This window comes from Rattus norvegicus, chromosome 15, assembly GCF_036323735.1.
Source record: "Rattus norvegicus strain BN/NHsdMcwi chromosome 15, GRCr8, whole genome shotgun sequence".
NCBI classification, from domain to species: domain Eukaryota; kingdom Metazoa; phylum Chordata; class Mammalia; order Rodentia; family Muridae; genus Rattus; species Rattus norvegicus.
The window spans coordinates 29425730-29497818 of NC_086033.1; the positions used below are offsets into that span (position 1 = coordinate 29425730).

General features: G+C 40.8%; 1 pseudogene and 6 gene segments (V, D, J or C); all 7 read left to right on the forward strand.

The window, feature by feature from the left end:
- The first annotated feature begins 2609 nt into the window (after positions 1-2609).
- On the forward strand, positions 2610-3159 carry LOC102551082 (T-cell receptor alpha chain V region CTL-F3-like; annotated as a pseudogene).
- Positions 3160-8874: 5715 nt separating this feature from the next.
- On the forward strand, positions 8875-10487 carry Trav22l (T cell receptor alpha variable 22 like). The segment is given in 2 exon segments: positions 8875-8926; positions 9101-10487. Coding segments are annotated over 2 exon segments (387 nt in total).
- Positions 10488-14953: 4466 nt separating this feature from the next.
- LOC134482208 (T cell receptor alpha variable 23/delta variable 6-like) lies at positions 14954-15538 on the forward strand. The segment is given in 2 exon segments: positions 14954-15005; positions 15153-15538. Coding segments are annotated over 2 exon segments (438 nt in total).
- A 6943-nt stretch (positions 15539-22481) lies between these two features.
- On the forward strand, positions 22482-23385 carry LOC134482209 (T cell receptor delta variable 1-like). The segment is given in 2 exon segments: positions 22482-22609; positions 22832-23385. Coding segments are annotated over 2 exon segments (468 nt in total).
- A 13352-nt stretch (positions 23386-36737) lies between these two features.
- On the forward strand, positions 36738-38016 carry LOC134482094 (T cell receptor alpha variable 5-like). The segment is given in 2 exon segments: positions 36738-36995; positions 37155-38016. Coding segments are annotated over 2 exon segments (471 nt in total).
- An 8438-nt stretch (positions 38017-46454) lies between these two features.
- Positions 46455-46908, forward strand: LOC134482308 (T-cell receptor alpha chain V region PHDS58-like). The segment is given in 2 exon segments: positions 46455-46500; positions 46595-46908. Coding segments are annotated over 2 exon segments (360 nt in total).
- Positions 46909-57964: 11056 nt separating this feature from the next.
- Positions 57965-58481, forward strand: LOC134482309 (T cell receptor alpha variable 22-like). The segment is given in 2 exon segments: positions 57965-58016; positions 58186-58481. Coding segments are annotated over 2 exon segments (348 nt in total).
- The last annotated feature ends 13608 nt before the right edge of the window (positions 58482-72089 follow it).

A 72089-nucleotide genomic window follows, 5' to 3' on the forward strand; every position in this document is an offset into this window, starting at 1 on the left:
TGAGGATGTGCCCAATGTGGGGTAGTTGAGTATTGAAATGCATCTAGTTCTGTCTTCCTGAAGAACATCGCACTTGGTTCCATAGTGGCTGTCAAAGTTAGCACTCTCTCCAGCAGTGGATAAGTGTTCCCTTTACACTACATTTTCACTCACATAAGGTATTTATTTTATTGATTTTGGTCCTTATTACTGATGTAAGGTGAAATCTCATAGAGGTTTTAATTCACATTTTTCCTGAGGTCTAAAGATGTTGAAATTTTCTTTGAATATTTTTCAGCCATTTGTGTTTTTTATTTTGAGAACATTCTGTTTAGATCATACCCAGTTTTACTTAGGTTGTTTCTTTTCCTGATGAGCAGTCTTTTTATTTTTTATTTATTTATATTAGATATAATTCCTTGTACTAGCTGGTTTTGTGTGTCAACTTGACACAAGCTGGAGTTATCACAGAGAAAGGAGCCTCCCTTGAGGAAATGAGGAAATGCCTCCATGAGATCCAGCTGTAAAGCATTTTCTCAATTAGTGATCAAGGGTGGGAGGGCCCATTCTGGGTGGTGCCATCCCTGGGCTGTGTTGTATAAGAAAGCAGGCTGAGCAAGCCAGGGGAACAAGCCAGTAAGCAGCATTCATCCATGGCCTCTGCATCAGCTCCTGCTTCCTGACCTGCTTGAGTTCTGCCCTGACTTCCTTTGGTGATGAACAGCAATGTGGAAGTGTAAGCTGAATAAACCCTTTCCTCCCCAATTTGCTTCTTGTGCATAATGTGTTTGCAGGAATAGAAACTCTGACTATGACAGTCCTATATCATATGCATAATTGATAGTGATAATTTCTCCTTCCATAAAGTCCCATATTGTTCAAATCATGGCCTATATACAAGTTTTTCAGTTTCATGAAGTTCCACTTATCAATTATTGTTTTTAGCAACTGTGCTATTGATGTCCTGATCAGAAGGTTTTTTTCCTGTACCAATGATTTCAAGACTATTCCACATTTCTCTGTTAGATTCAGAATATCTTTACATCTATTCATGTCCTTGTTCTATTTATACTTGAGTTTTATGGACTTAATGTCTGGTCTTTAATTATATTCCCTTGATCAACATGTCTGTTTTAATGCCAATACCATGCTCTTTTTCTGACAATAATTTTGTAGAACAACTCAAAATCCAGGATTGTGATATCACAAGCAGTTCTTTTATTGTTCTTGATTGTTTTAGCCATCTATGTTTTTGGTGTGTCATATGAAGCTGAAGTATTTTTCTACTTGTGTGAAGATTTCTGTTGGAATTTTGATGCAGATTGCATTGTATCTGTCAATTGCTTTTTGTTAGGATGGCCACTTTCACTATATTAATCCTGCCAACCAATAAGCCTGGGGTATCATATCTGATTTCTTCTATTTCTTCTGTGTTTTAAAACTGTTCTATATACACTTTTCATTTACATGTGTAGAGTTTATACAAGATATTTCTATATTTTTGAGACTATTGTGATATGTGTTGTTTCAATGATTTCTTTCTTAATGTGTTTGTTTTTACTATATGGAAGTCTACTGAGTTATACATGTTTCTTTTCTCTCTTGCTGCTTTGCTGAAAGTGTTATCAGCTGTAGGAGTTCCTAGGGGAGTCTTTAACATATAAAAATCATATAATTGTCAAGTAAAGATACTTGACTTCTTCCTTCCTTATTTGTGTCTTCTTGATCTTTAATTGTCTTATAACTCTAGCTAAGATTTCAATCACTAAATTGATTAAATGGACAACTTTGTATGGTTCCTGATTTTGGTGGAAATGCTTTAAAATTTGCTCCATTTAGGTTGATTCTTGGTTGTGAGTTTGCTGTATATTGATTCTTTATTTTGTTGAGCCATGTCCCTTGTGTCTAGTCTCTTCAGGACTTCTATTATGAAGTCATGTTTATAAAAGTATCTCTTATTCGCCAGATGTAATTGTAGTCTCTGGAGCTTACTGCCTGTGTATACTAGCCTCAGTCTAGTCCTGGAAGCGTGGGAGCATCTTCACAGAAGCGGGGCCAGGGGGAAGTATGGAGAAGGGGAAAGGGGGATAACATTTGAAATGTAAATAATAAAATATTCAAGAAATATAAAATTTAAAAAAAGAAAGGGGGTGGGGACACAGAACTGGGTTAGACTGGAAAGAACAGATAAATACAATCAAGCTTCATTGCATAACATTCTCTAAGAACGAATAAAATGAGAAAAGGTAGATAAATTTTATCAGAGGTGCATTTGAATGTGTATATTCTTTTATATATGCTCACCACACTAAATACCGTAGGATACAAATAGTTCAGTAGCACTAGTGATTTCAGGCATCCACTGGGGACTGGAGACCTGCCTCCTTTGTGGAGCTTCCAAGTTTCTTTACAATGTGCTCTCCTGATCTCTGTGGCACAGGTTGAAGGGAAATCAGCAGAGGGCGCTGCCGCTTCAGATGTGGTTAACATCTCATTCACATGGTTGTTTAAAAGGACAGACTCACTGTGCAGACAGAGGTCCTTGTCTCTGAGTGAGGAGTTTGAGGAGATTCTGCAGAGGACTTGCCCTGTGACCTTGGTGCACTCAAGGACCAAGTGTCATTTCTTCTATGAACACGCTTCCTGATACCTGCTCTGTTCTCGTGCTCCTCCTAATGCTCCGTAAGTTATGTTCAACTCTAAGGGTTAATGATGTCCTTTTCTTACAACTCTAGAAGTCTTTAGTGTTCCTTCTCAAATAAAAAAGTAATTCCTCTGTATTTATGCATTTATGTACTTATTTATTCATTTTTATTATTTATTTTCAGGAAGGAGCAATGGAGACTCAGTGACCCAGACAGAAGGCCTGGTCACTCTCACAGAGGGGTCGCCTGTGATGCTGAACTGTACCTTTCAGACTGCTTATTCAGATATTTCCCTGTTCTGGTATGTGCAATATCTCAATAAAGCTCCTGAGCTACTCCTGAGGAGCTCTACAGACAACAAGAGGACCGAGCACGAAGGGTTCCACGCCGCTCTCCATAAGAGCAGCCGCTCCTTCCGTCTGCAGAAGCCCTCAGCACAGCTGTCAGACTCTGCCCTGTACTACTGTGCTGTGGAGACACAGTGAGGGAGACGGCAGGGGAAGCTGCACATGAACCAAGGGTGCAGGAGGGCTGAGGAGAGGGAAGGCCGGGGGAGGGAGGCTATGTGCTTTGGCTAAGTGATTGTTTTCCTAGCTGTCTGAAAATACCTACAAATCACAGGTCAAATTCCTAGAAATGTAGGTATTTGTGGTTATTTTGACAAGATAGGATGGATGTCAGTGCTAGTAAGAACCCAGGTTTTGATCCCCAGAAATAGCGCCAGACCTCTCCCAGAAAATACCTCCAGGGAAACCCTACCATGGAACTTAGCTCTACCTGGCTGTCTTACAAAATTGAGTGATTTAAGTTTTCTAACAATCGTCTGTTATTACCCCGCGAATTTATGACAAATGAAGAACATAGACTCTAGCATTCAAAATCTGCTTCAGTCTCACTCCATACGTTATGTACATTTTTCCTCGCCTAGGTACATCTTTCAAAGATTCCCTCCTTATTCCCATCTCAGTTCTTGTCTTTTGTTGTGAAGAGACACCACAATCAAGACAATTTACAAAAAGGGCATTTAATTGAGGGTTTAATCACAGTATCAGAGGGTGACCATTATGATGGGGAGTGTAGCAGTCAGGCAGGCAGGCAGGCAGGCATGGCCCTGGAGCAGTAGCTAAGGGCTTACATCTTATAACAAGCAAGGGGCAGAGAGAGGGAGAACTGGGTCTGGTTTTGGCTTTGAGATTTCTAAGATCACCACCAATGACATGTTTCTCCTGACATGATCTCACCTCATGATCCTTCCTAAACAATCTACCATCTAAGAACAAAACATTCAGATATTTGAGCCTATTGGGGCCATTCTCATTCAAACCACCATACTCCGTGACAGTCTTCACTTAGTGAATGTGCTCATGAAATACAGCTGGTGGAGCTTTCAAGATGATGCCCGGAGAGGGAGCTCGTTCCCTCCCTTCCCAGTTCTACATCTTGTGAAGGAGGGAGCTTGTGTATCAAGAAAACTCTCCCTATTAATGACCACTCTCTTCCTCCATTGCACTTTGACTAAATCCTGATAATGTGGTGTAGCCACTCACCTGGGATTTGGGTTCTTTGATAATATGGGAAAGGAGAGAAAGGTTTTGAATCTTCTCAATTCTCTAAACAAAATATTAGTTTAAACTCAAATGCTCTGGTATTCATGTTTATCTCTTTCTAAAGAAAGAAAGACCTGAAATTTAAAAAATAAAAAAAACAAACTGTAATGTGTGTTAAGAAAGACTCAGTTTTCTGTACATAAAGAAGTGAATGTTATCTTACAGTTTATGTAGAAAAATGGAATGTCAAATTGTGTTTCTACTCCAAAAACTCTTACTAATGGCCCAGCATAGAACAGAGTCTCTCAGGTGAGAGCTTGTCAAGACTGGAATGAGTGCTAAATCTAATAAAAAATCCCAGTGTCAGGCAAGGGAACCCTCCTTTAAAGTTGTTGGTCAGGGGATTTCTAGAGTTTCTTCCAAATAAAATTGGTTACTACCACTGCCATTGATTGCCTCATAGAACATGAAGGTAAGACCATTTTGTTTAGGGCACCATGTACTTCAGACATAGGGCTTGGAGGAATATATAACTAGAACTGCCCTGAAGACTCCTCCCTGAGGTGAGTTCTCATAGTGTGCAGAGGTGCTCTGTAAGACTCCACTGGAGAAAAGCAATGAATAATCATACCAAAATGTAAAGTCTCTGAAAGAAAACAATGACCAACGTGTCAGGATATCCACAGGGTGTAATAGCAGCACTTCCACATTGGGAGAAGCTAACATATGCCTTACTGAACTTAAGGCGCGTTCAGTAGGAGGGAACTTCAGCCTAAAACTCTAAACCTAGTAAAGTCCCCATGGCTGAGAATGTCATAGACACTAAAGGAGAACCCACTCCAGCCGCTTTCCTAAATCAGTGTAGCTCCTAACTGTATTCAAATTATTTATAATTACACACAGAGACAAATGTAGTTTTCAGCCCTCATCAAGGAACTTTCGTTTTGAAGCAGATGAGGCCACTACAGCGATGACAACTGACCCGAATGCAGAGTGAATGGCTATGAGATGTCCAGTCCCAGTTGTGCTCCAGAGTCCCTTATCCAGATAGACTCCAGGTATAAGAAGTGCCAGTGGTGGGGTCACATGGCATAGTCTTGAGTTTTAAACTGTGTTTAAAAAGTACAACATTTTGAAGACTGTTCTTCACCAAATGCCCCTCAATTACAATTTCACCCACCAGGTGATGAGGAAGTGGCCATAAACATATTTTGGATCTGGCTCGGTTGCATGGCTGAGTCCACAGTCTCTCCATTGTAGATGCTGCCAACATCATTTCTCAGCTTTTAGCCAATGCTGGTTTACATTATGAGTATTTGCTTCCTGGTTCCTTAACTCAAATCAAAGTGGTTTATTTCCAGACAGTGTCTGGTGTTGGAACCTGTATCTCTCCCCCCTCCCTAACTGCTTCTAATATGCTTTTCTGCTCTCACTGTTCACTGCTTCGACACTTTGTGCTCTCTGACCTGTCTAAGGAGGATTTGTCCTTAGTGAGCTGCCTTTGCAAAAATTGCCTCACAGAATGGACCTGTTAAGGTTCTCAATGCCCTCATTTTGATTGATCACGCACACACGCGCGCGCGCGCGCGCGCACACACACACACACACTGGGGGAGGCAGGCAGGAGAAGAAGAGGGGGAGGGAGAGGGAGATTAACCCTTGCTAGACTGAGAATTGTGGTACTGGAACAGGAAGTCGATTCTCATAACCACTGCCCACTGGTGTCCATGCTCTGCATAGTTTCCTCCTGTAGGCAGGACTTACAGTATGGCAGGTGGCAATCCTAAGTTATGTTGAATTCATAAGAAAGGAAGGCACTACACAGGTAACTAAGGCTCTCATCACTTTACCATTTGTTGATGGGACTTAGAGTTCACCAAACTGAAGATTGTCTGTGCTGGACTTGTTATTTTAAATGTACTTTCACAATGTTTATTTGAATATATACTTCTAAATTCACTTATTCATATGGAAACACATGTGCAATATTCTTAGCTGCATAAATCACACATCTTTCTCCGCATTTTGATGACATATTCTAGAAATCTAGTAACTCCTCAGTTTCTGAATTCTGTGTTCCTGGCTTTTGTTTGAAATGAGTAAAGAAGCTGTGATTTTATCACTGTATAATATTTTTCTCCCATTTCATTTCATAACTTTATATTCTTCTTTTTAAAACCTATAAGCCTTACAGTTAGACACACATTACCCTTTCCATGTGGATGATTACCAATCCTCCTTATTCACCCTGGGAAGGCAGCAGGAACAGAGGAAAGTCCACAGCAGTTGGGAACTTCTCAGTTCTCAGTTGAGCCTCTTGAGGACACTCCTCTCTGCAAAATGAACGGTTTTGCCATAGATTACAGTCAACTCAAGGAAACCTCCCATCTCTGCCCTGCCCTGCCATCCCCTCTCATCTTAACTCACCTCTCCCCATAGCATATTTAGCTTTATACTACCTGTGCTTACTACCCTATTTTCTTACCAACTCATTCTTGTCTTACTACCCCATTTTAGTTTCCTGGCTTTGGGAGGGTGAATGGGATAATAGTGGGTTCTGGAACGAGTTGTAGGAGGTGTTGGGAGGTGGTGGTCATGAGTGTATTATGTTCGTGTATGAAATTACTGAATAATTATTTTTTAAAACCTCTTCCACTTTCAGTAAATGTTCCGACAGAACATTTGCTCTACCTTACACAGAGGGTAGAGGCAGGCCAAGGAAAAGAAAATGTCTCTTCTTAGTTGTTTCTTCAGTGTTATTAGGATGAAGGTTTCTAAAGCTCCTTCAGCTCAGAGCAACCTCTGTCTACCTCATCAAACTTTATTTGCTTCCTGGGAAGGAGTGAGCTGCTGTCTGCTCACCTTGTTGACCTTGTTGTGTACACGAAAGCTCAGAGAACCCTGTGAGTGTCACTGCCTCAGTAGGTGTTCTTCACAGAAAGAACAGTGTGTGGCTTTAGTCTGAACAGAGACCCTCCTGTGGCTGAGTTCCCCACACAGCACTGACGCTGTAGGAGGGGGCAGAGCCCAGGGGCGCCCCACCATGATGGCTGCACCCGTGAATGTTCAGCAGCTGCTCATCCCTTGTCCCTCAGGGTCCTTCCCTGCATGTGTGACACTCTCATCTGGGTCACCTGAAGCTCACACAGGAATTCTGTTTGTCTCAGGCGTGGGGAGCTTTCAGGTTCAGTGCAGGAAGGGTGAACATCTCACCAAATGAGGATCCCCTGAGAATGGGACCAAGGGAGCTGGGTGCTCCTCTGCCCTGAGTCACAAGTGCTGAGGTGGACACAACCTGAGCCTTGCGGAGTAGGAGACCAGGGTCCCAGCCTCAGGCACTTTCAGGGGGGTTGGCATGGTCCCTGAAAGCAACAAGCAGAGAAAGTGCAATCTTGGGAAGTGCTTCATTCCTATGGGATAAATCTGAGCTGCCATTTACTTGTGTTTTGTTAGAAAAAGATATCTGATTCTTGAGGAACATTTTCACCGAAGAGTAAAAATTGTACAAAATTACATTAATGAATTCTGATCAAACTAGAGGTAATTAATTGTTTTAATACTGTATGAGACAACTACAGGCTTAGATGTCATAATGTTTACTGTGAGCTAGTTTTGAGGAGATTGTGTGTGTGTGTGTGTGTGTGTGTGTGTGTGTGTGTGTGTGTGTGTGTTCTTACTAGTTTCATTTCTTAAGTAATCTTCATTATGGTGAAACTTTAAAATGCACTCCTGTGTTGTTATGAATGCAAGCCCATGGTTTCCTGCAGTCACCATGTGCACCAGCACACCAGGGCTGCTGCCCCACCCTGCCCCTGTCACTCTAGACTGCACACTCCTGCATTAGTTTCCCCAGTGTTCTTCCTTCGTACACAGTCACCATTTTCTGCAGCATTTAGAACACATCTTGACTATTACAGGAGTGTCCCACATTTTAAAATGCATTCCAAAGCTAGGAAACCATTACACTTATGCTATATCTCTATTTTCTCTTTTTTTCTTCCTTTCTTCCTTCCTTTCTTTCTTCCTCTCTCTCTCTCTCTCTCTCTCTCTCTCTCTCTCTCTCTCTCTCTCTCTCTCTCCCTACTGCAGTGATTTCATTTAAATTATTTCACAGTGAAGACTGGTTTTTGTAAGGTTTGTTAGTGAGTCTATGCCAATGTCAACCCATGCAGAGGTTCTGAGGAAGACAGATGAGAGCATCAGAATCCCTGGAGCTGGAGTTACAGGCAGCTGTGAGGCACCTGGTGCAGATGTTAGGAAGGGAACTAAGGTCCTACCAGGACAGCAGGCACCATTATCTGCTGACCCATCTTTCAGGCAGCAGTTCATGGTCTTTCGGGAGAGCACGCACCTGTTCCCTGGTTGTTGTTTCTCTGAGTTTCCAGGCTACTGTGCGGCTGAAGCATGTTCTCTTTGATGTGCCCGGTCCTCCCCTGCTCCTGGTTTCCTAAGTACATAGAACCCCAGGGTCATCTCAAAATGTACCCTTCCCTCACTGTTCTCCACCCAGATTCTAGGCAGGTCTGGCTTGTGAGGAGCTTCAGACTCTGAAGTCAGGGAGGAAACAACACAGGGTATGGCCTCTTAGGGTTCCTGGGTGGAGCTGATTAGTCTCAGGAGGAGGGGTCACTTCACCATCCCCACTGTCACCACAGCCCAGGGGTTGGTTACTTGCTTCTGTTTCCAGCAGCCACACAAGCACCATGAAGAGGCTGCTGCGCTCTCTGCTGGGGCTTCTGTGCACCCAGGTTTGCTGTGAGTCTGGCTGTCAGCATTCAGGGCACCTGAGAGGATCTGGCTCAGCACATGGAGGGGTGGGGGTGAAGCTTAGGAGTCCTGCAGAGCTCCCACCTTCTCAGAGGACATGTTCAAGGCTCTGTGGGCACTGCAATGACAGTCATCAGTGTCTCTTTCTCTGTTTCTAATCAGGGGTGAAAGGGCAGCAAGTGCAGCAGAGTCCTGTGTCCTTGGTTCTGCAGGAGGGAGAGAACGCAGAGCTGCAGTGCAAATTTTCCACCACAGCAACTGAGCTGCAGTGGTTTTTCCAACGTCCTGGGGGAAGCCTGGTCAGCCTGTTGAACAATCCTTCTGGGACAAAGCAGAGTGGAAGACTGACATCCACGACAGTGGTTAAGGAACAAAGCAGCTCTTTGCACATTTCTTCCTCCCAGACCACAGACTCGGGCACTTATTTCTGTGCTATGAATCCACAGTGCTCCCCACACACCTGCAGCCTGTACACAAAACTTCAGCTGGGTGGGTGAGTGCCTAACCAGTCACAAGACATCAGGAAGCCACCACAGAATGTCTGCCAGGGTTAATATCATTTTTTTATTTATATTTGTAGAATTTTAACTTCATGTAAGCTTTGGCCTATGAGGTTAAGGACTTTGGTTTTTATCTTTATTGTTCAATACATGCTTTGTTCTGAGGCATAGATGTCCATTCTAGAACTAATAGAGAGGCTGACAGGAGGTTTGAATCAATGTGATCATTTAAGCCACACTGCAAAGACAGCTGCTGTGCTCTCTGCTGGGGCTTCTGTGCACCCAGGTTTGCTGTGAGTCTGGCTGTCAGCATTCAGGGCACCTAAGGATCTGGCTCAGGAAATGAAGAGGTGAGGGAAAGCTGCTCCATTGTTCTGCAGAGCACCCATCTTCTCAGAGGTCATGGGAGTGTTTACAGGGCTCCTGGATGCTGCAATGACAACCATCTGTGAAACAGCTATTTCTCTGTTTCTAATCAGTGGTGAAAGGGCAAGAAATTGTAAGGAGAAACGGAGTGGAAATCAAAGGCAGGCATCCAGGTAGTACTGCTGTGGATGGGGTCAGGGTTAGTGAAGAGAAATCAAACTGCAGCAACAGCCAGAAGATCAAGCCATGTAAGCTATAGGAGGCACAGAAAGGTGGATGCTCCAGCATTCTTATCGCTGCTATGAAAAAATGCAACCTAGAGGGTGAAAGAATGTATTGTGCTTTTGCTTCCAGGTCATAGTTCATCGTTGGTGGTAATCAAGGCAGGAACTCAAACAGGAGATTCAAATAGAAACCGTGGAGAAAGTCTGTTGCTAACTCACTCACAGACTCATTCTTCATTAGCTTCCTTACATAGACCTGGTCACTTTCCCACAAAATGGTGGCACCCACAGTGGGCTGGTCTCCAATACATCAAAAAATGCTCCTTAGCATTATAGTGTAATTTTATTAAATTTACAGAAAACTTTAGGGTATATTGAAGCTATTGAATCTTCCAGTTCATTCTTTTGAGTTATCTTTTCATTCATTTAACTTTACTTGTCACTGCTTTGAGATTTTCTAGACAGACATCTGAAGATCTTCAAGAAAATAACTATAAAATATGAAAAAAGAACTCAACCATGTATTATTATTAAACAGTATATATAACACTATTACACATAGTTTAAATAACTTTAAATAGAATGTTTTCAAAGCTTTTACAACTTGATAAAAGAGAATGACTGACTCATTCTATAATGAACAATATAATGACTCTCTTAATGCGCATGCATGGGATAAGGACAAATACTTAGAATTCAGCTATGGATTGTCTGGTTTAGTACAGCGGAGGTTGTGGGGTCTCCATGACTTTAGTAGGTGATGGAGGCCATTACAGAAAACCACAGCAATTCAAAGTGAGGAGCTGTGGATCCTAGTGATGGTGGGTGTGTCTACAGTACAACCCCTGTTCCTGCTGAGACTCAAGAAACCCTGGAGAAGTCAGCAGGAAAGATGGTGGAAGCCAGAGGGTCAGGTGATGCTGTGTAACTAACTGTGTCTCCTGGGAATGTTGGAAGCTGCACAGATGAGATCTCACCAACATAACTGCCTCAACAGGAGCTGAAACACAGCAGCTAAAGTGGACAGGGAAAGCACACACAGTCTCCATTCTAGACAATGAACTACTGGAAACCAAGAATGCCGATGATGGGGAAATGGTCTTTCCCTGAGAGGAGCACACCAATTGGTTATCCAATACTGATTGGTCAGTACTGAAGACATACACACAATTAACATAGAGACTGAAGAAATTGTATTTCTGTATGCATGAATAAATGTGTATGCACATACATATGTAACAATATTTAATGAAAACAGAGGACATAGATTTGAAGAGCAAGGAGAAATAGATGGCCAGTTTGGGGAAGAGGAAAGGGAAGGAGGGGTTGATGTGATTATATGTAATTCCCAATACTAAGAGAAACATAAAATTAGTGGAAAAGTTATGTTTATGGTTTAATAATAATTTGTACAAGTAGTTTGTATTCGGGGTAAATAAAACATAACTCATGTCAAATTCAGCCATTTACTTATTTTATGATGGTTTAATATAAGTAATGTGCATTTTCATTTCCTCATTTCTTATGAGTGGCTTCTTGTTTTCCAGAAGGAAGTAGTTTTAGGCAAGATAGGAAGATGGGGACTTGGAGAAATGTCTGGAAGGGAAGGAAAGAAAGCCATCCTGTGGTTGACCTCAACATAGGTCAGAAATATTGTCCCCCAGAGTGTCCATGAATTTCCTCAAGGCCTGAACCTTAAGCTCAAAAATCTGCTGAGGGAAGACCTTCCTATGTGGCCACAGGGGGGCAGTGCTGCTTCAGAGCAGCGGAGGGCTCTGGCTCTTCTGCACCGCTCAGTAAGATGGAATTTAAATTGTTTAAAATAAGTAAAGCCTTATGTCCTATGTTGCCTAAGTTTACTTAGAGATCAAATCCATGGATCTATCCAGTCATTTACCTATAGTATATCTGTTAATCCTGGGCCCTTCTTGTCAACAAACAGGAATTTGCAAGTGAACACTAGGAAGATGCACGTTATCCTTCAAGGACAAGGGCACATTAACTTCTCTATTGTCCATCTCTAAGGTTGTCACCCACATGTGGTCCTTCTCAAGCCACACTGATATAACCCAGTGCTTTCCACTGGGAAATCTGTGTTTCATTTGAAGCCAGTTCAATCTTCTCCATCAAGATCTTCTCTGACTGGATGGGGAGGCGATATCCACACTCTTTCCTTCATCATCTTCTCTAGACACATAGGTATCTGTGGTCGTCTTCAGTTTTCTGTTCCTGAGTGCTGAGGCTAGTTCAAAGACTAGAACTGTGCCTGTCATGGAAAGACACGGAAACACAACCCAGAGAGTTGGAAGTTAGGCACTCAGCGAATGATAGCACTTCTTCCTCATCCTTCTTTGACTTTTTCAGTTTTCAAGTCTCTGTATTCAGTCACAGTCTTAAAATAAATATTCAATGAGAATCTTAGAGATAGTTGAAATCACCCATCCTCTCTGGCAGTATCAGAGACCCTCACCATTGATATGGAGCAGCTTTGGCCAACGTCTCCCTGCTGTGCATGTTACAGGACTTTTTTACCAAGCAGCCATGTGTCACTATAAGGACTGTTCAGGTGTCACTGTGCTGTGTGGCTCCATTTTCTCTGCTTCGGATCCTGTCCTAACTACCCTCGGTGCAGGACTGTAATGTAGAACTGGTAAAACGGAATAACCCTTTGTTGTTTTGGGTCAGAGTTTCATCATAGCAGGAAGTAATTAATACAGAAATTAATCCCAGGAGCATGAGGGTGTTGCTATGTCGAACCTGACCATGCTGCCTTTTGGGAAGATTGTGGGAGTCTTTTGGAATTTTGGAAGAGAAAGGCCATAAGTGCTCAGAATGTAATGAGCTCTACTGCTGGGGTGTTAGGACATAAGAATCATGTGAGATGTACAGACAGTGTAGGCCTGGCTTAGAAGATTTAAAAGAGAAGAAAAACCCTACCAGGACAGTTGATTAGATGATTTGAATTAAAATCTGTGCAAATGAATCCTCTGCTTTTTGGGGACAATTTGTTCTGATGAGGTAGGCCTGAAGAGTCAGTTGTAATGAACATGGGATTAACTGAAGCAAATCTTCTTGGAATTCTCTCCTAAGGTTCCACACACAGAAACTGTGGTCTGGGGAGATCAGGGCTTCAACTGTAAAAACAACATAGCAATCAAAGTGTAAGAGTCTCACATATGACACCGTTTGCAGAGCAGAAGCTGCAGGACAGAAGGGAACGTGGGAGAAGCTAAGGCTTAGCACCAGGAATTTACTTTGTCTGCTCCAAGTGGACTCTGGTTCTTACCACTTGGAGTAAGAAGTTTGTAACTTGTTTTGGATTTTACAGGAACAGAGTGTTAGAGAAGTTTAGATATTAAAAAGGTTTTGAACCTTTAAAGTACTTAAAATATTTTAAAAGACTGGTTATTTAAAAGTTATATTTTGTTTTATATTGTGATACTAAAATGAGAACTTGTAGCTCAACAAGAAAAGAAAGATTGTCGTTTAATAATGATTTTTATGTATCAGGTTGACAAGTGGTAAGTTGTGATGGATAATTTTTTGTCAACTTGACACAAAGTAGATACCCAGGAAAAAGGAACCACAATCCAAAACTTGTATTTGACTTACTAACGGTTCGGAGGCATGTATGTGAACATTTTCTTCATTGACAATTGATATGAGCTTGACATCCATGTTTGACATCCATTTTGGTAGATATCCCTGGGAAGCTTGCCTTTTCCAAAGTTAGATGTAGGAGGAGAGAATCTGGAGAACAAGAAACTGGGAGGAGGGTCTGAGAAGAGAGGGTAGAGGGGAAACTGTACGTGGGATGTTATATATGAAGGAAGAATAAATAAAAATAATTGATTCGGAAGTGCCCAGCTCACTGTTAGCACTGTCACTCTTGGGCAAGAGGTCCTTGATAGTATAAAAATCAAGATGTGCAAGCCAGGAGAGCAAGCCAGTGAGCGCTTTTTGTTTATGTTTCCTGACACGATTTCAGCCTGAAATCCTGACTTGACTTGTTTAGGGATACACAATAATCTGAAATGTAAACCGCAGAAATCATTTCCTCTCCAAGTTGCTTCTGGTCATTATATTTATCTTGGCAGTAGAAAAAAAAAGCTAATTCACACACCAAAAGAGGCAGCCCATCCTTTGCGCTGGCTTTTTTATTTGCTAGCCTGTGGTGTCTTGTAGGAGCATTCTTCTTAGCCTATGTGTGTGTGTCTATATGCTTCTAGGATTGAGAACCTTTAAATTTATCCTTTCTTTCATCATATCATCAAGCTATCAGCACACATTAATTGTACAAATTACTGACTTGTGAAATATTAATATACACATATGTGGTGAGGTTTTTCATATTCATCTTGCCTTCACTCTCCATTGTCCTCTTTTTTTTCTCTGCCCCTGTTCCCCTCCCCTTACGCATTTGTCTAACTTACAGTTTTAGGTCATCTTTACTTTCCCCCATCTTTTTATATTTGTGTGTGTGTGTGTATGTGTGTGTGTGTGTGTGTGTGTTTTCATATAGAAGAATACTTATGTGTTGTGTGTCCCTACATGTCTGCTTTACTTATAATATCACGTCCTTCAATACCATCCATGTTCCTACAGATGTTGTGAGTTGCTATTTCCTCATAGATGAATATCACTCTGTTGTTTTAGGTACAAGATTTTCTCCATTCATCAGTAGACAGGGGGTGCATGAGCTGCACCTCCATTTTGGCAATGGTTTTAGTGCTAAAATAAATGCGCATATGCAGGTATCTCTTGAGCAAAATGGGAAGTACTTTCTATGTCAGAAAGAGCTTCAGACAAAGTGTTTGTGAAGGGTGGAGCCTGCTGAAAGGACTGAGGTGCCTGTGAAGTTGGAGTCTGTTCTGTGGGGAGATAAAAGGCCACCTGAGTTCCCCACGTGCTTCAGTCTAGGAGGAATGGACAAGATCCTGACAGCATCGTTTTTACTGCTAGGCCTTCACCTGGCTGGTGAGTCATGGAGGAGAAACCCAAAGATAATGTGGACTAATGGATTAATGTGGAGGCACAAGAGAATTGAGGCACCAGGAAGTCATGATATCATAAGCAGGAAGTAATTCCTGCGAAGCTAACAACAGTTGTTATTTCTCTACACAGGGGTGAGTGGCCAGCAGGAGAGACGTGACCAGCAGCAGGTAAAACAAAGTCCCATATCTCTGACAGTCTGGGAAGGAGGACCCACATTTCTGAGCTGCAGTTATGAGGACAGTGCTTTTGACTACTTCCCATGGTATCAGCAGTTCCCTGGGGAAGGCCCTGTACTCCTGATAGCCATACGATCAGTGTCCAATAAAAAGGAAGATGGCCGATTCACAGTCTTCCTCAGGAAAAGTGAGAAACAGCTCTCCTTGCACATCGAAGACTCTCAGCCTGGAGACTCAGCCACCTACTTCTGTGCAGCAAGGGCACAGTGCTCTCCACACACCTGCAGCCCAGACCCAAACCTGCAGCTGAGGCTCCAGCAAAGCCCTGCTGCGGGCTGAGCCTGGCAGAGATGCACAGGAGTTGTCATTTGCAGGAGCAGGTGAAGGGGTCACTCAGTGAGTGTGAGGATTAGACCATTGGTCCAGAGACAGACCAAGCTGGAGTCATGGCTTGTTTTCTCCTGTCTCCCTCAAGAGCAGCTGGCGTCTTCCATCCATTCCCTTAGCTAGTTTAGATGAACCACTTTGCTGCGTAGTTGTATAAATAGTTCTTTGTGTGATTGGTTTGTGGCAACTATAAATTACAGAGTCCCTGTTTCCCTGCACTGTTGTCAACAGTGTTCTGAATGTGTGGTGTTACAGTGCAGTGTCAGGAGGCAATGACTTTGATCCTGGGATAGGAATCACATAGAGCTTTCTTTTACCTTAATTTCCTCTGATGACCAGAGTAGTGGTGATTCACATGACCACTTCCTCTTGTTTTGCCTCTCATATCATCATCTACCTCCAACAAATTCAAGTATGCAAAGCAGGAGGTTTTCACAAGGATGCAGTCATGTCTACAATAGACAGAAGACATCAGTGGGGAATGAAGAATTCAATTTCCTCATATAATGAAAATGCATAACCTTCACTAAAGAAATGATTTCACATGTATATTTCATAGATGAACAAAATATAAAGTGGATGTAAAACTCCTATCATATAAAATCAGCTCCCATCTGTACGGCCATCTGCAATGCACAGAATTGAAAAAGGACCTCTTATTGCATAACACTTTGCAAGGTTTACTCATTTGGTGCTGTAGAAATGCCAACCAGATTTCTAATGGAAAAACTTTCATTGTCTTATACGTTTAAATAGTTTCTTGTCACAGAGTTGATGTGACAAGATGGAAGCCAAGTGAGAAGGAATGTGAGCCTAGGATTGGGAATCTAGCCTTAGCAACACAGTGGAACTCTGTCTCAGGAGAACAAAATGAACAAAAACACTGTGGAAGATATTTAATTTAAGAATGTGAATGCTATAAATTCTCTTTCTCATCCACAGTGAACAGATTTTCAGTATCACAAAGGGAAAGTTACAAAGGAAAATAAAGCCAGTTGGCATTAAGCATAGGAGATATATCTCAAAATACCAGTAAGTGACCTTCCCATGTCCTTCAAAGTCTTCTATCCTTGTCACATTTTAAACTAGAGTCAGAAATTGGAAACAGTATTTGCATCTGATTGGGGTAGGATTCACAGAATGCAAACACTGAGCTGGACATCAGCAGGAGAGGGAATGCATACTTAAGGATGTACCACAGAGAATTTGGAAACTCTGGGTACCTTGAGGCCGAACCCTGAGCTTCCTCTGGAATGGAAGGCTGGAAATTATTTAAAAAGAGCTGAGAGAGAGTTTTGACAGATTGATGTAGTATAACATAACAATAACCAGTTCGGTGTCTTCCTGTGGTGGGCAAGCAAACGTCTGCTTTTGGAGTTTGAGGTTTGACATAAATTCCTTTGCCAGATGCATTTTCAGCCTGCAGTCAATTGTGTGTGTGGGTCTCCATGCTTCAGTGTCTGAAGAAATAAATATTTTGGCCATTGCTGATGTAGTCATGGTTTTGTGAGAGAAAGATGATTTACAGAAGGGTTTTCTTTTTCTGAAAACTCTAACAATAACTGAAGAACAACACCAAGTATAGGCTCCTGTGACAGTGAATGGCATCACTGAACATCTAGATACTGAAGCTCCTCACTTTCATTCTTCTCCTTCTCCAACTCCTGCCAAGATTCCCAGAGCTATGTCATCGGATAAGCCTTTGTCGGGGCCATTGTCTCTTGAGGACCCAACACAACAGTTCAGTCTCACAAATCTGTTTTGATTTTATTTTTCTGTGATGTTTTGGAGATGTGAATTCCCAGTGGTTTTGGGTAAGGAGGAAGGAAGGGTAAGGATTTCTGGTTTGTCTCTGCAAAAAGCCAGGATTGGTGATCATGTTTCACCTTTAATCAGACTGGAGTCAGAACAGTTGAAAGTTGAGTGAGTATAGGCAATAGAGTGGGGACTCATGCTTATCTTCCCAACTCCCCTTTCCAGTCTACCAACTTCATGTTCGTTCTCCCTCTCTCAGCTTCAAAAAACAAAATAAAACAAAAGTATCACCCACCCCAAACAACAAAATCAAAACCCACAAAATAATAATCAAAACAACAAACAGGCCAATATATTTAAACGTGCCAAAACAAAGCAAAACTGAAATGACAGGCATAATGGGAGGGGAAAACCTGAATAAATATGCTATATGAACAAAAGTGTTGATTGTAAAAAGGAAGAAGCTATTGCAGTTGGTTCCTGGTGCTAAATGAAACCACTTTTCTTCCATGTCAACCACGACATCAGTGAGGCAGCTCTGTCTCCTAACTCCATTTTATGTCCGTTTTCACATTTCTCAGTCACATCTGCCTTGACCACACACACACTGGGAATCTCTGTAACCCTGACCTTGGTCCAGATATATTAACCAAAATTATATTCATACCAACTAAATATAAAATAAAATAATTGAAGATAGAGTCAAAATAAATGTTGTGTTGTGCCTGAAATTCCTACTATGTTCTGTCAAAATAGAAGTTACAAAGTTACTAAAACTGAATTTTAGCTGAATTTTGATATAACTTTGTCTTTCACAGATTTTATAAAAATGCTGTATGCCTGACCTTTGACACCTTTGACACCAAGAGACTCTAAGGCATTACCATTTTATTGGTCACTGGCCAAAAATTAAAGGGCTCTTATAATCTTGATTACCCTAATTAGCATGGTAGTCTGCATTCCACCTACACTACAGGCAGGGCAGGACCCCTAACACATAATGGTTTCCACATTCTCTTTGTTTTGGTTTGTTTTTGTCTTTTCACTGTTTTTTTAATCTATTACATTTTTTAAAAAATAATGGCTTTGAGAGAGAGAGAGAGAGACAGAGAGATTGAGAGAGAGAGAGAGAGATCATGGAGTTGGGTTAGGTAGAAGGTAGGGGGAAGGATTTGGGAGGTGTTGGGGTAAGGGGAAAGAATATGATCAAAAATATTGCATGAAAAACTTGTTTTATGATGCTATAAATAAAAATTAAAAAAATTAGTTCTGAGATGGCCCCTCAGACCTTATCACAGATCACAGATTGATTTATTAACTTTGATATTTTAGGTTATTATTTTTATTTTGATTAAAACATATTTATCTCATTTTCCCCTCCTCTTCCCTCCCTGAAACATCTTCTGTGTCCTCCACCTCCAGCTTTACCTAAGCTCTCCAATAGTAACTTCAAATCCGTGGCCACTGTTTCTATGGTTACCCTTTTACACACACACACACACACACACACACACACACCCCTCTAGTGTGTGTACATGACTATATAAATAAACCTGTTGAGTCTGGTGTTGTTTGTGTCCATATGATTTCTGTGCTGACCACTTGATGCTGTAGCATTCATCAAATGCTCCTCCCTGGGGATGTCCATTTGTCTCTGTACTCAGTTGTCTGTAGTTCTTTGTCTAGGGATGGAGCCCCATGACATTTACTATGTCTATGGGCGCCATCATTGTTCAGGACTAGTTATGCAGTCTGTTGTGGTATCACCCAAGAGCATTGCTTCCCTGTCATTTCTAACAGACAGTCTTACAGCAGACTTCCTGGCCTTCTCACTCTTAGACTTTCTTGCTACCTTCTTTTCTCCAGTGTTTTCTGAGCATTCAACGTAGATGTAGATGTAGAGAGAGATTCAGCACCTTGTTGTAGATGTATAGAAGGGGCTGACTATCCCATGGCTTGTTGTCTATATTTTGACCCGTGGTGGTTTCCTATAATAGTCTCCATCTGCCGCAAAGGAAAGCTTCCTTGAGAAGTAGGAGATCTACACTTACTCATGGGCATAAGGAGGAGTATTTAGATTACAGTATAAAAGGTTTCTGGTTTAGTAAGAGGCAATAGTAGATTCTCCTCTAAGACCCATTATGTCATGAGGTCTGAGTAGTTAGCTACATTTTAATGCCAAGCTTTATTTCCCTCTTGCTGAGTGGGCCATGAGTCCCATTAGAGAGGCATTGTTTATAACCAATTTATTAGTGCTACCATTGCACCTTTGTAAGTACCTTGCAGGGTTCTCCACTAATGTGATTCATAAGAATCACGTCAAGGTAGAACTATTGGTGTCTTCCCTGCTTTGGCAACTTGAATGGCACCTTTTGATGTTATGAAAGTTAGTGGTCAGCAGCGAGGTTTTCAGGTCAGATCCAGTTCAAGTCTTTAAAGTCCTATGAACAAAGTGCACTGTATCTTCAATAGGGACTTAACTTCAATCTCTGGGATCCAAGGGCAACAGGAATAGCCAGCACTCTTCCTAGAGCCTCTTGGATTCCCATGATCCACATATGGAAAGAAGTTTCTCATGCCTGGCATTTGGTTTCTTATTAGATGATCTGTCTCTTGAGGGGTATTGCCACCTTGACTGGGATAACTTCCTTAAAAAATACAGAGTGTAGTTCAGGTAAACATGAAACAATAAGTATCTTTAAGGCTATTTCAAACATCCTCAGTGGCATTTATACTTTCTCTTTCTCTCTCTCTCTCTGTCTCTCTCTCTCTCTATCTCTCTCTCTCTCTCTGTCTCTCTCTCTCTCTCTGTCTCTCTCTCTCTGTATTGAACTTCCTCCCAACTTCTTAACTAAGCACACCATTATCCCAATTTTCCTGAATTACTAATTTCTTTTTCTTATTTTTGAATATTAAGCTCCTTTCTTTTTTTTTTTTTTTTTTGGTTCTTCTTTTCGGAGTTGGGGACCGAACCCAGGGCCTTGCGCTTCCTAGGTAAGCGCTCTACCACTGAGCTAAATCCCCAGCCCCAGCTCCTTTCTTTTTAAAAGATTATATTGATTGATTGATAGGTTGGTTGGTTGGTTGGTTTTGTGTTTGTGTATGTGTGTGTATGCTAGCACACACATCTGTGTGAGTACACAAAGACTTGTGTATATACATGGTTGATCACTCCTGTGTGCATGTGAAGGACAAAAGATGGTGTCCAATCCCTCAAGGCTGGAGTCTGAGTTTTTGCAGGACACTTAGCTTGTCAAATGTTCTGGGAGCTGAGCTTCTACCTTTATTATTAGCAGCAAGTGCTGTTCACTGATGAGCTGTCTCTCTACCAATCTTAAACTTTGTCTTCACTAGGAAGTATTGTCTATCAATAAATCACAAGGAAAGACACAGGATCATTTAGAATAAGACCAATTGTTCAGCCCAGGACTCAAACCCAGTGTACTCCAAAGCCACATCTCAGAGTCTGTGGCTATGCAGGAGAACATCCACCTGCTCTGTGGAGAACTAGAGCAGGGGCAGAGCCCTGCCATCCTGAGCTCCTCAGGCTGCTGTGGCTCCCATGGTCTCCTGCTAAGTACAGAGACTGCAGTCCAGGGCATGTGATCTCAGCTCTCAGCAGTGAAGTGAACAGAGGAGGATACCTCAGAGTCCTCAGTAGTCTCTGATGTACTTGCTTATGGGTCACTTGATCTCAGAGAGGCCTGGAACTCTTTCAGGGACTTTGTTTGTATTTTCTGTTTTGATTGCTTCCTGGGTTATTTTAATTCATCCATTGGATTAACAACTACACCTGGAAGATGAAGAGCTACATTCAGAATAGGATACAGCAGGACACAGAAATTCCACCACCAAGTCACCTGGAATTAGCATGTTTCTAAGTACAGACGGTTTATGTGTAGCATGGACATGTAATAGGTTTGAGTCACAGAGAGACCTGGCAAGTTTATTATGAGACTGTTTTGTAAATTAAAAATACACAGAATTTAACAAGCAAGACTGAATCCTTCATGTCAGTGGGACAGAAACTTCAAGGACATGTAATAAGTATAGTTCTCTGTTTGGAGAGAAATGAACATACCTTCTGAATAAAACTTGATGTTAGACTTTAAAAACCTAATCATTTTTTGTAACAGTGGGATTTTTAATTGGTGTAATGTCTGCCTGTCAATCTTCCCCTCCCCATCTCTGTATGTATGTTTCTCTGTCTCTGTTCATCTGTCTCTCTGTGTGCATATGTGTGTTTGTATATGTGTGTGTGTGTTTGTGTGTGTGTATCTCTGTCTCTCTGTTCATCTTTCTCCCTGTCTGTGTATATTTGTGTTTCTGTGTGTGTGTGTCTGTGTGTGTGTGTGTGTGTGTGTGTCTGTGTGTGTGTCTGTGTGTGTGTGTAAACCAGTGGTCAAATTGTGTATCTTCCTCTATTGCTTTGTACATTTATTGATTGAATAATTGTTTATTTGATTGATTGATTGGTGTCTTTGGTTGAGGCTTTCACTGAGACTGAAGCCCACCGACTGACTGACCAGTGAGATTCCAGGATTCTCTCGTCTCTGCTTCTTAGTGCTCAGACTTCAGGTGCACCCACAGCAACTGAATTCATGTGTGACTGCTGGAGATGACTCATGATTCATAAGTGACCCCTGACACACTGAGCATCTACTTAGCCTTTAAAGATTATTATGTCATTCTGCTTACTATTTTACAGACTAGAAACAAACATGGATCTTTAATAATTCTGATCTACTATCCTTCACCATGTGATTTAAAACTAACTTTGTTCATTGTGGAATTTAGATAAACCAACACACTCACTAAGAAAGGAAGATTATTTCAGATCCCAAAGGTTCATGGGGTAATTTATGAGATCCTTGAGAACTTTTTTTCTTTATTAAGTTTAATAAGGCAACAGAATAGCACCCACGTGTTTAAAGCAGCTATACCCTCAGCAGGCACGAGTTTTCGGAAGCTCCCTTTTCTAAGTGCTGCCTCTTTTGACTACTAAGAAAAACAAGGAAGCAAGTAAAGGTCTGTGGTGAGCTACACATTTGATCACTGTGTACGGAACTTGTGGCCTATGATCACACAAAACCCCATTTCCTGCTTGAGGTAATGAAAGACACACATGCAGTTCATGTGCACACTGCCTGTTGCTCAGACTGAGAGCTGAGCTGAGCTGAGGTGGAACAGACACACTCCTGCAGAGGGACATGTGCCACATTCCTCCTCAGAGCCTGCTCTGTGTGCTGGTGGCCTTGGCTTTGTCTGGTATGATGCATCACGTATAACTAAGTGTATCTAACAGGAAGCATTGCCCCAGGCATATGACGGTTCCTATAGATACGAGGGGCAAGAAGGAGTTGAGGGAAGCCAGAGAAATTTGTATTCAGTCACCTTTCTCTTTGGGTCCTAAGGGGCCCAATTCCAACAATGTTTGGTTCACACTTCCACAGGATAAGCTTTTAATTCGTTCTTCTGGTTGTTTTGCAGGATGTAATATGGCCCAGAAAGTGACTCAGGCTCACTCATCAGCAAGCAGGCAGGAGGGGGAAGAAGTCACCCTGGAGTGTTCATATGAGACAAGTTATGGCTCATATTATCTTTTTTGGTACAAGCAGCTTCTTAGTGGAGAGATGGTTTTCCTTATTCTCCAACCTTCTTTTGATTCTCAGAACCAGAGGAGAGGCCGCTATTCTGTAATCTTCCAGCAATCACTCAAGTCCATCAGCCTTGTCATTTCAGCCTCTCAGCCAGAGGATTCGGGGACGTATTTCTGTGCTCTCTGGGAAACTGACACAGTGTTTGAAGTGATAGCACAAGCTGAACAAAAACTGGGGCTCCTTAAGCAGAGGCTCCCTGAGAGAGGGAGCCCAGCTGAGATGCACACCTGCACATCCTGAACAAGAAGATGTCAACTGTGGATGCCCCGTCTGTGGTCTGCATGAGAACTGTGTTTCTAAGTAAAACCTCAGGGCATGCAATTTAGAAATAATTATCGTGAGCGGCTTTGTATACTACACTGACTTAAAACAGAGTTAAAAATAGACTGCTGAGAATATGTGTAATATTTTCTTCACTTGGGAATCTTGCACCACAATAATTTGAAGTTTCTCTTTAATTTGTTAACAGAACATACCTCAGAGGAGGCATCTGGAATAGCAAAGAGCATAATTTCCTGGAGAAAGCTACACTCAGAAGGAGATCCAGCATGAATGTGGTAGTCAGAGACAGACTATAAGGATTTCTCTCCATGAAATACTGGTGGTGACTCCACCAATCTTTACCTTTGTATCTAATGCTGAGCCTGAGGTACTGAAGTTCAGCTTAACCAGCAGTTGGGGAGGACAGGTACATGAGCATAGCACCTGGCTGTCCTGAGATTTGTGAGAATTCAGTGAGACCCAGAAAGCCAATGGAATCTAGAAGGATAAACCTCCCTCACCTCCTCAGTCCCTCTGGTTTGGGGGAGCATCAGAAGAAGTCACGCCATTTGCCAATGTGATGCAGACTTGACCTGAATAAAGAAAAGCTGTAGAAGTGAGGAGTAGAGAGTTAATGGTAAAGTGAGCTGGAATCTAATGGACATCAAATATTTATGGGGCCTGAATCTGCAGGGCTATATAAAAATAATTAAATATATCACACCTGTTTCTTAAGTCTTCTACAGCTGCCTTTTCCATGTCCACCCCCAAAACACAGCAACATGGAGAAGGAAATTCTGTGAAATGTGTTTCTAGATAGGTTTTTAAAGATTATTTTTTAGATCATGTGTGTAACCTTTTTGTCAGCATGTATATATGTGTACTGGGTGAAGTCTGGTGCTCATGGAGGCCAGAAAGGGATATTAGATTCTGGAAATTGGCGTTATTGGAGGAAAGGATTTACCATGTGGATGTCAGGCACTGAATCTAAGGCCTCTGCAAAAGCAGTGACTGCTTTTAATTAGGGAGTGTATGATCCAGCCCCTGTTTCTAGGTAATTTGCATAAACTGTACATGATAAAGAAGGTAAATAACTTCAATTCACCAATTAAAAACCATAGGCTACCTGGGGGCATTAACAAAGAATACTATCTGTGTCTCCAGGAAACACTTCCCATAGCTAAGAACATCAAACACTGAAAGTCAATCCATAGAGATCAGCATCGGAAGTAATTGACAGCTGTAAACATGGCACTGCACGTCTCATATTTGACAAAGGAGACTTCAGGCCACAGCTACTCAGAGAGCTGAGGAGAGCCACTGCATAGCCACAGAGGGCAAGTCTTGTGCATGTGAGTACACGGAGCATGGCTCCCGGTTCAACAAAATAAACTCTAATTGACAGAAAATGTCACATGGGTCCCTAATCAGTAATGATCTTAGACTTCAATGTTTCACTGTGACTTTGGCAAGTCTTCCTAAATTAAAAACCAACAAAGAAACTTCAGAGCAAGAGATTCTGCAAGTCCACCTCTCTGAATTTGGCAGGAGAATCCCAGGCAGGGAAGGGAAGCCAATGTGCACTCAGAGAACTCACTGAATGCAAGCGACAGAATCTTAGCAGACGTAAAATTTATGTTCTTTACTGTAAGAAGCAAAAGCCTGAGAAGTCAACAAGGGACACAAATTTAAAGAACGTTTTAATGAATAAATAAGTGTAATATCCTATGAATTTGTTAGTAGTTGTCCTTTTTAACGGTTCCTCAGGAGTGGTATAGCTGGGTCCTCAGGTAGCACTGTTTCCAATTTTCTAAGGAACCTCTAGATGGATTTCCAGAGTGGTTGTACCAGCTTGAAATCCCATCAAAAACAGAGAAGTGTTCCTCTTTCTCTACATCCTCGCCAGCATCTGTTGTCACCTAAGTTCTTTATCTTAGCCATTCTGACTGGTGTGAGGTGGAATCTCAGGGTTGTTTTGATTTGCATTTCCCTAATAACTAAGGTGCTTCTCAGTGATTCGATATCCCAGAAAATTGTACATAGTATTACCTGAGAAGGCAGCTACACCACTCGTGGGCATATTCCCAAAAGATGCTCCAACTATAACAAGCACACGTGCTCCACTTTGTTCATAGCAGCCTTATTTATAATATCCAGAAGTTGGAAGCAACCCAGATGTCCCTCAACAGAGTAATGGATACACGAAATGTGGTACATTTATACACCGGAGTACTACTCAGCTATTAAAAACAATGACTTCATGAAATTCATTGGCAAATGGATGGAACTAGAAAATACCCTGAGTGAGGTAACCAAATCACACACAAAAAAAAGAAAACCACACACACACACACACACACACACACACAGAGAGAGAGAGAGAGAGAGAGAGAGAGAGAGAGAGAGAGAATGTACTCACTGGCAAGTTGATATAAGGCCAAAAGCTTGGATTCCCCAAGATACAATCCACAGAACACATGAAGTTCATTAAGAAGGATAACCAAAGTGCTTATACTTCAGTTCTTCTTAGAAGGGGGAACAAACGTATTCACAGGGAGAGATATGGAGACAACGTTTGGAGCAGAGACTGAAGGAAAGGACAGCCAGAGACTGCTCCACCTGGGGATCCAGCCCATGTACATATAACCACCAAACACAGACACTATTGTTGATGCCAAGAAGTGATGCTGACAGAAGTCTGATATAGCTGTCTCCTGAGAGTCTTTGCCAGAGCATGACAAATTGAGTGGCAAATGCTTGTAGCCAACCATTGAACTGAGAATAGGTCCCCATTAGAGGAGTTAGAATAAGAATCAAAGGAGCTGAAGGGGTTTGTCACCCCAGAACAACAATACCAACCAACCAGAGCCCCCAGGGACTAAATCACCATCCAAAGGGTACACATGAACAGACCCATGGCTCCTCTGCATATGGAGACGATGGCCTTGTTGGACACGAAAGGGAGGAGAAGCCCTTGGTCCTGCCAAGGCTGGATCTCCCTGTGTAGGGTAATGTCAGGGTGGGAAGGTGGGGAGTGTTGGGTGGTTGAGTGGGGGGAAGGGGGTAACCTTTGAAATGTAAATAAAAAATATCCATTAAAAAAACACACAGTGTTTGTTCTGACAAAGAAAACATGTTTTTGACCAAATCTACCACCAGACATCGAACTGAAGTTATTGATATTTGAGCTGAGCTCCTGGCTGCCCTCTAGTGCTCATAAGTTACATTGGAAGAACACCTAGTGGTACCAGTAGCTATCATTGCTGATTTGAAATTAGAATTTTGTGACAATCATGGAGTGTCAAGTATGACTCATCTATGTTCTGCACTGGCTGGTTAGCAGAAGACTACTTAAGATATGGGGCTTGCCTTGTTGTCCAAAGTGGGGCATTTTTCTTGCTAAGTGAAATTTATGCCTATATTTTGACCTTCTTCATAGTACAGAAATATCCTGAGATCTAGGAACAATGTACTGATAGAGAAGAAGCTGCTGTAGGTAGTGTATCCTAGTGAGCTCTTGTAGCCTTCTATCTTCCGTACCCTTCCAACTTAATGAACAGTTTCCCCGTTGGCAGTAGGACAGGAGACTGATCACAGATATCTGTGAGAATCCATGAAAGCTGTCATTAGGATGCACTGTCAAACAGACCTCAGAAGACTCTATGAGTTTGTCTTATGAGAGACACTGGAACTTCAGAGCATGCCTGTTAGTCTGTATGGAGTGCATGGTAAGCAAATCCAGTTAAGCTTTTGAAGTAGGGGTGCTTCTGAGCTGTGTGGTTTCCATGTGCTTTCTTGTTTAGTACTTAGTAGACATGCCAAAGTTGTTGAATCTTCTGTCCTGGTACAGCATAGCGATGTTCAGGAGAATAGGGCTTGGGTTCAAGTTCTGAACCATCCACTTAGTAGCTGAGGGGACATGAGCAGACTGCTTCATGAATTTTGTGCTTGGTTTCCTCATTCCTGCATATGATTATTGGTAATACCTACTGCAAAGTTCACTATGAGGGCTGCCAATTCTTAGTAATCCATGTGATAAAGAGTAAAATGTCAATTACAGAAACTGAAATTGTGTGTATGTGGATTGAATACTTGTCAAGTTCCAAAAAGTGCCCATCACAGTTTGGCTTTCCTGTGCTCTTGTATGAGTATTCTGTCTTAATGAATGACACATATGTGCTTAGCTGCATTCCTTTGCAATGAAATGCTTGTTAGAGTTCTCACAGGGGAAGAAATTATAGTCACTAAGAGAATCTCAATTATTTTTTAGTCAATGTGCACAATAATGTGTTCTTATGACATTTTCATCCAAATATATCATCGTTTGCTCATATTTACCTCAAAACCATCCCTTGTACCATCCCTACTCCTGCTATTGTGATCTTCCTCCAAATGTTCCCAGTCTGCATTTGTCGCTCCCTTTTTCTCTCTACATATATGCATAATACATACAAATGATATACATGTACATATGCATCATATAGACACATCATATACATATACACGTATACGTGTATAGTACATGCAACCTACTGACTCCATTTGGTATTGTCCATATATACATGTGTTTAGACCTGCTGTGACAGGATTGGAAAACCTATGTGGGAGTTTGTTTCTGGAGGAAAATAATTCTACCTCTGTCTGCAGCTTTTTTCACCTTATTCTTTGTATTTTGATCAATTGTGGATATTTGTCCTATTTGAAGGGGGATCTTTATAGATTTGTCTTTGGAAATTGTCTTTATTGTTAGTAATTGCTGGGAGATCCAGTCCATTATGAGGCAGATGGTCCTACATTGTCTAAGAAATCTCTGTGTATAGGTGACCTGCAGGCCAGACAATAAACAGCATCTTTATTCATGCTCTATCCTTTTGGCTGTAAAGTGTACTGCTTGGCCAGAGGTAATAGTGGATAAAATAGCAGGCAGTGCTGCTTTCAAATTTCTGCACTGACTTCTCTCAGGGATAGACTATCATCTGGAATTATAAGCTAAGATAAAGCTTTTTTCTTTCCCAAGTTGTTGCTTTGTTTGTTTGTTGTGGTCATAGCAACAGATACCAATTCCACTAAGTCTGGTCAATATTTATATTGGTGTGTGCATGGGAAACCTACAAATGCCTACATCTTCAAAGAAGAGTTATTTGCCATTCTCCAGAAGTTATCAGCTGACAACAGTCCTCTGCATGGAGTAAGGCCCACGGAGCACTTCCCTATTCATGTGGCATATTTGGCTGGCTTAGTCTCATGTAAGGAAAGGTCATGTAAGAAATCACATATGCTAGGAATTCATAACTATGACAACCATGTCATGCTGGGAAAACAGCAATCCCCAGCAATCCTTCCTATCTTCGGGCTCTCAGATCTCTGTCTCTATATCTACTTCCCCACCTCCCTGTCTGTCTGTCTATCTACATAATCTATCTATTTTTTCACAATATTTTGAGACAGGGTTTTTCTCTGTTGCCCCAGCTGTTTTGGAACTTGCTTTGTAGATCAAGTTGGCCTCAAACTCAGAGATTAACCTGACTTAAGTACTGGAATCACAGGTGCGTGCCTCCACCACCACCCAGCTTTGATATTTGTTCTACCTCCTTTTCTTGAATGTTCCGTGAGCCTTTATCAGAGAGGCTAATAAAAATGTCCCAGTTAGGGTTGAACACTCTCAGTTGTTTAGTTTTCGTTCTCTGATTTCTGCATTGAATGGTGCCCAACGCTAAAAGAATCTTTTTGACACCACCGGCAGCCTATGGAATAAACATAAACATTTTGTCCCAGCTTGTGTCTCTGTTGCTGTGATAAAAATAACATCAACAGGGGATTAGTCCACCTTGCCAATTCTAGCCTGTCCTACAAGGAATCTAAGGCAGAAACTCAGGCAGGAGGCCAGAACTGAAGCAGAGATAATAGAAACATTTTGCTTTCTGGCTTTCTGGCCCACTCAGCTTTCTTAGAGAAGACAGGACCACCTGTCCAAGGAGGACTACCTATAGTGGACTGGGCCTGCTCACAGACATTATTAATCAAGATAACACTACACAGATATGGTTAGACGCCATTCTGAGTGAAGAGATTGCTCAGTTAAAGTTTTTTTTCTTCCCAAATGACTGTAGATTGTATTGAGTTGCCTAATATAAATGCCCCAGTGGAACACTTGTGTATTTGACATAAACATACCAGTACTAAGTCATAACCTTTCCTTTCTTGGTGATTCCTAGGATTTCATGTTACTGTTACAATATATAACAGAGTATGACTTTAAAATGTTCACAGTCTTTAAACAATTCACATCTTCAGAGACCTTTTAAATGCTGTTAAAATCCAACTTAATATCTTAAGGATGTATTGTTGCACAATAAGAACAAATTAAAACCAGGGAACAGCTACAATCAGATTAAAGATAAGCCCACCAGCGTGAATGTTCATTGTTTGGTGTCCGGAACTCACTCATGATTGTCTGAGCTCCAAGGGGCTTGGCTATCTCCACTTCAACAGTTTGCCATGCACAGCACGCGTGGCTTCTTTCATAGGCTCAAGGTGGGCCCACCCTACAGCTGCCACTGTTCCTGATGACTGACTGTCCCACAGCCAAGTCCTAATGTCTTCAACATGTCAGAGTCTACTTCTGCTGAGGCTGCACCCTCATTAGAGGTCTCTCCATGCTGTTCACCATTGACTCCTTTAATCTGGATCCCCAGTGAAATTATGTCTATACATCTTCATCCTGCCATTTTAATTGTTTGGTTCTGTAGTACATTTGAAATCTGTAACTCCCTCACCATCTTTGTTGTTTGTGATTGCTTTAGCTCTCTTTGGTCTTTTGTACCTCCATACAAATTTTGTAGATCGTTTTTCTCTCTTTGTCTATGAAAAATGGCTTTGAAATTTTGTTTAAGGTTTACATGAATTAATCTTGTAAAAGTTGCAATTCTAACAAAAACCAGAATGTACATAAGATACAATCATAGTAAAAAAAAAAAAAACCTGGTATATTCTTAATGTGATTTCCCTTGTCTTATCTTTTCAGTAATTAGTATTTGAAGGTCTCGTCTTAAATTTGGTTAATTTGTACTTAATTTTGCACAGGGTGACAGCCAACATTTCATTCTTCTTCATAATCTGTTTTTCACCAGCACCATTTACTGAAGAAAATGTCTTTTCACCATTGCATGTGCTAGAGTTGTGTTGTTTTACTTCTAAGTCCTAAAGTCCAATTCCACTGGTGTGTGTGTGTGTGTGTGTGTGTGTGTGTGTGTGTGTGTGTGTGTGACTTGAGTTTTGTGCCAGGTAATGCAGATATCACAGGATATTTTCATAGATTTCCTTCAGTTTCTACAAATGGAACATGTTGAAAAGCATGGCTATAGTTCATTAAAGTTCTGGGAGAATCTGGCATTCGGTGTCCTGTCCTGACCATTTCTCTGTGTGGAGGCTCTGGTTGCTTCGCTTTCATTGCCTGCTATGGATTTATTTATGTGGTTTAGGTCTTCCTGAAGTAAATCCAGCAATTCATATATATATTCAGGAAATTATCTACTTTTATATTTTCATCTACTTTTATATTTTCATCCTCTTAGAGTATAGTTTTAAAATAAACAGCCGTAACAGCCCATAGGATTTATGTATAACTCTTATACCACCCATTTTACCTATAGCTTTATGAATTTGTGTTAGTCCATCTCTTGGTTAATGGGGATAAGGATTTTCAGTCTTTTCCTTTAACAAACTATCTTTGTTTTATTTTTAATTTTTTGTCCTATACCTTCCATTTCATTTTCTGCATTATATTACTTCTGTTCTATTACTTCTTCTGTTTTGAGGTTTTGCTTCTTTCTTTCTCTAAGACCTTGTGGTGCATCATTAACATTAGTTTGTTTAGTTAATTATTCTCCTGCTTTATTTTTATCTTGCCTATCTTTTAGTTGTGACTTGTGAATGTCATAATATATAACTTATGTTTAATCAAATTCAATCCTCATTCCCCAATTTCTAAACCCTCTCCTATTCAACTCATAACACCCTTCCCATAAACCTCAAGTCCTATCTTTGTTTAGAGCTACTGAGTCTACTTAGAATTTTCAGTATGTGGATGAATGTGGAACCATGTCCTAGATCATCGGTAGATGTCCATGGCAACATGACTGAAGAATACTGACTCCATGAGCCTTCTCCCCATCTATGTGGTAATTTTGGATGGCTTGATTGTATAATCTTGTGCATGTATCACAGCCAATTACCCATTCAATCACTAATGGACCCTTACTTTGTTTCCACGTCCTAGCTATTGCAACCAGTGTAGCAATGAACAGGGATAAACAGTTATCTTTGTAGTAAGGATACGGTGTCCTTTGAGAATCTGTCCTAAAGTGGTATAGCTGGATCATATGGTTGGGCTATTTTAACTTTTCTGAGTAACACCGACATTAGTTTCCATAGTGGTGACACTAGTTTATACTACCAAAAGTGATTAAGAATCCCCCTGTCTCCACATCATCATCTGTCATTTTTCTCTTTGCCATTCTGACTGGAATAAAACTAAACCTTAAAGCAGTTTTAATTTAAATACCATCCTGAGTGAGGTAACCCAGTACAAAAGAACACACATGGTATGCACTCACCGATGAGTAGATATTAGCCCAAAAGCTTGGAACACCAAAGAAAAATTACACAGATCACATGAAGGTCAAGAAGAAGGAAGGCCAAAATGTGGGTACTTCAGTCCTTCTTAGAATGGAGAACAAAATACTCACGGGAGGAAATACAGGGACAAAAAGTGGAGTAGGGACTGAAGAAAAGGTCATCCAGAGACTGCCCCACCTGGGGAATCCATTCTATATTTAGCCACCAAACTAAGTCACTTTTGCTGCTGCCAAAAATATTTGCTGACAAGAGCCCAATATGGATGTCTCCTGAGAGACTCTGCCAGAACCCTACTGAAATAGATGAGGATGCTTGCAGCTAACCACTGGACAAAGCATGGGGACCCCAGTGGAGGAGTTAGAGGAAAGACTAAAGAAGCTGAAGGGGTTTGCAACCCCATAGGAAGAACAACAATATAAACCAGGCAGACCCCACCAGAGCTCCCAAGGCTAAACCACCAACAAATGAGTCCACATAGAGAGACCCATGTCTTCAGCCGCATATGTAGCAGAGAATGGCATTGTCCAACATCAATAGGGGGAAAAGCCCTTGGTTCTGTGAAGTCTTGTTTCCCCAATTTAGGGGAATGCCAGGGTGTTGAGGTTGAAGTGGGTGGGTCGGAGTGGGAACATCCTCATAGAAGCAGGGGGAGGAGGAGGAAGTATGGGAGGAGGAGGGGCATTTGAAATGTAAATACATAAAATATCCAAGAAAAAAAAACAAAAAAATTAGCTTTAATTTTCTTTTCCATGATGGGTAATGATTTTGATATATAAAAAAATTTATATTTGTATTTCTTCCTTTAGAAACTATCTTTATTTCAAATCCCATTTTTTATTAGGTTGTTTTTGTCTTGCTATTTCGTACTTGTCTTCAGCAGTGTGCATCTGAGAAAGGTGTTTCCATTCCCTAGGCTGCCTCTTCACTCACATGATGGTCTTCTGTGCGGTATAGAAGGTTCCAGTTTCACAGAGTCCTGATCATTGATTGACAGTCTTGGTGCCTGTGCCACTGGAGCCTGTTCAGCAAGAGCCTTTAAGTTGAAGCAAATTCCCTACCTTCCCTTCTAACAGTTCAGGACATCAGGTCTTATGCTGAGGCTCTTGATACACTTGGAATTGAGCTTTGTTCAGAGTGAAATATAAGGATCTAATTATAGTTTGTAGGATGAAGCCTAACTATCACAGTTGATGTGTTCTTATTTGAAGAGTTCTTAAGTTTGATTGAAAGTCCTTTATTGAGAGTTTTTGCTTGTATGTACATTATGGAAATTTGTCAAATTTTTTTCTTTCTGTTAATTTTTTTTTACTGGATTTGATATCAGGGTAATACTGCATTCATTAAAAGAATTTAGAAATATCCCTTTCTTGTGGATTTATGGAATAATTTGAGGAATACAGTGTCAGTTCTCTGAAGGTCTGGTAGAATTCTGTGCTGAATTCATTTGGCCCTTGTCTTTTTCTGGATGGAGAAAGGATTTTGTTTGTTTGGTTTTGTTTTTCTTGTGTTTTGTTTTGACAAAGTCTTTCTGTGTTGTAGCACTCACTGTCCTGGAGCATGCTATGTAGACAAGGCTGGCTTGTAACTCAGAGTTATTCAACTGTCTCTGCCTTCCCACTGCTAGGATTAACACCATGTGTCTTTTTGCCTTTCTAGATAGGGGATTTTAATTACAGCTTTCATCTTGTAGATTGTAAAATGTCTTCTTCAATGTTTTTACTTCATTTTGATTTAACTTTGGTAAGTCTTAGGAAATTGATCTGTTCTCTTTAGATTTTCTAAAAGGACTTAAACATAAATGTTTGTAGTACATTCTTCTGATTTTATGAATTTCTTTTGTGTCTGTTATAATATCTCCTTTTCATCTATAACTTTATTTAATTTTGACTTTATCACTTTCTTTTGATTAATTTTGACTTTATCACTTTCTTTGGGTTAATTTGGGTAAAAGCATAATAGTCTTTTTAAAGACCAAGCCTGGGTTTAATAAATAAATTGCATTTCTTGCTTTTAATTAAATTCATCCCTGATTTGATTATTTCTTTCTATTTATTATTTTAGGAGTGTCATTTCTAAGAACTTTCTAAGGCTTTTCAGTGTATATTTAGCTACAAACTGGATATTTCTCAATTTGTTTGATGTAGGTCCATCTCCTTTGCTGGGTGTGGTAAACATGCCTTCAACCCCAGCACCGAGGAGGTAGTGGCAGGTAGATGTTTGTGACTTTGAGGCCAACCTGATGAGAACTCACAACTACATAGTGAATTCCAGGACAACCAGGATTAGAAATAGAGAGACTGTCTCAAAAAAAAAAAGAACAAATAAATAAACTTCCTTCGTATAAATGCCTCCAGTGTGCCTCATAAATATTGTTATGTTGTGTTTTCATTTTCTTTGAATTCTAGGGATTTAATATTTTCCATCTTGGCTCCATTACCAGTTACTAATGTGGTACTTAGTCTCCATGGCTTGTGCTCATGCTGCAGTTTCCACTGCTTTTATCAGCCATCTTTATTGAATTATTATGAGATATAATACAAGATTTTATGACAAATGTCCTCCATTTGTTGAGACTTGCTTTCTATCCTAATGCATGGTCAATCTGTAAACATTGTCATGGGGCATTGAGAAGTGTGCATATTCTCCAGTGCTTGGATTCAATATTCTATGTGATCTATTCTATTGGTAAGACTTTTCACCGAAGTCTCATTTCATTGAGAGTTTATTTCTCTGCTACATTTCAGTTTCAGTTTTCTTCAGCAATTTTATCTTGGTGTTAAACTGTATTTTCATGACTGGGATATAATTCCTTATTTCATTCATTTCTTTGGTTTGTTTGCTTTGCTTTGAATTTGTTTTGTTTTGTTTTTTACTGTATTTGTGTCTGTGTTCAGTTGTTTAAGCACACTTAAAATCACTCTTTTGAATTCTTTGTCTGGAATTTCTTCCAGGAAAGGTGTATGGGATTAGTAATGTGTGGAGTAGACCTATACCTTGGTTTTACACTTGCTTCTGTGTTGAAATTTCACATCTACAGTACATCATTGGTTATGGTTCTTCCTTCTCCTTTTCCTTCCTTTACTACTCCTCCATCCCATGATCCTTATTCAGTCTGCCTTTCTTCTTAGTAGAGGCACATACAATGTAAAGGAAAAGATTAAGTGTGAGTCAGTTTCCCACATCGGTCTGGTACAGAATGTTCCAGAGAGGCATGTATTATCCTAAGCTGGAGCAGTCAGGTAGCCTGTTTGTTACAAAAGCCTGTGGCCTGGGCTGCTGGAACGAAGTTCCTAGAGGTTTTAGATGGATCTAGTGCAGCAGGCTGGCCAGGGACTGGAGGATAGTTTCTGAGATGTGTACACCTAAACAAGGGAAACAAATCCTTTTCTGGAAGAAACCCATGGATTGTGTTTCTTGTTTACTAAGTTTCTGGGTTGGGTAGGCATGTAAGCATAGGAGTCCATGTTTCCTACTTGTTGTAGGAAGCTGAGTATGCTAGATTTCTGGAGCAAATTCAAGGGATTCCTGGGAGCTGTTGGTAGATCTGGTTCATGTGCCCATGGACAATCATGAAGTTTAGTTCCCAGGTGGTACAATTGGGTTTCACCAGAAGAGGGTTTCTCTGCTATTCTAATGAAAGATTTATAATTATAAACATTCCTTTAAAAACTGAAAATTTCTGTAAACATTTTTACCTAAAACTCTTATTGAGAGAGAGAGGAGAGGGAGGGAGGGAGAGAGAGAGAGAGAGAGAGAACCTGGTGGCTAACTAACATTTGATGGATAAAATATGCACACGTCTTTGGAAGGTAAGTATGCTCACCATCACACCATCAAGCCCCATTCATCTTTACATAGAACATGCTAAATAATAATGAGGAAAGAAATATCAGAATTAAAAGACGCCATGGATCTAACAGACATCCACAGAACACTTCACCTAAAGCTTCAAAGTACAAATTCCTCCTCTCCATAGCACATGGGACATTTTCTAAAGTAGATCACACTACTGGTAATAATTTAATCCTTAACAAATACAAAAGAATTAAAATGAATGCTTGTTTCTTATAAGATTGTGGTGGGATAGGATTAGACATTATTAGCAAGAGAAACTGAACAATTACATAACATGGGAAAAGAGCCGATGATACATTGAAAACAACAATGGAAAAACTCCAAAATTCTTAGAATAAAATGAAAAATAAATCACAAATTATAAAAATATTTTAGGTGGTCCCCAGCTCCAAAAAAAAGAAAAGAAAAGAAAATCTTTTAGGTTCATTAAAAGCAGTTATAGAGACAGGAATATGGTTTAGTGTGTAAACTGCCTTTCCTCTCTCTCTGTCTCTCTCTCTCTGTCTCTCTCTCTCTGTTTTCAAGGGCCAGTTGCTCAAAAGGGTTGCAATCACTTTATGTGTGCCAATTTTCTGTGTAGTTGTGTTGTTTGATTGCTATCAGTTTTAAAATCTTTTCACTGTGTAGGTTCTCACTGGTTCCAGAAATTCCAAATTTGTACATCTTGGGGTGGCTAGTGTCTGAACAGGCAATGTATCCTGGTTGGGCTGGCAGGAGAACAGTGAGATCCATTAATGGAGTATCTGTCTCAATGTCTTCTAATTCTACTTAGCATTAACTATTCTGTATGCTGGATGAAGCTGTCAGGAATGTCTCAGAAATATTTATTCTAAGATTATAGAAATATATAAAACTGTGTGCTATAGGTAGATAACATTCAATCAGTTCTCAGCTCTGCATTCTATAACTGTAAGACAAATTTTGAATAAAAGCAAAAAAATTAAATGAAGAAAAGTAATATCATAAAGGGGACTGGAGCAGCTGGTGCAGCAGAAAGGAGCTATCCACAAGGTGGCAGAGCTTCTCCATGGCTGCAAACTCTCAAAGAGACTCTCTGCTTGCCTGTCCTAAGAGCAGCCTGCAATCAGCAGCCCTCTGCACAGACAGATGAAGAAGCCTCAGTGCTTTGACACAGAGCTGATCACAGAAGCATCCTGTCTGACTGAAGGCCACAGTCCAGAGGAGAGCAATGAAGACACTGACTGGATCTTTGTTCCTGTTCTTCTGGCTGCAGCTGAATTGTGAGTGAGAGCTTTGGGGGAACAAGGTGTTTGTCAGTGTTCATTATCAGTCTGTGGAGCAGACTGGCCTTTTCCAGATGTTCTGAAATCACTGTAGGAAGGAAAGCAATGTCTGGAGAATGGCAGCCTCATGGTCTCCTTCTCTTTTCTTTTGCACAGGTGTGAGCAGAGGAGAGCAGGTGGAGCAGCGCCCGTCTCACTTGAGTGTCTGGGAGGGAGACAGTGCCGTTATCATCTGCACCTACAGAGACAGCCTTTCCTCGTATTTCTACTGGTACAAGCACGAGCCCGGAGCAGGTCTCCAGTTGCTTATTATGCAGGATTTCTGGAGTACAGAAATAAAAGAAGGACAAGGAATCATTGTCCTACTGAACAAGAAAGACAAACGGCTCTCGCTGAACATCACATCTGCCCATATTGGGGACTCTGCCACATACTTCTGTGCAGTCAGTACACAGTGCTCCTCAGGCACGTCCTGTCTGTACATAAACCTGAGACCAGGGCCAAAGACAGATGCATTTTCCTCTGTTGAGATAAGGAGTTTCCTGTATTTTATGCTTAGGAAACAGATGTTCTAATACATCTTAAAATCCTGTTTCTAAAACATACAATGAGCATATTGAATGACGTCTTAGTGAGAATAACTAATTAGATGTCAACACTCTAGAGTTGATTGACAGGTGCCATTTAGATTGCCCCCACTCTAAAGACATCTCAGTGCAACTGGTGGAGAATACTCATAATACAAAGGTTCTTATCTTTTAATAATGGTACTTAGTATGTCCACTAGGATATTAATGGATGCTATAGAAAATCATTAAAATAGAAAGCAATTTTTTCAAGTATCAGAACTTGATATGTGTTTGTGTGATATATATTTCATTTACGTATAGCATATATTATTTTAGATAAACATTAGATATGATCCCCTATGTTGGCTGCTTCTCCTCATCATCATCTTCTTCCTCTTCCTCTTCCTCTTCTTCTTCTTCTCCTTCTTCTTCTTCCTCCTCTGCCTCTGACTCTGCCTCTCCTCCTCCTCCTCCTCCACCTCCTCCTCCTCCTCCTCCTTCTCCTCCTCCTCCTATTTCCCTTCCTCTTCTTCAATTGAGATGGTCTCACTATGCATCTCTGAATGTCTTGGAACTCACTCTGAATAAAAGGCTGACCTCACTCTCTCAGATATTCACCTGGCTCTGCCTCCCAAATACTGAGATTAAAGCCATGTGCTATTTCCTATGGTTTTTAAAACACACGTAGTGCTAGTCATTCCTCTTCCTTCTTCCTTTTTTTTTTTTTGTATATTGTTCTCTATCCAGTATCTCCAATTTTTCCTATTTCTTTATTTAAAAAAAAAAACGCACCCTTGGCATTCTAAGCCTCTCACTATAATGCTTTCTCCCCACTACGATACTTTTTTACTTTTCCAGTTTCTGCATTTCCTCAGGCCAATTACTCACATCTTAAGACTGTAATCTGGAAATCACAATTAAGAGAGACTTTGTGGGTCTGGGTTACCTCACTCAGTGTAATATTTTCTAGTTCCAAGTCCCATCCATTTACCTGCACAGGTCACGACTTTATTTTCTTTATACCTGAATAGTACTCCATAGGAAATGCACCAGTTTTTCATGAGCTCTTCATGAAAAGGCATTCAGTTTGGGGGCATTTAGCTCATTTCTACTTCCTAGCTATTATGAATATAGGAGCAGTGAGCATGGCTAAGCAAGTATTAATGGAAAAGAATGTCTAGTCTTTGAACACATACAAGGAGTAGGACGGCTAGGTCATGTGGTAGATTTATTTTTAGGGTTCTCCACATTGGCTTCCAGAGTGGCTGGACCAGCTTCCCTTCCTATTAACAGTCAGTGAGGGCTCCAGGTCCCCACAGCCTTCCCAAGATTTGTTGTCAATTGTCTTGTGTATCTTAGCTATTCTTATTAGGATAAGATGAAATCTCAAAGTATTTATAATCTTACAATTGTTAAGAGTATTGAATACTTTGAATATTTCTTAGCCATTTTTATTATTTTTATTTCTTCTTTTAAGTGCTCTCTATCCTAAACCATAGCCCATTTTGTAACTGAGTAGTTTGGTTTTGACAATTTAAAAATTCTTTTATATACATAGTAGTCCTTGGTCATGTATCTAACTGGCTATAATTCTCTCTCATTTTGTGAGCTTCCTCTTAATTGGCTTGTTTCTTTAGCTGTGTAGAAACTTTATAGTTCTATGAAGTCACATGCTGCCCTGCGTCCACTTCCCTCATTTGGTAGCCAGGCCCATTTCTCCCTAGGCTGAACTTGATGGAAGGAAGCTTAACTGGATGTGTGTGAGTGCAGTGTAGCATCACACTTGGGAACACACTTGGGCACAGCTTCAAAGAACTGTTTTGGATTTTTTAGGGTGAAGGTTGCATTTATGCCCCTGGGGAGGTGGCCAGGGTCTCTGGGACAAGATTTGTGTGGTTGTGTAGCATTGGCTAGGGCAGAGGCATTTGAAGAGACTTCATCTGCATACTCAGGGGCTGAACCAGGGCGGGGACTCATGAGGTGAAACAAGCAGTGAAGTAAGTTCTTCCTAGTGTGGATGGTGGGAGAGTCAGCTTGATGGTGCCAGACTGGGAGGAAGGAGGAAGCCAACTTCTGCCATCCTCCTGTTTGAGGTATTCAGGATTGAATCTCCCTTAGCCCTTCCTCCATAACCCTGGGCAATCAATTATGCTCCCCCCATCCTACAGGTCTGATTTTGTCCTTAATTTTTGGACAAAATGAATCCTCTTAAGAAACTCTTTCCCTACATCTACATGATCTAAGGCACTGTCTATGTTTTCTTCTATCAGTTTCAGTGTTTCAGATTCACAATGGGAACTTGGATCTACTTGGGTTTAGGCTTTGTGCAAGGTGATAGATAAGTAAGTTCATTTTTCTACAAGTGGGCATCAAACTTTTCCACATTGTCTGGGGAAGGTCCTGGTTTTCAGCACCATAGTCAAAATAGGAGATGGCAGAACTTTTATGCACTAGTGTTTGGGTCTTTGTTTTCATTTCATTGGTCCATGTTTTTAATGCTACTATCATATTATTTTATATGCCATGGCGAGTTACTTTTGTGATCCTTATGGCATGATTATACACACACATGTGCACGCGCGCGCGCGCGCGCACACACACACACACACACACACACACACACACACACACATGACCGTGGCCAGAGCCCCATTCAAGTGTGGGCAATTTCTACTGAAATGTGTAAATGTGTTCCTAGTGTTGCTAGTTATTTCCAGGTATGATAATAAAGGATTTGATCTTCCCCAAACAGTTTTAACTTCCTGAACAATAGAGCAAAGTGTGCCTTGTGAATTGAACAAGACTAAAACCAGAAACATTTTATTATTATTATTATTATTATTATTATTATTATTATTATTATTAATGGATTTACTTATTCACTTTGCATCCCAATATCAGTTCTCCTTCTCACAATACCCTTTCACACAGATTTTACCTCCATTCTCTTCTTACTTTTTCCCCTGAGAAGGAGGAGACTATGAGTATATACTCTCCCCAACACCCCCCATCCATGCACATCCAGACACTGGATAAGGTGGAATGTCAAGGTTGCTTTGATTTGTAGGAGATTTCTCTGTTCTGTTAGCTCTGGACCTTATTTTTTAAATTGGGTTATTTGTGTTGGTGTCTACCTCCTTGAGTTCCTTCTATATTTTAGATATTAATCCTTTGTCAGATGTGGGTAGGTGAAAGTATTTTCCAAATATGTAGGGTGTCATTTTGTTCTATTGAAGGAGTCCTTTGACCTACTGAAGGTTTTCAGATTTATGAGGTCCCATTTTTTAGTTATTGATCTTAGTGCCCGAGCTATTGGTGATGTGTTCAGGAAATTGTCTCTTTACCAAGAGGTTTAAGGCTATTCTCTACTTTCTGTTCTATTAGATTTAGTTTATCTGATTTTATGTTGTGGTCTTTGATCAACTGTGATTTGAGGTTTGTGCAGGGTGATAAATAGGAATTATTTGCACTCTTCTACATGAGAACATCCAGTTAGATAAGCACTTTTTGTTCAAGATGCTCTAGTTTTCCATTGTATCAGTTTGGTTTCTATTTCAAAAAATCAAGTGACCACATATGTGGGGGTTTGTTTCTGGGTGTTCTGGGTGTTCTATCTGATTCCATTGATCAACCTGTTTGTTTACATACCCAAACCAAGCAGTTTTTATTACTATTTCTCTGTAGTACAGCTGGAAGTCAGGGATAGTTATATCTCCAGAATTTTGTGTTTTTTTTTTTTTTTCATTTTGAAGGTAAGTTTAAGCTATCCTGTTTCCTTTTTCTATATGAGGCTGAGAATTTGGGAACAAATTTCGATGTTCCTGTGTGAAAGTATGAAGATACCTCTATTTTATTCAATACATAAAACCTAAATCTAAATGGATCCTAGATTAAAAATAAAAGAGCAAAGCTATAAAGCATATGTTAACAAACATGGTGTAGATTCTTGTGAATGGTCGAGGCAAGTCTTAAGTATTTTACTGGAATAGGAAGGAAAAATGAAAACAAATAAAATGATCTTTATGGTTCAAAGTACTTTAACAATAACATGAGAATGGCCCCACAATGGGAACAAAGTATTTACAATTCATTTATCTGATAGCACGCTTCAAACCACAATTCATAATCCTCTGCATACTTTAGCAATAAACAAAGTAATAACATAGGTTTAAAAATGAGCAAAAAGTTGCATAGGTGGTCTTCTAATGATTTTATGGAAATGCTTGATAAACACATGGAAGAATGTTGAACACTGTGAATTTTTAGAGAAGGACAAAATTCTAAGAGTATACTGTACAGGTAGTGGTTTGAATAGGTACACCCACCCCAAAAGATTCCTGTGTTTGAATATGGAGCGGCACTATTAGTAAGTATGGCTTTATTGGAGGAAGTGTGGCCTTGTTAGTGGAAGTATTGCACTGTGGAAACAGGGCTTTGAGGTCTTAGGTGCATCCAGTCTGTGTTCATTGCCTGAGGTTCAAGAGGCAGAACTTTCATCTCCTTCAGCACCATGACTGAGCATTACCAGGATTCCCACCATGATAATAATGGGCTACACCTGTCTGTTATCTGTAATGTCCATTAACTATAAGCTAGCCCCAATTAAATGTTTTTATACAAACAGTTGTCTTGGTCATACTGCCTTTTCACAGCAATAATATCATAAGACAACACCACTCACTCCCACTAAAACTGAAAATATAAAATAGAGACAATAGAACAAGTTTTGTCTAAAGTCTGGAGAATTTGAAATCAGCATGCACTCTTTATGGGAAGGAAAAAATTGAAGCTGCTCTGGAAAATAGTAATTAATTTCCTAGTAATGTATTAAAGAGAAGTGAGAGTGTGTATTACATAAGAAGTAGTATACAAGTGCTCATGTCTGTGTACCCATAACTTCACAAAGTGGGAATAACCCAGTGGCTGCCAGTAGATGACTAGAAAATATGTAGCCAACCCATGGAAAGCAATGTCACAGCAATGGAAAAAAATGACATATTGACCTCTGCTAAAAAATGAAGTGTGAAATACTTAAAAAAAGCACATGATAGGAACCAACTGCAACAGACCACATATGTAATAGCTATTAACCGATTGACAAGATTTTATCAGTGACAGAATTAGAGGGAAAAAGATAGGCATAACTCTTGCTAGGTATGAAGTTGATTATTGTGGTGGGGAACTTTGTTAAAATTTATTTGATGATGTTGAGATGGTTCTGTGTGTAAAACAATAATCATAGACTACACTACAGTGTATGAATGGTCGTTCAATAGAATATTCACAATACAAAGCTATAACAAACCGAAAAAGATTAAGAGTAGACAGCTTGAAAGTGAAATCAAAGTTCTCCCTCCAAGCCTCTTAAGACCCTGCTCATTTCGATCCTGTCATCTGGACTGGGACACTCACCACCTCCTGCCTGGGGCTTTCACAGCCTGCTCACTACACCAAAGCTTCTGTCCTTCCTGAAAGTCTGTCTTTAGACAGCGGAGTTTACATGCTGTCCTAGTTTTCTTTCTATTACTGAAATAAAATCCGACCAAAAGCAGATTGGAGAGTGAAGGGTTAATTTGGCTCACAGGTTACAGACCATCATCATAGGAAGCCAAGGCAGGAAGTCAAGGAAGAACCCAGAGTCAGGAACTGAAATAGAACCCATGCTGCTAACCGAGGTGATCCTCTTTGGTCCTCGGTTTCAGGAGAATTTTTATTTTGAAACAACACAGCACTAAAAGAATGGGAGTCCCATCACCCACAGTGAGCTTGGTACTTTCACTTTGATCATTAACCAAGAAAATGCTCCATAGATTTGCTTACATGCCAGTGGAAATGCATTTTATCCAGTATCGGTTCCTTCTTTCTAGATGACTATTGTTTGTGTCAAGTTGACAAAAACTAGTACAAGTTGATCCCTTTACTTCTCACCACATAAACACCAGTAGTAAATCCATAACCTTCCGTTTCTTGTTTGTTCCCAAAGATGTAATGCTAATACTGCAATTAAAATATAGTATAACTTTAAAAGTTCAACCTTATTTAAAATGTCTCTTTCAATATCCAATTTTCAATTGCTCCTATAAAAATTATATGTGTATATATATCATTACATATTATAATTTAAACACATTATATTATATATAACAATGTAGTAATATTATATAATGCTATTTTATATCATATATTATATTATAGGTGTTGACATTATAATATAAATATATCACATTATATAATAACATTATATATATGTTATAAATGATAAAATTTTTATATGAGACATCAATTAAAAACTGTGCTTTTGAATCAATCAAACAATCAGACACCGCAGAGCTCATAGGGAATAAACCACCAACAAAAGTGTACGCATAGAGGTACCCATGGCTCCAGCTGCATATGTAGTAGAGGGTGGCCTTGTTGGGTATCAATGAGAGGAGAGAACCTTGTTCCTGTGACTACTGGATGCCCCAGTGTAGGGGAATACTAGGGCGGGGAAGAAGGAGAGAGTGGGTAGGGAACACTGTCAGAGAAGCAGGGGGAGGGTGGATGGGGTAGGTGGTTGCCAGAAGGCAACCTGGGAAAGGGAATAACATTTGATATGGAAATAAAGAGAATAATGAACAAAATAAACTAAATAACATAATATTAAAATACAAAAAAAACTGTACTTTTAAAGAGACACTGGATATTATAAATAGGCATCAAACTTTTAAAGTTAAAATGATATATAATATATTTATCACATAGATTGTTTCTGTGTGCTTGTGGCACTGTGTGTGTGGGTGTCCATGTTGTGTGTGATATGTATGTTAATATTTGTTTGTGTGCATGTGATGTGTTTGTGTCTGTGTGATGTTTGTGATGTATATGTATGTGTGTGGCATATATTCAATAGGTGTCAGTGCTGTGTATGGTGTGTGTGTAATTGTGTGTGTGAGATGTTTGAGTATAGTGTTTATGTATGCTCATCTGTGTAACTGAGGCATTCATGTGCCTTGGTGCATGTATGTTGGTCAGAGGACAATCTGAAGTATATCATATATTACAATATTATAAATAAAAATATATTTACATATTTTCACATTCTACCTTGTTTGAGACAGGGTCTCGTCTTCAGCACTCCAGGTTAGGTGCTCCCAAGTGCTTCCTGGGAGGATATTCTGTCTTTACCTCACATCTCGCTCTGGATCAGTTCTCAACTTTCCCAATGTTGCCACCCTTTAATATAGTTCCTATGTTGTGACCACCCTCAACCATAAAATCATTTTCATTGTTACTATATAATTGCAGTTTTGCTGCTGTTCTGAACTGTGATGTAAGTATCTGAAACATCTGATAATCTTAGGGGATTCCTGTGAAAGGGCCCTTTGATCCATCCACCTAATGGTCTTGACCCACAGATTTAGAAGTGCTGCTCTAGAGGAAACGGGTTTGTGGACATATGCTGCCATGCACAGTCATTCACGAGCTCTGGAAATCTGACCTCAGGGCTTCCTATTTGTGTGCTTTTAAGCACTGACCCATATCCTACCTAACCTATTAACATTCTTAAACAAGAATATGAGTTTAGTAATTCAAGTGATTTTTGATGTTCTTCAACTATGGGAGTTGAATTCTGTCAGTGTAGACAAGTAAAGAATCCTGCTGTATTATATCACTGACAAGAAAGCCAGGTTGCTCTAGGCAATAGAGTGTCCTTGGATTTTACACATGCTGGGCTCTGTAAATTACCACAGTAAACTGAAAGCCAGCATGAGTTCCTGATCTTTGTTTTTGATGTGTCTCTTTCTTTCCGACCAGACTTCTGGAAGTATTTGTCTATCTGACTTCTTAGATGATTGTCATTCTTCTAACACTTGTGGATTTGAGTTTATTTTTTTCTACTGTTGCTCTTACGTTATGGGGAAATTTGAAAGAAATAGAAACACTCACCACACACACACACACACACACACACACACACACACACACACACACACACACACACCTTCCACAGCCTCATTCATAGGCTAAACATTCACACATTGCTAGTATATTGCTGGCATAGGTAACTCTTCCCCAGGAGACAATCCCCACAGGGAGGAACAGATGAGAGAGGACCCATCTTCCTTCTTGTTCCTGGAAGGAAAGAGGCTACTGTGACTTAGTCAATGTGTTCCACTGGCCCAGAAAGAGCTAAGGTTTTTAATAACAGGTTTCCTTCCTGGGGACAGTACTTTTACCAGCCATGGAGGTCTCTAGGTTGTAGTTCCTCTAACTCTAGCAAGAAAACCTTCTCATCTGGAGTCCCAGCTTGGCACAGATAGCATAGGCAATCTAACTTTGTAAAATACCTGTGCCATAATGCATTGTCACCATGGCTGTGGAGGTCATTCATGCTCAGCCTGAGAAAACTGCACACAAAATCTGAGGTACACTTCATAATCTGGTTTCATAGGGAATATTAACAACCCATTCACTTTCACCAAATACTAGAATTAATATCTTAAATTAGAAAACACACAATGTACTTTGTGAGAGTTTTGCTTGTCTATGAAATAGGAACATAGCAGGAGGCAGCAGGCTGTGGACTCTCAAGACACTTGGTTCCTCATATGGCCTCCAGAGGGCGCTGCTGCACTCACTACTGTTCCTTCTTCCTTTGAACATCTCCACCTGTTCACCTCATCCTTCTTGCAGCTGGCTGAGAATTTAGCAAAGGAAAGTGACAAGAATTAGATATTCAAAACTCTTTTGAGATTCCTGTTTGCAGCATCAGTTTTTATCTGAGTGGGAGACTTCTCCAACAGACTCTTCCTGCTTTCAAGCTCTTGCTTTCCTCTTGCACTTTGCTGTTGGTCCATTCCAGAGTTCCTCCATTACAGAGCTGCAGCCTTCCCAAGTATCAGCCATGCTCGTGGCGCTCCTCCCAGTGCTGGGGATAAACTTTCTCATGAGTGAGTACAGCATCCTTGTGGTCTCTGCATCTCTGGATTCTGACTATCCTCAATAAATCTGCACTGCACTTACTTACCTCATATTCCTTTCCAGGAGTTGCCCAAGCTCAGTCAGTGACTCAACCTGATGCTCATGTCACTGTCTCTGAAGAAGACTCTCTGCAGCTGAAATGCAAGTATTCCACTCCTTGGTCAACTTACCTGTTCTGGTATGTCCAGTACCCACAGCAGAGGCTCCAGCTGCTCCTCAAGTACTATTCAGGAGACCCAGTTGTTCAAGGATTAAATGACTTTGAGGCTGAATTCAACAAGAGTGACTCTTCCTTCCACCTGCGGAAAGCCTCTGTGCACTGGAGCGACTCGGCTGTGTACTTCTGTGCTCTGAGCGCACAGTGTCTGAGTCTGTAGGGGGAGCTGAACACAAACACCCATGGCTGTGGGTGCTTAGACACAAGGTCTCTCCTTGTGCTCTCTGAAGCATCTCTTTCAACTTGGCGAGGAGAAAAGAGGTATCGTGCAGTCCCACCTGCCTTTGCACAGCTCATTTCCAGTTAAAATATACACTGTCTGACTTCATATTAGAAGCTCTTTACATATTTTCTGTGGGAGCCGTACTGGATTTGGGCCTGGTTGCTTTGTCACTGTGCGGCCTTAGTCTTAGATTGTAGGATCAAAAGCCTCTCCCTGTAATTTATGGCACAAGAAGTTTACATTCACAGAATGTTGTCAGCCTGAACAAGACCCTTCTGGGTCTCCAGCAAGGTTTGACCCCTGCTGAGCCCTGCCCTTGCATGTGAAAGCCTTTTGTCCCCAACTGGGAACAGTCTGACCAGGTACTTCTCACCTGAGTCAGAATTAGGCTGGCCTTCCTGGTTATTTCCCTAATTTATTCAGGCCACATAGTCGGTCCTTTGTTACCGAAGTCTCAGCCAGGGTTCCCCACTGTGCTTGACAGATACCTGCTAAGTGGTGTTCTTTAGATATATAGTTTGGTCAATAAAGAAACCAGAGGCCCTCTTCCTCTTCTGGCTTGACACGAATAACCTATGTGTGTGTGCTTCTTTCATCCCGCAGGCTTTCGCCTCGGTACCGTGTCGGTGCAGGCGCCCACAATTTTCGAAATGATATAATGCTCAATCATAATTCTTTTTCTTTTCTTTTCTTTTTTTTTTCGGAGCTGGGGACCGAACCCAAGGCCTTGCACTTGCTAGGCAAGAGCTCTACTGCTGAGCTAAATCCCCAACCCCCATAATTCTTTAGAATGGAGGCTACTGTCATTTTTCCATGAGAACCATTTCCTGAGTGGGCATTGCTTGGACTGTGACTGTGCTAAGCAGCTTGTTGTGTTCGTGAGGAAAGACAGAAGACATTTGTCATTTTGTGTTTCATCCACAAGGAAGTGGAAGGTGTGCTCTTCAGCTTCTGTCCTGAAGTTTACTGTCACTGCTATCTTTCGTGTCAATTTTCCTGTAAATTCTTCTTTTGGTGCTTATTACACCGACCACGATTTGTCACGATATTTAAGTACTCCCACTTAGGAAAGAATTTGATGCATTTTTAGTTGATACAGATATCTACCAAAAACAGAAAAGCTTAGAGACCTGTCATTATTTTGTCAGTTCTAGCAGCCATTAAAAATACAACAGGAGAATAAGGAATTGGAGCTCCTTGATATTTTTTCCAAAGAATTCTTCACAGTTATGAATGTACTATTATAAATGTACTATTCTATTTTTGTTGCCATCTTAAATTCTTCAAATCTACTTTGAGAATTTGTAGTATGAGTCCTTCTGCATCTTTTGTTAGTATGCATTGCTTCCTCCCTTCCATGATTTTACTATGGTAATAATAAACATAGATTCTTTTATCCTAATATTGCCATGTCCTGCAGGACAACAGAGGCAAGAGTCATATGGACATTAGTGCTGACCGGCTCCAATATGAAATTTTAGTTTCTTCTTCCTCTATTTGAGACAGTGGTAGAAGATGAGATTTTACTGCTGTGCATACAGCAGAGGAGGATGAACACTCAGGATAAGAAGGAAAAGGAAGGGATTATTTTCTAGCTACTGCTGGCTCTGAAATGGAAGTAGGTAGGCACCATGGAATCATGAGCACCTGAGCATGATTTCTAGCACACACAAAAAATCTGGCCATGGTGGCTATGCAGGGAAGTGAGGACAGACAGATAGATCTCTATAGCCTGCTCTCCAGCCAGCCTAGCCTAACCATGATCTCAAGGTATCAGTGAGAGAGCCTGTCTCCAATAAACAAGGCAGATAGCTACAGACAAATGACATCAAAGATTGACTTCTGGCATCCACATGCATGTGCACATATGTGCACATAAGCGCGCGCACGCACACACACACACACACACACAAAGAGAGAGAGAGAGAGAGAGAGAGAGAGAGAGAGAGAGAGAGAGAGAGAATCTCTTCAGAACATGAGGAAGAACATCCAAGGGTTTTCTCTAGTTTCTATGTATACACATACACATGCACATGCATATACATGTGCTAGCACATGTCACCATGCACTTGTACACACACACCATGAGCACATTCACATACACATGCACACATATATAATTTAGCATTGAACAGAAACATGCTTTCAGCTATATCTCCCTGGATCTCTCTACACCTGATCCCCTCACCCCCAGAAATCAGCATGGGGGCATTTCTAGGAGGTGCCAGTGACATGATATAGAGAAGGGTGCAGGGAGTTTATGAGATGACACAAGCTGAGACTCCTAGTAGTGGGGAATATGGATCCTGAAGTGGCCACTTCCTGTAGCCATGCCATGTATCCCAGTGGAGGGATAAGGACACCAACACACTCACAAAACTTTCAACCCAAAATTTGTCCTGCCTTCAAGAAGTTCACGGACAAAGATGGAGCAGAGACTGAGGGAGTGACCAACAAGTGGCCCAACTTAAGACCCATCCCATGGTCAAGAACCAATCCCTGACACTCTTAATGACTCTGTTATGCTTGCAGGCATGACACTCGTATAACTGTCTTCTGAAAGGCTTTATACAGCAGCTGACCAAACCATGTACAGAAACCCATAGCTAAATATTGGATAGAGCTCTGTAAATCTTGTATAAGAGTTGGGGGAAGGATTGAGGAACCTAGAGGGATAGATACTCCACAAGAAGATGAACAGAATCAATTAACCTGGACCTCAGAGACTGAACCACTGCATGTACATAGCAGATACATAGCTTGGTCTTCATGCAACTCCTCCAAGAACTGGAGCTTGGGCTTACCCTGACTCTTGCCTGTCTATGGATCCTGTTTTCTTAACTGGGCTGCCATGTCTGTCCTCAATGAGAGAGAATATACCTAGTCTTACAGTGACTTGAGGTGCCAGGGTAGGTTGGTACACAGGGAGGGGGATCTCCCACTTCTCAGAGAAGGGTTGGGGAGCGGGAGGGGCTGTGTGAGGAAAGGAATGGAAGGCAGGCTGCATTTGGAATGTAAAGTGAATAAATAAAGTAATGAACAAAAACAAACAGAAGCACAGTTTATCTGAAGATCTAATACCAAGTGACCTTATGTATTACTCTGGTAATCTCTTAGGTTGTTTTTTTTTAATGAAATGAGAAGCCCATGATATTTGTCCTATCTTACATATTACTCTGATAATATCTTAGCTTTGACTTTCTTTATAATGAAATGAGAAGGCAGGGACAGTGTAAACAATCATAAGACAAGAGCCTACACCAGCCAAGGAATGCTCATGTATGCCTTTCCAGTCCACTCATCTGCTGAGGGCGATAGGTCCCCATTCTTGCCACTGCACATTTGGCCTGACTAAGAACTTCAGGTCTGGGGAGTTACATGACAGGGATTCCTCTGTTTCTCATTCTGCTCACCTTCATGCAGTTGATAGATAGATCCATGTGCTCTTCTGTGCACAACCACCACCACCACCACCACCACCACCACCACCACCACCACCACCATCATCATCATCATCATTATCATCCATCACTGTCATTGCAGTACAGTACCTCATAGCCAAAAGTACTGCACTCTGTTCCACTGTGTCTCACAGTGACTAGACAAGGAATTGTTAGGGATTAAATATTTGGTTGTTAGTGGGTCGATGTACATGAGGTACGATCAGGATCTGCTTTTTCAGAGATCTCTTTCTGTGGCCACAGATGGCTGTTGCCTTCCTTGAATCCTCACAGGGTCCTTCTCAAAGAATGTGTGGGTCCGTGGTCATCACCCACGAGGTATGCCATGTTTATTTGGAAAAGGTATGTCTCTAATGTACTTTAGTCAAATCACATAGAAGGGGATAGGGAGGTAAAGTTTAGAGCAGAGACTGAAGGAACAGCCATTCAGAGCCTGCGCCACATTTAGCCCATGTATATATACAGCCACCAAAACTAAACAAAATGGATAAAGCTAAGAAGTGCATGCGGACAGGAACCGGATATAGATCTCTCCTGAGAGACATAGCCAGAACATGTCAAATACAGAGGTGAATGCTAGCAGCAAACCACTGAACTGAGGATGGGACCCACGTTGGAGGAATTACAGGAAGGACTGAAAGAGCTGAAGGGACTTGCATTCCCAGAAGAACAACAATGCCAACCAACCAGAGCTTCCAGGGACTAAACCACTACCCAAAGGCTACACATGGACTGACCCTGGGCTCCAACTGCATATGTAGCAAAGGACGGCCTTGTTGGGGCACCAATGGAAGGAGAAGCCCTTGGTCCTACCAAGGTTGGACCCCCAGTGTAGGGGATTTGGGGGGGGCAGTGTGGGGGACGAATGGAGAGGGGAAAACCCTTATAGAAGGGGAGCAGGAGGGATTAGGGGGCTGATGGACAGGAAACTGGGAAAGGGAATAACATTTGAAATGTAAATAAGAAATACTCAATTTTTAAAAAATGGAAAGAATAAATAAATTAAAACAACAACAACAAATAACCAAAAATGTCTATCCATATGGGGCAGTGGACCTTGACAGAAATCCTGGTAAAGGGTGAAATGGATTGGAAGCCCTGGAACCCAAAGGGACAGTAGGAACTTTGCCTGTCACATAGCCACAGTCTCCCATAGAGAGGACTGTGACCATCAGAGCCCCTAATTCTCTCAACATGCTTATGAGGCATCCCTAACATCTCAAACCAAGCCAATAGGAAACATATGCTGTCAGACCCCACCTACCTCAAAACTGTATATAATCCTATCCAGACGGAATAAAGGTCTGTGAGAATAATAACAATAATAAAAGAACCTTCATTAATAAAGGTCTTTTTCTGTTTGGTCATGAAAACTGCTCTATGGTATTCCCCCCTGTGAGATGAAATGAAACTTTTGTATTAGTCACATTGTTGCACATATGGTCTTCATGTAATATGGTAGCTGGCAACCCCTGAAGGGTACACACACACCAGAAAGAATCTAATACTGTATGTTGAAATTTCATTGTAGATTTTTCTGGAGTGGGTAGAAGACTTACAATGATTCAGCAAACCTGTTGTTTTTTATGTGATTTTATTGCATGTGAGTGTATAAATGTGCATATGTATTTAGAGTGTGTATGTGTGTGAGTGTGTATGTGAATGTGAGTGTGTATGCATATAGGTATGAGTGCATATGTGTGTGCATGTATAAAATACTGAGTCCACTGGGAATCACATGTAAGTTTGATGATTGCCTTTTCTTACTATTGCCTGCATGTTTCCAGAAAGACTAGAAACAAAATTATAATTCATGAAGAAGCTAATTACAAAAGACTGTAAGTACAAGGACCTGTGGTAATAACTGAATCTGAAGAAATATTAATCCAGATCGGCTGAATAGCAATCCAGCCACCAGTTTAGTATATGAAAACTTTAGATTTAACTTCCTTCTTTTCTGCTTCATTTATTCTTGGTGTTTCCCACATCCTAATTCCCACCACTCATTCTGTCTAAATATTAATTCAACCTTTACTTGCACCTACCCTCTAGTATCCCTGTTATCTGAGTTGATTCACATGACAGGCTGGCTACTCTCCGCACATGCTCCTCCCTTTCTGTCCTCTGGCACAATGGGCTGGCTTTAGGGATGCTGTCCTGCTTATGAGGAGTTAGTGGGATAGAGAGCAGATTTCAATCTGTTCAGTACTGTCAAGAGTACAAAGCCTGCCCTACAGTTTCTCATCAGCATTCTTGGTTTCCGTTACATTTCTCCAAAGAAGAATGTGCCAAGAATTAAAGTTCTGACTCACCCAGAAGATTGTCTTTTATATATAATTTGCTAAGTTTTATATTTGGGTAGTTTTAATATTTTAGTATTTTTGGAAATCTTGATTTTTTTGCTTCTGTTCTTTTGATAAAGCTTTCATTGTTCTCTAAAACAACATGAACTGTGTTTCAGTTCTCATGGTGAATTCCATGATGCCTCAATGATATGATTGCCTAAAGAAGCCCTAAATAAGGATGGCACTAATAGACAACCAATACACATGCGAGTGTTGAAGGGAAAAATCTTGCAGAGCCCCTACTGTACACAAAATACTGTGGTCAGCTAAGAAATGCTGAGAACAGTCTTATCCAAGGAAGAACCTCCCAATTTATTATTGAATACCATGTGGTCTACCCTGAAATCATATACATACAAATTACATTCTATACTCTGTGTAGGGAGCCATTCTGAGCTATACTGAGCTGTGGGGAGAAAAGGGAAGAAAAGAGAGATTGCTGTTTGCATGCAGAAAGAAAGGTTCCTGAATAAACTGCTTTGAGAAGAAAGCTGTGGTGTCGCTCCTTTCTGCGGGACAGAGACGGAGGTGACATGTGGTGGCCCATACGGGGAACTCTTCCTCTGCTCGTTCAGAACTCATTGCAGCCAGGACAGCTAGCTGGTAAGTTCCCAGGTAAGTGAGACGAGGGTTAAGTTCTCGGATTGAGACAATACGGTTCCCAGGTTTTGGGACGAGGGTGAAGTTTTCAGATTGAGACTATAAGGTTTCTGATTTTGGGACAAGTCGCACATTTTCTGCCGCCGCAGCCATTGCTGCAGCCATATCCCTTACCTCTGTAGTACAGACTGCGGCAGCTGTAAGTAATTTATCCCTAGGTGTTGCAGAAGCTTTAGATGTTCAGGGTAATATTAATAGTCAGTTGAAAATGGGAATTTTGCTGCTGTATCAAAGGGTCGATTTGCTCCAGGAACAAGCGGATTATTTTGGGAGAAAGATTTTGTCTTCGTGCTTTTAAAAAGTGTGATTAGGCTCTGGAAATCTCACAGAGTCATACTGATCAGATTTGATAGAGGTAGACCGCCTGAAAATTTATTCAGGAGAATAAAACAAAAAGATATCTCGATTCTAAACTTTTGTCTTGAGAGTTGTATTTTACAGAGTGTGCCTACTTGGATTCCTGGTCTCAAGGACTTTCAGCTGGGACCAGTCAGGACACATCAGCTACAGCATTTGTTTCATTTTTCCTACCCCCTACCCCCAAGGACATCTCAACGCCCATGTACAGCTTGATGGAGTTAATGCAATTGGGTTGTGAGTGGAAATATTCAGGACTGTGTGTCACTTCCATACCATTTGTGAATGTCAGTCGTGCTGCTCAGATATCCTGTAATATATCTCAGTATCTTACAGGAATTTGGTCTCAACACTTTGATGGACTAGACCAGGAATTGAGACAATCCATCATCCATATCAACTCCACTCGAGTGAACGGTCACCGTGGAAGTGGTGGGAAAGGGGAAATCCTACCTCTCTGCTGGCTCCTATTGGAATCTGGGTCCCTTTGGTGGGACACCATCTAGTTTTTCCCCTCTATGTCTATTGTCTGTGTTTGGTGCACCAAGCTGTCCATGTCTGTCAGTTTATGTCTGTGGTTTTGGTTTCTCATTGCTTAAATGTTTTATGTTTCATGTTCAAAAGAGAAAATAGTAAAAACTTTATCTGCTTGTCGTTCACACCTTGATTTGGTTTTAACTCATTTCAAAAAAGGAACAAGTGAATAAAAAGCAGTTTCAATCGGCCCTTGGAGCCTTGCACCTGTAGCTAGGAGCCTAGGTCAGCTGGAGAAGCTGCCCGGGGATGAGTGTCTGCATGAGCTGATTATTAGACTTAGCAGGTGACAAGGTGCTTCTCTTAAAATCAAAGCTAGAAAAATCAAAATGGTGTTTTGTCTAAATATTAAAGATATGTGTAGCCACTTCAATTTTGTTTCTGATTGGTTCTAAATGTATAAATACTCTCTACATGCCTTGGTTATGGACTATTGGCTTTTAAGTTATTGGATATGGTTAAAAAAATGTAACATTGGTAACAGAAAGTTGACATAAAACTGGTAATTTGGATGGAGTCATTCTAGACAACACATGGCATGAGCCAATCTAGGGAAACAGGTCTAAATTGGGATAATATTTTTATGGAACTCTTATCCTAGAAACCAGGCTTCTAAATGATTTTAAGGCAATGTCTCTTTGTTGAGGTATTGGAGACTGTACCATCATGCGTTCATATGTAGGAATTGGCAGTCAAACCTTGTATAGACTCGGTGTCTTGGAGACTGGATTTTGGAGACTAGATTGTTTGTTGGAGGTTGAGTTTTGCTTTCCAAAGTTGTTGTTTGCCCTGAAGTTATCTGTATTTTGATGCTAATTCCACTGCCCCAAGGACAGCTGCCTAGTCATGTACTCAGAACTCTGGTTCCTAACAGCTGAAGCTTCCAGACTCATAGGCGAACAAGATGAGGTGCCCACCACATGTCGACAAAGGCTCAACTTCCACAATCTCCTAAAGTAAAGCCATCTGGCCCCTACCCTTTCATCCCTGGGCTTTTGGGAGGAATGGTAAGGTGACCCAAGGTAGCCATCTCAATGATGGGCAACTTCATCTAGCCCCTAACCAACCTAAGACACGGGGCCTTGAGGATGACAAGGTGACCCTACAATGGGTAAGGCTGGGGTTTGAGAGGTCGATCCTAAGACAGAGATGGCTACACCTCTTTCGGCCATTTGCTCCTCTGCCCAGTTTCTCCCCGGATATCTTAATGGTCTTCTATAAAAGAAAAAAGGGGGAGATGTAGGGAGCCATTCTGAGCTTTACAGTCACAAAGGATGTGGGGAGCGGGTGTGGTGGCAGTCCCAAGATGGCGCCCAGGACTGCAGCTAAGTCTCATGACTAGCACCTGACTTCCTCACACACCTGAAACTAGCCCCATCCATTGTGAGAGCTGCGCAGGCGCACCATGACGCAAGATCAGGCCATGTGACGTGGACTTATGAACTGAGACTATGCAGTCTGGATTGAGGAGGTGGAGTTGAGGAAGGATATAAGGGAGTGTGCTCGTGGGCTGTGGGGAGAAAAGGGAAGAAAAGAGAGATTGCTGTTTGCATGCAGAAAGAAAGGTTCCTGAATAAACTGCTTTGAGAAAAACGCTGTGGTGTCGCTCCTTTCTGCGTGACGGAGACGGAGGCGACACTCTGAGCAGGTGTTATCTATATATTCCGACTCTATATGTAACAACAATTAAAGAAAAGGCAGCAAGACAACATGACTTGGGGGAGGGGCTATTAGAAGAAGTTGAAGAGAGAAAGGGATATGTTTTTGTTCTTTGTTAGATTTTTTGTTATTTTTTGTTTGTTTTGTTTTTAGAGATCTATGGATCTTGGGAGCAGGATGGTCAGCCCAGATAAACACTTAATTTAAGCTATATTACCATATGTATACATATATATGCATATATATATAATACTCATTTTCATTTTATGTATTTTGTGTACATTGATACTGATATGCTTCCTTAAGACATTTTTCAGACAGAGTCACATAATTCCACATTCTTCCATCTCCCTCCTATGTTGACCTCACCACCCCTCCCGGCCATCTCCCTTCATCTTCCCTGTGTCTCCCATTGTACTATGCTTGCCTTCCTCTTCCCATCTCTAGTGCTTCTCCCCAGCCACATGACCCATTGTACCTTTCTGGCCTCTGTGGTGACTCCAGGTCACACACTTCCGTCTGAAGGTGTGGAGTTAGGAGCCTCTGCAGTTTCCACTGAGGTTAGGACTTCAGGACTTCAGGGGCAGAACATGTGGCCTTTGTTTTTCTGGGACTCAGTCAGCACATTTACAAGAAACTTTTCTGGTTCCATCACCTAACTACAACGTTTATGATGCCATTTTCCTCTGCATTGAAGAATATTCCATACTATGTAGGCACCACAGTTTAATTATCCATTCACCAGATGAAGGACATTTATGTTGTCTCCCTTTCCTAGTTACCGCAGTGGACATAGGTAAGCATCTGTGGAGTGGGACAGATACCAAGAAATGGCATAGCTGGGTCCTGTGGTAGATTGAGTGTTCCTGTTTTAAAGATTCTCCACACTGGTTTCCAGAAGAATTTCACCAATCGTTATTCCCCTGAGAATGAGTGCAGGTTCCTTTACCCTCTATGCAACCTCCCCACCATTTGTTGTGTGGTGTTTTATAGATTTTACATATTCTGATTGGTGTCAGATGAGATCTCAATCTTTTTTTAATTTGTATTTTCCTAATTTCTAAGGTTAATGAACAATTTTGAGATTTTTTAAAGCCATTTTTGTTTCTTCTATTGAGAACTCTGTCTAGACACTCTTCTGACCATTGGCATTTCCTCCAACAAGAAGTGAATGACTAGTTTAATGAGGCTTGTGAGGATGGCCTGAAATCACCTTTGTTGTTGGTGTCAGTCCACTAGGGGGCACAGCAGAGTTCCTAAAATTACTTTTTCTTAAGTCACCCTGAGGTCTGAAGCACTGAGAAGAGACATAAGGACATAAGGCAATCCATTACCAAAGCAAGAGGTACAGGCGATGAGGTGTAGTTCACCTGGGTTATTAACGCTCAATCATTCTGTAGACAGCCACAGATATCTAGAGCCTGTTTTCTGGATCCATGGTTCTATAAATCTATTTTAAGAATAATTCTCTGAACCTATATAAACAAAATAGAATTACTAGGCATTATGACAATGGACACTCAAGAGAAAATTACTTTTTTTTTAAATTTCTGTTAGGTTTATGTCTATAATTCACCAAACTCAAAAAACTGGAATTATTCCAATACAATTCATATCACACACATGTGAATGAACATACACACACACACACACACACACACACACACACATACACACACGAGTGATTAGTTTTTCCACCAGCATTCTGTATTTATGCATCCTCCTTCCTCAAACATCCTCAACCCCTCAAACTCCTTATATTACATTAGAAACACAGTGTCCTGAGCTCTACATCAATGCCCTCCACAGTCCTGGAGCAATGACAGTGCAGAGTCATGAGGTGGAGGTGGGTGGAGTTTCTTGTTCAGATGAATGAGGAAGCTCAGTGACTCAAGTCTGTGAGCACAAGTTGTCTGGGCACAAGACTGACCCCCTTCAGACCTGGAGAGAAGACATCCCAGCAAGTGGACAGGGGCCATGGAGAGGAACCTGGGAGCTGTGCTGGGGATTCTGTGGGTGCAGATTTGCTGTGAGTTGTGCTAAGTTCCTATTAGGGATTCTCCAGAAATGTCGGTGGTAGAGGGGGAGAAAGTAGATGAAAATCTCCTGTGCATTCTTCCTCATGGCGTCTCCTGGGTATTTGACTGGTGGGAAAGAATATCTCTTTTTAATTCTGTTTTGCTTTCTGTTTCCAACAGGGGTGAGAGGAGATAACGTGGAGCAGAGTCCTCCAGCCCTGAGTCTCCAAGAGGGAACCAATCCTGCTCTGAGATGTAATTTTTCTACCACCATGAAGAGTGTGCAGTGGTTCCGACAGGATCCCAGGGGCAGCCTCATCAACCTGTTCTACCTGGCTCCAGGAACAAAGGAGAACGGGAGGTTAAAGTCAACATTCGATGCTAAGGAGCGCTACAGCACCCTGCACATCAGTGGTGCCCAGCTGGAGGACTCAGGCACCTACTTCTGTGCTGCTGAGGCACAGTGCTCCCAGTAAGCCTGCAGCCTGGCCCCAAACTGCAGCTGACTGTGAAGCTACAACCCCTGCCACAGGTAGACTCTGCAGGAGGCTTTGCACAGCTGTGGCTTCATCAGATCTCCACAAATTACAAAGATGTGAGAAAACATAAAAATACCACTGTAGTTCTCACTTACATTCTGACTGACATGACACTGACTTCTAGAATGCTAAATGCTCAGAAATATCAGCATGCATGACTTTATTTTTTTAATGTTTGGGCTAATGTCATGGAATATAAACCTCTCTTACATATTGGAGAATCATTTGGGTCATTTGTTAAAATTCGAAACTGAAAGCAACTGTTTTCATCCTTTGTTTAAAGAGCACAAGACAACACTTTGAGCTAGTCTGCTCAATAATACGTTGATAAATTAATTAATTCATCTAATAAATTAAGTGGTAGAAAGGCAAGACAAATCTTATTAGATCAAGACATTATAGAAATGTCTTGATATTTTAAATATATAACACATTTATTTATGCAGTGTAAAAAATATTTCATGTATTAATTAGTAGCCAAAAGATAAAATAAAATTAGGAAGATGTATTTGCAATTTATGTCACAATAAAACTTGTAGCAACTGATTCTCCCTTATATGCAAAACTTTTCTTGAAAATACTGCTTTCACTGGAATTGGAACAGGCAGTCATCCCCAGGGAAAGGAACAGGGAAAGACTGATTGTCTAATACCAAATGGTAAGTCCTGAGACATAGTTAAAATGAACATTTTATGGAATCTACAGTGTATATTCCATATATATATATATATACATATATATGTATATACATATCTATAACTAAAACAATTAATAAAACAATGAATAAAAAAGAACACCGCTTTCAAAAGAAAAGTGTGAAAACATTTTAAATACCATACAATAGGGGACTGATTTATTATACAATAATTAAATATTAACCAAATAACTGGCTTTTTCTCCGAGGGTTGACTGATTATATTCCACAGTTGAAAACTCTGGCCTGTCCTTGTCTCTGTAGGGAACTGGGATTCAGCCATGCCATTCATCCACGCATCATCTCTCCATTGTTGTTTTCACTCAGGAACAGCGGCTGTGTGACTACAACAGCAACTGGATGGCCTTTCATTTTCTCTCTAGAGTGTCACAGATTAACTGAAACCTTGTGATTCATTCGGCTTCATCCCCATTGTAACTACACTTCCTGAAAATATATATTATCTGTGCTTCCCAGACATTAAATAATCCCTCAGGGTCAATAAGACTTTTGTGGGACTGGTTAGAAGTTATGTCAACATTCACGTAAGGATCCAGTCGCCTCAGAGAGGTCACAGATAGCAGCCATCCTAACCCTTGCTCCTTGGTAGGCTACAGCCATGGAATCAGCTGAGATTGGAATGTGGCAGTTAGGCATGAGCAGGGGGTACTTGGAAAACACATTCTAACTGATCTGGATAGATCTTTTTCCCAATCCCTTTCTGGCTTAATCTTGACTTGAAAATGTTTGTTTAATAAACAAATGAGCTTGAGGACTACACGTAGCAGTTTTAGAGATTTTTTTAGACAAGACAGACAATATAGGGTTTTTTTTTTAAAAAAAAAAAACAATATACATTATTATCTGCTGCAAATTCTTAAAATCAAAATTGAAATTAACAAAAAAAACAAAGTAACAAAACATTGTATCAATTGAGATAAGCACCCCTTCTATTCTGCTGTGTTACCCTGGACAGCCATCAATCCTGGGTCCCTTTCATCCCATGCTCTCAGAAGGTCTGTGAGTTCTTCTCACCCTTGAAGTTGACAACGCCATTGTCTTTTTAAATCTGGTTTACTGTATATAGAATCTGTGTGATGCACACTTAACTTTGTCCTGTTACAGTCATCCGTCATCTGCTCCATTTCCTGAACTGACTCTTTTAGATCTTTTTCTTATTTCTTCGTTTTGAACTTCAATTTTCTCACTACCCGTTTACTAAGTCCTGGACTTCATCCACATGTCGAACAAGTTCACTGTACTCTTTAGACTTCTGATTAGTTGTCACTGACTTCTCCACTTCCTGGTCAAAGTGATTTCTTTCGTGAATCTATTAGTTTCTGGTCATCAATAATGTCCTGAGTAAGCTCTTCATTCTTCACTTGTTTTCATTTTCTGCATCCTCATTTCAAAGAGCCAGTTTTTCATTAACTTTCTTCTCTTCATCTGACTTGTTTTTGCACATTTTTTAATTCTCTAAATTTTTATTCTAATTGGTTTCAAGTTGGTGACCTCTATCATACAAAAACCAAGTATCATGTCCCCCTGAAGACTATTAAACCATCTTCAGTTTCATTTCTTAGTCTTAGTTGATTTTCAAATTTTGATTGTCCTTCTCCAGCCTTTTCAACTTCTCCAAAGCCAGGGCTGCTTCCTAAGCTGTCACCTTCATTAGTGACTGAATAATTCTGAATAGATGTGTCATGTTTGCTTAATCTTCGGAGTTTAGTTCATTTATTTCCACATTTGATGAAAAAAAGATAAATTATCTGGCAACTTTCTTGAAGTGGCAGGTCATCTAAGTCAACTGTAGTTAGTTACTTCTGGTTTAAATTAGGCGGAATCTTGAATTCTTTCACTGTCTTTTCCTCTCCTAAACCAAGCCTCCCAACCAAGAACAGTCACCATCTATAGCAACTGTCACTCCTCAGGGTCCATCCCTGGCTCAGCCTCTCTCTTGCTAGATTACAACAGCTACTTTTCAGTATGTAAACTAATTTTACCTCAGCACAAACCCTGTTGTGTTTTATAACAATGTAAGCCTAGTTCTCAGCATCAATAGAGAGAGAAATGATTTTCTGTTTTACTTGTCTCACAAACTTTATCACTATCCATGTTGAGAATTTGAGCCTCCAGTTACCCCTGGAACAAGAACAGTTAACTCCAGAAAGCCATATATTGTTAAACCATCTGCCATTCTCAGGTTCTCCAAGTCATAGGGAATATGCGTTTCTTACAAGAAAAGTGTATTAGATTTAATGATTAAACCAGATCCTCACAAAGGAGCATCCTGTTTATCTCTGCCCAGCTATCCAGTCCACCACCTTATCATACCACTTGATCACAATACTTAGCAAGTTTCAATGGTAATTTATTTGGCTGTACATTTCACCTCCCCATGGTCCACTATCAATCCATTTATGTTCTGCATGCTATGGAAACCCAGATAGGATTTTATCTAATTTTTCAGGGATTTGTCAAGGAAATGGCAGGCATGTCAGACATCTGGGAGTGTGAATCAGTTTAGATTTCCATACTGTGAGACGATTTCTCCCCAGTCCCAGGCCACTCTATGCCTCTCACTTCTCTGTGTATTTTCTATGTCCAGTAGCATAAAAGAATTTCAAGGCCAGAAGAGTTCTTTGAAGTCCCTTATACAATTCCATTACAAGGCAGCAACTACGTACAAAATGATCAATGATAATTTTGTCATGATAAAATGATCAATGAATGTGAATAGGAAGAAATCTTGTTTCCAGATTTTCTACTTAGGAATGTCTAGACCTTATTCCTGCAGGAACAAGCGCCTCATGGAAAATCTACTATTTTCAGTTCTGTGTGTTAGGTCTGGAAAGAACATGGTCCAGAATGTCTGACAAGAATCAAGAGCTCCAATCTGTGCAAACATGGGCACTCTGAGCAAGTTAGACTCTGGCTGTACATTCCTCTTCCTCCTCCTCCTCCCCTTCCTTTGAAAATAGATTTTTTCATGTAATATATTCTGATCACATGTCCCCTTCCTCATCTCCTTCCAGACCCTCCAAACATCCCCACACATCGACCTCCACATCTTTTTCAATCTCTTTCTTTTTCTAGAAAATCAGCAAGCAAAAGCAAACAAACAAACAAAAAATAACAGAATAGAACAAAACAAATGAACAGGGGAAAATGTATAAGAAGCACATATACATCCAGCATCCAGAAACACATGTACACACACACCAAAATTGGTAAAACACAACATTTGAAACCATAATACATAAGAAAGCAACCAACGTCCAGATAAAGCATTGAGGGGCAAAAATCCCTCTAAACTACCACTCAGTTCAGTTGGCTTGGCCTTCTACTGCTGAGGCCTGAGGCCTGCCTTTAAGTGTGGTTTGTATAACTCTGTAGATGAAACTAAATTTCCCTGTGCGATTGGTTGTCAGATGGACATAGTTTCTTGGTTAGCGATAGGGAATTACATGTGCTTCCCCTTTTAGTACTAGGAACACGTCTGTATTGGACCTATGCAGCACCCATGCATGCTGCCGCCATCTCTATGAGATTACATGTGAGCCATCTTTCTGAACGGCATTATTTCCTTAGTGTCTTCCATCTGCACTGACTCTCATAATCTTTCTGTTTCCACTTTTGCAAAATTCCCTGAGCCCTGAGTGGGGAAGTGTCATGGAAATATTCTGTTTAGGACTGAGTGCTGAAGGTCTCTCATTCTCGGCACATTTCCAGTTGTGAAGTTGTGGGTCTCTGTGTTTGTTCCACCTACTCTAGGTAGAAGCTTCTTGATGATGGCTGAGTAAGACATTGGTCTAGGGGTGTAGCAGAAAGCAATTCCACGTCATTATATTGCTATATATCTTTTTTTGTGGGGGGAGAGGAGAACAAAATATGTCATTTAATAATCACTTATTAAACATTTCTCTTACATGTATTAACAAGATATACTTTTTAGATAGATAATTTTTAAAATTCATTCATATTTCAAATGTTATCTCCCTTTCCAGCTTCCCCTCCAAAAGCACCCATCCCCTCGTCCCAGTCTCTATGAAGATGCTCCCTCACCTGCCCACCCACTTTTGCCTCAGTGCCCTAGCATTCCCCTAACCCTGGATCATCAAATCTCCACAAAACCAAGAGGCTTCGCTCCTAGTGATGCCCACTAAGGCAAACCTCTGCTACATATCCAGCTGGAATCATGGGTTCCCCCATGTGTACTCTTTGGTTGGTGGTTTAGTTCATGGTAGCTTTGGAGCATCATGTTGGTTGATATTGTTGTTCTTCCTATGGGTTTGCAAACCCCTTCTTCTACATTCCTTACCCTGAGTTCTCCATTGGTGTCCCCATCCTCAGTCCAATGTTTTGCTGCATCTGTATGGATTAGGTTGAGGCAGAGCCTCCCAGGGAACAGCTATACCAGGCTCCTATCAGTAAACACTACTTGGCATCAGTTGATGTCTACAGATGTGATGTATCCCCAGGTGGGGTACTCTCTCGATGGTCTTTCCTTAAGTCCCTGCTCTAGTCTTTGTCCCAGGATTTCCTCAGAATGTCGCCCATGTTTTTTTGAAATTTTCTGCAATCCTCTTGCTTCAGTCCTCTGAATCCGGACTTAAAAATAAGAGCTACAAAGCTTGGTGTAGTAATATAATCTCAACTAGAAGTTTTATTAATAAATATTCACCTGTTTCTGGTACATAAATACTGGCCATACCTTGATATTTCTTTTTTTTTTTTCAGAAAAAATTTTTTTTATTAACTTGAGTATTTCTTATTTACATTTCGAGTGTTATTCCCTTTCCCGGTTTACGGGCAAACATCCCCCTAATCCCTCCCCCTCCCCTTCTTAATGGGTGTTCCCCTCCCCATCCTACCCCCATTCCCGCCCTCCCCCAAACAATCAAGTTCACTGGGGGTTCAGTCTTAGTAGGACCAAGGGCTTCCCCTTCCACTGGTGATCTTACTAGAATATTCATTGCTACCTATGAGGTCAGAGTCCAGGGTCAGTCCATGTATAGTCTTTAGGTAGTGGCTTACTCCCTGGAAGCTCTGGTTGCTTGGCATTGTTGTTCATAAGGGGTCTCGAGCTCCTTCAAGCTCTTCCAGTTCTTTCTCTGATTCCTTCAACGGGGGTCCTATTCTCAGTTCAGTGGTTTGCTGCTGGCATTCGCCTCTGTATTTGCTGTATTCTGGCTGTGTCTCTCAGGAGAGATCTACATCCGGCTCCTGTTGGCCTGCACTTCTTTGCTTCATCCATCTTGTCTAATTGGGTGGCTGTATATGTAAGGGCCACATGTGGGGCAGGCTCTGAATGGGTGTTCCTTCAGTCTCTGTTTTAATATTTGCCTCTCTATTCCCTGCCAAGGGTATTCTTGTTCCCCTTTTAAAGAAGGAGTGAAGCATTCACATTTTGATCATCCGTCTTGAGTTTCATTTGTTCTAGGCATCTAAGGTAATTCAAGCATTTGGGCTAATAGCCACTTATCAGTGAGTGCATACCATGTGTGTTTTTCTGTGATTGGGTTACCTCACTCAGGATGATATTTTCCAGTTCCAACCATTTGCCTACGAATTTCATAAAGTCATTGTTTTTGATAGCTGAGTAATATTCCATTGTGTAGATGTACCACATTTTCTGTATCCATTCCTCTGTTGAAGGCTATATATCTTTAGGAGAGCAATAATATTTGGTTTTCCTCTAGGTCTACAGCCTAACGAGTCTCAGATTCTTGGCTGTTGGAGCAGTATAAGGCAGGGACTCTATCTAATGGAGTGAGTCCATTCAGAGTGTGGTAATAATACGTTCCATTTCCAAAATAAGCACTGGTTCAAATAATGGTGTCTTTTGCCCCATACATAGACGTTTCAATATTTTGAAGATCCATTTATCAACTTTTTTTTTAGTGATTGTGCTATTGGTTGGTGTCCTGCCCACAAAGTCTTTTCCTGTACCAATTAATTCAATATCTTTCAACATTTTCCTTGTACTGTATTCAGAATATTTGGACATATGTTGAGATCCTTGATCCATTTGGACTTGAGTTTGTACAGGATAATAAAAATTATTCTATACACATTCTTTTACATGTTGCCATTCAATTTGACCAGCATCATTTGTTGAAGATGCTCTTTTTTCTGGTATGTGTTTGTGGCTTATTTATCAAATGAGAGGTTTATAGGTATGGGGACTTTTGTCTGGGTATTCAATGCTATTCCACTGATTAGCATTTCTGATTTGCATACATATCTGATGTTGGGATTATTATTATTATTATTATTATTATTATTATTATTATTATTATTATAATCTTTTTTTACACTCCAGAGTCTATCCCCCTCCTGGTCCACCCTCCGATTGTTTCATATCCCATACCTCTCCCTCTCCATCTCTAAAAGGATATCCCACCCCACCCCCACCCCACCAGACCTCCCTAATCCCTGGGGCCCCAAGTTTCTCAAGGGTTAGGTGCATCTTCTCTGATTGAGTCCAGACCCAGAAGTCCTCTGCTTTATATGTGTTGGGGGCTTCATATCAGCTGGTGTATGCTGCCTGGTTGGTGGCTCAGTGTCTGCGAGATCCTGAGAGTCCAGGTTAGTTCAGACACTGATTTCCTATGGGGTCACCCTCCTCCTCAGCTTCTTCCAGCTTTTCCCTTATTCAACCACGGGGGTCAGCAGCTTCTCTCCATTGGTTGGGTATAAATATTGGCACCTGACTCTTTCAGCTGCTTGTTGGGCCTTTCGAAGGACAGTCATGATAGGCCCTTGTTTGTAAACACATCATAGCATCATTATTAGGGTCAGGCCTTGGTGCCTCCCCTGAGCTGGATCTCAATTTGGGCCTGTCACTGGACCTCCTTTTCCTCAGGATCTTCTCCATTTTTCTTCCTGCAGTTCTTTCAGACAGAAACAATTCTGGGTCAGAGATTTGATAGTGGGATGGAAAGCTCAGCCCTCCACTTGATGCCGTGTTTTTTTACTGGAAGTGAACTCTACAACTTCCCTCTCCCCACTGTGTTACATTTCATCTAAGGTCTCTCCTTTTGAGTCCTGAGAGTCTCTCACCTCCCAGGTCTCTGGAACATTGTAGAGGGTACTCCCACCCCCTACTTCCCAAATGGGGTGTAGAACTAAACAGAAAATTCACAACAGAGGAATCTTGAATGACTGAGAAGCACTAAAGAGATGATCAAATCAAAACGACCCTGAGATCCCACCTTACACCAATCAGAATGGCTAAGATCAAAATCTCAGGTGACAGAACATGTTGGCGAGGATATGAAGAAAGAGGAACACTCTTCCACTGTTGGTGGGAATGCAAACTGGTACAACCACTCTGGAAATGAGTCTGGTGGTTCCTCAGAAAACTGGAAATAGACCTACCTGAAGACTCTTGGGCATATACCCAAAAGATGCCACACCATGCCACATGGGCACGAGTTCCATTATGTTCATAGTGTGATAACCGGAAGCTGGAAACAACCCAGATGTCCCACAATAAAAGATGCCTAAATCCCACTTGGGAGGGTCAAGAAATCAATCACAAGAAGGGTGGAGGGAGGGAGGGACCTGTGTGGGAAAGGGAAGAGGGGTACATGGTCAGGTATTGGGGGAGAATAGGAAAAGGATTAAACCCCTGAGGGCCAGCAGAAAGATGCTGTTTTTTTAAAAACAAAAACAAAAAACAAAAAAACTATAACTCTGTTGTAAAACTTGAAATCTGGGGTGATAATGATGCCTCAAGTTCTTGTATTATTAATGGTTGACTTAGCTGTCCTGTGTTTTAGTGATTCCATATGAATCAGAACTAGTTTGTGTTTTGTTTTGTTTAAATTGTTGTGAAAATTAATTTGGAATTTTTATAGTTTGCATTGAGTCTTTCAATTGCTTTTGGTAGGATGTCTACTTTCATTATAATAATTCTACCAAACCATGAGCATGAGAGGACTTTTCCTAGACTAATATCTTCTAATTCTTTCTTTTATGTTTTAAAACTTTTACTATACAAAATTTGTACTTGCATAGTTAGGGTTTTTCAAAGACTCTTTTTTTATTTTGGAGCTATTATAATAGGCACTATTTCCATGATTTCTTTCTTAGTGTGTTTACAATTATAATACAGAAAATCTACTAAATGTTGCAAGTTACTTTTTATCCTGCTACTTTGCTGAGAGTGTTTTTAGGTCTAGGAGTTTCCAGTGGAGTCTTTAATATATAAAGTCATATCATCTTCAAAGAAACATACTTAGACTTCTTCCTTCCCTATTTGTGTCACCATACTTCATCATGGTGGATAATTTTGTATGATGTGTCTTGTATTTGGTTTGCAGTATTTTGTTGAGAATGTTTACATCTATCTTGATAATAGACACCAGATTGTAATTTTCTTTCTTTGTTGGACCTTTGTATACTTTAGATATTGTCTATTAAAGAATAGACAATGGTCCATCTGTTTCTGTTTTGTGAGATGATTTGAAGATAGGGACAGTAATTATTCATTCAGTGTACATGAAATTTTATACTTTCTGTTTCTGATATTCATATATTCTATTTTTAATCTAATCTCTTAGTCTCTTGTCTTTTTATTGGAAAATTGAGACCATCAATATTGAAAATTATCAATGAGCAGTGTTCATTTACTCATGTTATTTTGTTGCTGTGGTCTGTGCTTCCCCCACTCTTATAATTTGATGACTGGGATTATTTCTTTCTTGTGCTTTCTTAGGCGTGGTTTACCTCGTTGGGTTCTCCTCTATCATCTTCTACGAGATGGACTGGTAGATGGTTATTGCTTAAGTTTGTTCTTATCATGGAATGGTTCTGCTTCTTCATTACTTGATAGTTTGCCTGGTTTTGTTCACATGGAATGGCATCTTTCTCTCAGTGTCTGTTTATCCTCTGTCCAGGCTCTTCTGGCTTTTGTAGTGTCCATTGAGGTGTCAGTTATTATTATGTCTGTCTATTGGAGTAGGGTTCCTGGGTTCTTGTGGCAACATATTGTCTTGGGTATTAATGATTGTAGTTTTGTACTGGTCTCTGGGCCTGGCACGACTTTGTTTCTGAGTGTTGATATATAGTATTGTCTCTGTAAAGTGGATGAATTCCTTGGTTTCTGTTGAATTCTTCAAATCTTGTTGAAGTGATTTTCTGTTAAAAAAGTACTTCCATGGGCCAATGTGTAGCAGAAAGGAATAGATGTGGGCTAGGAGAAAAGGCTGATAGATGCTTCAGTGACATGCTAAGGGGATCCTGTTCATACTTAGAGGTGGGAAACATAAGGAGTTGAGAGTGTAGTGCAAAGAAAGGATCCTGTAAGTAGGCAAAGACTTATATAAAGAGATGGGGGATTACAGGGCTAGGAACCCTGTGTCTGAACTAAGAGTTGTAGTGTCCAGTGAATGAAGGACAAAAAGGGGAGCTCTAAGCAGGTTGTTACCAGGCTAAAGATAAGAATGGGGATATTGCAGGAAAGGGAGCATTTTTATGCTTTGGAGAGTGACAAGAAGGAAAGGGGATGAACTAGAGTCATCGCTTAAAAGGTTCACAGTAAATGGAGAACTGCGTCATCTGCAAGGTTTGTTGGAATGCCTGGGAATTGGAAATAGAAAGAAGAAAGAAGGACAGGATCCTAGAGTGGTCTGCTACAGGGCTAGGGGTAAAACTGAAAATTCCAGTATAGAGCATGAAGATGAGTTAAGATGGACTACCTGCTTTCTAGGCAGGTGTGGCCACCAGGTTCACAATGTCTCTATTGGCCTTTGAAACAAAGGAACAGGGATGAGGAGAGGAAATGTAACAAGGTTCAGCTGAGTTCCAGTGGATGCAGGAAGAGTGAAAGAACAGTTCCTGTAGGTTATAGGGTTGACCAGGAGGTATATAGGTACCAGGAGAAATGATAGAAAGAGCAGTGAAGATGGCCCACCTGCTTCCCAAGCCCATGTGACCACTGAGTTTCCAGATAGACCGTGTTTGTAGGTATTCATAGTTGACACTTAGGAGAGTAAATGGGCTAGAATGGAGGTGCTTTGGGAGAGTCCACAAGAAGGAGAAAACCTGGGCTTCTTGCAAGATTTTGCGCATTCTCTATGGAATTCACACTGCTATTTTATCAGTAATTCAGCCTTCCAACACTGGATGCTTTTGGAGTGAAAGAAATGGACAGTGCCATCCTCAAGGTCAAATGACTTCTTGGAACTTCCCTAATTGTAGCTATGGGTATTTGTGATTCCAGGACAGATTCTCTGGAAGGTAAGATGCAAGTAAAAAACATCACATCTGTAATGTCAGCCAGAATTCACTGAAATAGGAGGAACATTGTCTGGGAGGCCTTCCTGGAGGGCCTTGGAGAAATAGAGAAGAGAGATGAAGGATCCTTCCAAAAGAAGAGATAAGGAGTCAGCCAGAGGAGGAAGTGAGCCAGGCTTGATGGTTAGCAGAGACACACAGCTGACTCGCTAAGCCTCTAATAAAAAGATACCTTAATTCTATAACCTATTCTGTCCAGTCAGAGTTTGTCAATTGTCTCCATTTGCCCAGCACCAATTGTACTATTTGGGATAGTTCAGGGCAGATACCCCAAGAAGATTCCTAGAGTAATCTCATCTATGTGTTATATAATGTGCTCTCTATATAATGATCTCCAGGGAATATGGAATACTTCCAAATAGTGACCAGATAAAGTTAATTTTAGGATTTTTTTTAGGACTTTCCTAAAACAACTAAGGCATATGTTTTCTCAGGAAAAGACATAAAATGAAGCACAATGCAGAACGTTCCCAATCATGGAACATGCAGAGACCAAAATGCAAAGTTAGAGACAGAAGGACAGCAACTGCAGCCATTCCCTCAGCTCTGCTGAAACTGTGTAAAGCAGGGGTGCTGTTTCCATGACTCTCACTATTTCTAGTGGATATGGCTGTGCAAGAGTTGGTTAGTAAATACAGTTCCAGACAGAAGAAATGTTTTACACACACACACACACACACACACACACACACACACACACACACACACATACACACACACACACAAAAACATACAGCATATATATATTTATATATGAGAAGATCACTTATGTACCCTGACATATGAAACATAATGTATATGATGTGTTACATGCAAAAAAGAAACAGCCTCACTCATGTGTACGAAGACCATTCTTTTTTTTTTTTTATTAACTTGAGTATTTCTTATATACATTTCAAGTGTTATTCCCTTTCCCGGTTTCCGGGCAAATATCCCCATCCCCCCTCCCTTTCCTTATGGGTGTTCCCCTCCCAACCCTCCCCCCATTGCCACCCTCCCCCCATAGTCTAGTTCACTGGGGGTTCAGTCTTAGCAGGACCCAGGGCTTCCCCTTCCACTGGTGCTCTTACTAGGATATTCACTGCTACCTATGAGGTCAGAGTCCAGGGTCAGTCCATGTATAGTCTTTAGGTAGTGGCTTAGTCCCTGGAAGCTCTGGTTGCTTGACATTGTTGTACTTTTGGGGTCTCGAGCCCCTTCAAGCTCTTCCAGTTCTTTCTCTGATTCTTTCAACGGGGGCCTATTCTCAGTTCAGTGGTTTGCTGCTGGCATTCGCCTCTGTATTTGCTGTATTCTGGCTGTGTCTCTCAGGAGAGATCTACATCCGGTTCCTGTAGGCCTGCACTTCTTTGCTTCGTCCATCTTCTCTAATTGGGTGGCTGTATATGTATGGGTCATATGTGGGGCAGGCTCTGAATGGGTGTTCCTTCAGTCTCTGTTTTAAACTTTGCCTCTCCCTTCCCTGCCAAGGGTATTCTTTTTCCTCATTTAAAGAAGGAGTGAAGCATTCACATTTTGATCATCCGTCTTGAGTTTCATTTGTTCTAGGGATCTAGGGTAATTCAAGCATTTGGGCTAATAGCCACTTATCAATGAGTGCATACCATGTATGCCTTTCTGTGAATGGGTTAGCTCACTCAGGATGATATTTTCCAGTTCCAACCATTTGCCTACGAATTTCATAAAGTCATTGTTTTTGATAGCTGAGTAATATTCCATTGTGTAGATGTACCACATTTTCTGAATCCATTCCTCTGTTGAAGGGCATCTGGGTTCTTTCCAGTTTCTGGCTATTATAAATAAAGCTGCGATGAACATAGTGGAGCACGTGTCTCTTTTGTATGTTGAGGAATCTTTTGGGTATATGCCCAAGAGAGGTATAGCTGGATCCTCAGGCAGTTCAATGTCCAATTTTCTGACGAACCTCCAGACTGATTTCCAGAATGGTTGTACCAGTCTGCAATCCCACCAACAATGGAGGAGTGTTCCTCTTTCTCCACATCCTCACCAGCATCTGCTGTCACCTGAGTTTTTGATCTTAGCCATTCTCACTGGTGTGAGGTGAAATCTCAGGGTTGTTTTGATTTGCATTTCCCTTATGACTAAAGATGTTGAACATTTCTTTAGGTGTTTCTCAGCCATTCGGCATTCCTCAGCTGTGAATTCTTTGTTTAGCTCTGAACCCCATTTTTTAATAGGGTTATTTGTTTCCCTGCGGTCTAACTTCTTGAGTTCTTTGTATATTTTGGATATAAGGCCTCTATCTGTTGTAGGATTGGTAAAGATCTTTTCCCAATCTGTTGGTTGCTGTTTTGTCCTAACCACAGTGTCCTTTGCCTTACAGAAGCTTTGCAGTTTTATGAGATCCCATTTGTCGATTCTTGATCTTAGAGCGTAAGCCATTGGTGTTTTGTTCAGGAAATTTTTTCCAGTGCCCATGTGTTCCAGATGCTTCCCTAGTTTTTCTTCTATTAGTTTGAGTGTGTCTGGTTTGATGTGGAGGTCCTTGATCCACTTGGACTTAAGCTTTGTACAGGGTGATGAGA